The 72,089-nt window shown below is 45.8% G+C and overlaps 1 protein-coding gene across 4 annotated transcripts; it reads left to right on the top strand.

Moving 5' to 3' along the window:
* Nucleotides 1-21,483: 21,483 nt before the first annotated feature.
* Nucleotides 21,484-47,682, top strand: POLR1G (RNA polymerase I subunit G). Of its 4 annotated transcripts, XM_078779280.1 has the most exons (4): nucleotides 21,507-21,701; nucleotides 24,841-25,030; nucleotides 31,344-31,509; nucleotides 45,990-47,682. In XM_078779280.1, the coding sequence occupies exons 3-4, from the start codon at nucleotides 31,361-31,363 to the stop codon at nucleotides 46,696-46,698; spliced, it is 858 nt and encodes a 285-aa protein (XP_078635406.1). In that variant the 5' UTR covers nucleotides 21,507-21,701; nucleotides 24,841-25,030; nucleotides 31,344-31,360; the 3' UTR covers nucleotides 46,699-47,682. The 4 variants fall into 4 exon arrangements, with proteins under 4 accessions (XP_067971293.2, XP_067971294.2, XP_078635406.1 ...); XM_068115192.2 differs by lacking the exon at nucleotides 24,841-25,030 and having other exon boundaries at nucleotides 21,484-21,701; XM_068115193.2 differs by lacking the exon at nucleotides 24,841-25,030 and having other exon boundaries at nucleotides 21,494-21,701; nucleotides 31,373-31,509.
* Nucleotides 47,683-72,089: the final 24,407 nt, after the last annotated feature.

The following is a 72,089-nucleotide window of genomic DNA, read 5'->3' as shown; positions in this document are numbered from 1 at the left end:
GTAATCATTACAGTAATTGCAGTAATCTTATTACAGTAATTACATTACATTAACTCAGGCACCTTTTGAGTAAGGCAGCTGATATTTGGACATGACACTGACCGAGTGATATGGCTGTCAAGGAAAATTTTGATTTATTGATTAATCATTTAATAAATTAACTCGTTGATTTATAAATGACTTATTTAATTAAAAGTCCTCAGAGACACATCTTCGGATGAAATACTTGCAGATTGGTTATGCTATGAGCCAATTGATTAAGGAAAATATTTTGTGATGGCCATATTGGCAATTTCGTGGCCATATTCGTGGCAACTCAGTTAGTGCCACTGCACCTTTAAAATGCATCCCTGCGTTCATTTTTCGATCGATTGAGTTGAAATTTTGAACAATCGGATCTGGACTGTCGTTGTTAACGACTCTAGCACGCACTCGTCCAATCAGGATGGAGCGGTATGGTCCCCGGATCATCACTGCCCGCAGTTTTAATTAATTTTACTTTTTCTCTTGGTCATATAATTTTGAAGACATGCATGTCATGATAGAGGAAATGTTTGTTCTGTTGAACGGAATAAATGTTGTTTATTTGTGTGGGTGTGTATTTCTTGTGTATTTTGGATATATTTTCACGACTAATTCCAGTTAACATCCTGCAAAATTTGCTCGTTTGCTGGCCGAGTCGAAATTGCGTTGAGTTCCTATGGCATGCGCCATTAAAAGCGCTGTGTAATGGTTGAGCTCCCTTTATTTCGTTTTGGTCATGCGGATGAGCAGACAAAGTGACGTATGCTGCGGATGGAGCAGTAGAAGTGATGTTTTAATTGAAATGATGTAATTTAATTCAACGTGGTAGGTGGGCAACACCACAAAGCATACCTCTTTTAAGGTGTGTATAAACCCATGAACAGTTCAGCAATCAATACGATGCTGAAATGATGTAATTTAATTAAACGTGGTAGGTGGGCAACACCACAAAGCATACCTCTTTTAAGGTGTGTATAAACCCATGAACAGTTCAGCAATCAATACGATGCTGAAATGATGTAATTTAATTAAACGTGGTAGGTGGGCAACACCACAAAGCATACCTCTTTTAAGGTGTGTATAAACCCATGAACAGTTCAGCAATTAATTAATTTAATTAAACGTGGTAGGTGGGCAACACCACAAAGCATACCTCTTTTAAGGTGTGTATAAACCCATGAACAGTTCAGCAATCAATACGATGCTGAAATGATGTAATTTAATTAAACGTGGTAGGTGGGCAACACCACAAAGCATACCTCTTTTAAGGTGTGTATAAACCCATGAACAGTTCAGCAATCAATTAATTTAATTAAACGTGGTAGGTGGGCAACACCACAAAGCATACCTCTTTTAAGGTGTGTATAAACCCATGAACAGTTCAGCAATCAATACGATGCTGAAATGAGTAATTTAATGAGTAATTTAATGAGTAATTTAATGAGTAATTTAATGAGTAATTTAATGAGTAATTGAATGTGTAATTTAATTGTGTAATATGGTCGACCTTGGGTTTGTTTGGGTTTTGTTGTTTATTTTTGTGGGTGGGTATTTTTGTGTATTTTGGATATATTTTCACGGCTAATTCCAGTTAACATCCTGCAAAATTTGCTCGTTTTCTGGCCGAGTCGAAATTGCGTTGAGTTCCTATGGCATGCGCCATTAAAAGCGCTGTGTAATGGTTGAGCTCCCTTTATTTCGTTTTGGTCACGCTGATGAGCAGACAAAATGACGAATGCTGCGGCTGGAGCAGTGGAAGCGATTTTTGAATTGTTCAATGATTATTCGATATTGTTATGACTTATAGTCAATAGGTATACTAAGTGGCCATGAGGTAGCCTGTTGCTATGTACAGTTTTATTCTATTGTGGATTATACCACATAGCTGTGGTGATAAAGGAAATGTTCGTTTAAATAGATGACTATGATATGACCATGACGATAAAATCATGATGATTATTATGAATGATATCATAGGGTTCAAATGCAGAATGATTGCATGAACTTGGGAAAGAACTTTCAAGCCCTATGGGATAAATTGGGTGTTACAAGCGATGGAGTTTCAAAATTTAGCATGATTGAAGGAATTTGACAGTCTTATTTCAGGAGTTTTACGAAATTTAAATTGCCAAGAGATTTTGGGTACTATTAAAGGAAAAAATGATGAGATGTTTTTTCCAATGAACTTTAATATCTGCCATCCATTTTGGCTGTCTCACGAATGAAGGATGAGTTGCCTTTAGTGGTTGCAAAGAAAATTTGTGGAGACCAGGCAAAATGGGGAAATATGTCAGATATGACCCTAGGACAGGACGGTGATTCATCAATTGACATGAGGTACGAACCAGAGGTGACGACCGATGAGAGTCGATCTCAGTCAATGGATGGACCTGTCCTGACATCATTGGGGAAAGGGCTTATGCAAGGAGTCATTCAAAATGATTAATTTGATTTATTGATGAATATTGATGAATTAATTGAAATTGAATAATTGATTGAATTGTTAATTGATTGAATCTAATTGATTGAATTTAATTGCATAAATTGAACTGAATAAATTGAATTGAATATATTGATTGTTTGGTTGATGAAAATGCGGTCTCAGGAAAGAAGCTTTGGTATCTTTGCGAGATATTATCAATGTGGAGACAACCTGGGAAAATTGAGCAAGGTGGTGAGTTTATATACAGATATATATGTGCGGTTACCATTGTGTGATTTCCCCATCAAACAGAGCGGACACCTGAGGATTCACCCATTTCATACTGACCCTCCGGCTCATCTGCAAATACTGATCTGTGAGATTGGATTGTGCAAAAGCCACAGCTGAGAGAGACTCTCTGGAAATCACCGTGTGAACAGGTGGAGAGATCCTTCCTGGAAGTACGAGTGAAGCTTTGAAGGAACCTGGAACAAGCTACAACACATCCAACGCTACTTTGATAAAAGGCAGAATGGGAAATGGAGCCTGCAAGAATACACAAGGACAACCAGAAATTCCACAAAAAGGTACTTGTACACATCATATGTACGACCGTTATGGTGCCGAAGCTATAAGGCAGGTCGAGAATTGGTATTTGTGGACAAAGGGACATGATGAGGAGTTTCCAAGAGATGGTACATTTGAGCGAAGTCGATTGGAAAGATTGGAACAAAGATTGAAAGCCAGGAAGAGACAGAATCTAACGGTAGACTGGCTTGCATTCCATCTTTGGGATGGTGAATCCAGACAACGGGAACAGCAAGAACGGATAACGGATCTAGAACTTAAAATAAAAAGGATACAGGATACAGTGGAGGAGACAAATGCACAACTGCCCTCGAAATTAGGAATGAAAGTGACAGTTGTCCCATCAGATTTCCAGTCGTCTCCCCAAAAAGGACGGTACAGAGAATTTTTTCGTGTTTCAGGAGATAACGAGAGATTGCAGTGGCAACTCAGGGATGTAGAGATGCAGCCCAGCAATACAAGTGCACAGTTGCACAGATCAGACAACGACAGAAACCGGTGTTTCAAGTGTGGACGGATGGGACATTGGAAAAGAGGATGTCCGTATACCAAAAGGAAGACAAGTTAATAGGGTAAACCAAGATCAAGGGTACCAGTGCTGACCGATGCCTCAGACAATGATTAGGCCTTCATTGCGACAAATCCCAAATGACGATTGGCCTCAACAAATTAGATTACTGGACAAACATGAATAACTGTCGATGATTCTTGGGTCTGAAAAGTTTTTCGGAGCAAGAATTATTAATTTTTTCTTTTGCTTGTAAGCAAATTGATAATTAATTGATCACATGCCGAAATTGGATCTTTTATGTTGGGCACACAATTTTAAATTTACAAAGTTGGAACAATTGCTTTGCAAATTTTTGAAACCAAGTGACAAGGGTCACGTCATGATCAGGTGGGAATTTCGGACTAGTGTTCCGCATGATTGATAAGTCAGTGGTCGACTGACATGTAAATGGGTGTGTAGTCAAATTTGGATAAATTATTGTGGGAACTGAAAGGGTAATTTCAATGTGACATCATAGGGGTTTTTCTAAGAATAAACTTTTTGGTCCATTTGTGTATTAGCATTTCTAAAATTGAAGGACAAATTTTATGAAATTGAAATAAAATTGACACCCATCTTGATCTGTAAATAATAGTTCCAACGCAAACAAATACGCATAATGCATGTGTGTGTGTATTTTTTGTGTGTCAATGTTAGTGTTTTTTATTGTTTTGTGTATCAATCTTACAAGATTGTTGACACCGACAGTGTGCCTGTCTGGAAATGGATAGTTTTATGTGGATGGGATTGAATATGCAGAGAATCCGTAAAATAAAATAGAAATAAAATTTGATTATGAACATTATCTCTTTTGTCAAGGGAGATGGAATATAAAGATTTGATGTGTTGGGTTATGAGCAGCCATTCATTGATAGTAATTTCAGTGATAGTGAAAATTGGGAGTAATCTTGAGATTCCATTTTGATAGAATTTATATGAGAATCAAAGCTATTTATGGATATGAGCTTCATAAAAATGTGGGAGTACAAAATTAGCCAAATTTGGGAGAGGTCTTACACTGACTTCCCAGAGTACTCTGCTCACGGATTTTTATATATATAAACTTGAATTTTATCAGCATATAAATTGTGCTGTATGTATGGATGTGTTTTAGGCATAGATGATATGGGAAAATAGTAAAGAAAATTTTGCTGGTTTGAACTATTGTGGGTTTTCAGTTCTGGAGTTTAAACAAAGTCACTGGTTAACAGATGAGAAAGGATAGTAAATAAATTATTCGCTGCTGGGCAAATTAAGTACGATATTACTAAGACTTATGAGAGCTATTGTTCCGCCTTACAGCAGTGGAAAATTATTGGGAAAAAAAAAAAAAAAAAAAAAATTAGATCCAACATAATGAATCTATAAAAGAATGTGATAGGGATAATATCCTCAATTTGTACTAATTATTTGATTGTGGGTAAAGGAATTAAGTTATCGTAGTGGATTGTTAACAGCAGCCTGAAAATGTCCTGAGAGGGTGCATCCATGTAATCAGAAATCCCAGATTTGTTTTTTACAAACAACATTTTGGTAGAGGTCTTGTGTGGAACACTTCCTTGGTAGATAAAAAACGGTACTGCATGCTGGCAGCCACTTTTGCGGCCAGTTGGGCCAAACAAATTGAGAGGAAATTGTAGTTAAATACGTAAGTTACACATGGCTATTTGAAAAAAAAAAAAAAAGGAAATTTGTTGAGATGGGAAACATTTTTCGAAGGTTTATTAAGGTGTTATAATATGACATGTGGCAAGGCAAACTATTGGATGGGAAAATTAGATCTGGCTATAGAATAAATTTATTGACCCCTTGAAGTTAATTCTTCGAATCATTGTTTCACTGGCATTTTTTGTTCAAACTGGAAATAGTTTGGTAGAGCTTTGGTTAAAACCTTTGGTTGCGGTATCTTGGAACGAAATGATAAACCATAGGAGATTGATAAGAATAGAAAAAATATGGACCCAAAATAGAAAGTTGGATTCATGCCCCTCATTGCAAGCAAACACATGGGGCTAAGGTGGACGATCCCACAGAAAATGAGGCTGCACCTAGCAGCCCAGCAGAACATTCAGTGGTAGATAAATGATAGTCGTGATTTACAGTCATTTGAATTACATTTTAACACCCCTTGCATTGATAAACATTACATTTTCAACATGTGATATTCCTACTTGGGATAGTGACATTTATTTGCCTACATGACATACAATTACCTGCTGATATTAATACAACATGAGTGAAAAATGTATCACAACTACACTCATGATCAGGGGATTGAGTTCAACCCCGGGAGATAGGGGGATCAGGGTAAGACAAATAATCTGATTATGTTACATATTAAGGGATTTTCTTTATTTACCTTTTAGGAAGCTTGTTAGTTTGGTATATAATGTTAAATGTCATCGACATATAACTATGTCATAGGTATGAATATATACAAGGAGTAGCAGACTTGTTTGTTGGTTTAGTAGTTATATTGGCAATTGTTTTAGTGGTGGCTTGCTTGAAAGCCTTAGTGACGGTGTGTTTGAATAAGGTAACCAACAACACGATGATAACGCATGAAGTGACAAATGAGGAAAGAAATGTGGAACCAGAAAAGGAAGACTTTTATGGCGACATAAATACTGAGATTAAAAGATTAAATCAAGTGATGTTGCAAATGAATCTATCTATAATTCCAGTAATCTCTGTCTGTACGTTTGTACGTCTGTTTGTCTGTGACCGCTGTTTCTCGACAACCACGGGTCCGATATACTTTTAACTTGCCAGGTATATTGCTGGGGACCCGAGGATGTGCCTTTTCAAGGTTTCATATTAATCGGACAATTACTTACCGAGCTATGTCCAAAAAACGATTCAACCAATCAGAGAGCAGCGAACGATCGCGTGTGCCGAACGTGGCGGACACACTCTGCCTCGGACGGCACATTTGAGAGCGTATTCATTTATTTCACGTTTGCAAACTATGTTGGCGTTAAACTATGTTTTAAAACTAATAAAACCGAATTTGCGATTCATTCGCTTTCCTGCGCGTTTGTGCACGCGATGGCGATTTCTTTACCAAACTCCGGAAGCCGTTCGCTTTGGACCAAACCATTGCATGTAAATAGAGGGGGGGGATTGTCACCGTACTCGCAAGCCGTTCGCTTTGGACCAAACCATTTCATGTAAATAGAGGGGGGGGGATCTATCTATAATTCCAGTAATCTCTGTTTGTACGTTTGTACGTTTGTTTGTCTGTGACCGCTGTTTCTCGACAACCACGGGTCCGATATACTTTTAACTTGCCAGGTATATTGCTGGGGACCCGAGGATGTGCCTTTTCAAGGTTTCATATTAATCGGACAATTACTTACCGAGCTATGTCCAAAAAACGATTCAACCAATCAGAGAGCAGCGAACGATCGCGTGTGCCGAACGTGGCGGACACACTCTGCCTCGGATGGCACATTTGAGAGCGTATTCATTTATTTCACGTTTGCAAACTATGTTGGCGTTAAACTATGTTTTAAAACTAATAAAAACGAATTTGCGATTCATTCGCTTTCCTGCGCGTTTGTGCACGCGATGGCGATTTCTTTACCAAACTCCGGAAGCCGTTCGCTTTGGACCAAACCATTTCATGTAAATAGAGGGGGGGGATATAATTTTAGATATAGATATAGTACGGGCAATGCCCTAGTACAGTAGAATTAAGATAATGGCATAACGACAATGTTATGAGTTGTGTCAATTACAATATCAGTGAACTCATATCACCACGAGTGCCACACTGTTAAGGGAAAAAGAGGGAAAAGGAAAAAAGTGGAGAGGAATTATGGTAATAATACATTATGCTTAATTTGTTGGTTTGGGAAAATTGTTGTTGGGAATTAGGTATTCCCGTTTGTGATTGTAATCATATACAATTTATTTTCTTAGAGTAGTGCTAAAATACCTGCATGAGTTAATTTTTGAACTATATTAACCTGAAAGCAATTGTGGATGCTATTCTTAGTTTAGTAATAAAATACATACCTGATTGAATATTATTTGTGTGACGCATATAAATGAATATAACTTTTTGTGTTAAGGAAAAACAGCAAATTGTTGAATGTGAAACTGTCGGAAGATATACATGATTATGCTGTTTCATGGTAAGATGTACCCTATCTGATTCAGTGTGTGCGGAAAGCAGATTCAGATGTGACTGAGCATAAGGATAAGACGAGATCACATTTTGAAGGGAGTGCTAACGGAATTGGGAAGAAGTTCGAGAAAGAAAATTTGTGGCTAAAAATGAAGTTAATCATGGCATACACCCTCTTTCTCAAAGAATGATGAAGACATTCTCCCGTGTAACTTGGAGATGAATGCTTACCTTCACCAAGGAAATTTATGTGACCATTTGCCTGGATCACACTGCAACATATGAAAGAAAGGCGATCACTTACTCTTGTTCGAAGGCTTCGAACATTCATCACATCAGAAGTTGCAGGACAACGACATTTTACCTGCAACCTCTGTGAAATGCGGGGACATATGTTATTACTTCACCAACTTCCGGGGAGCCAGCATGAAGCTGCAAACCAATGGCTGTGCCTTTTCACAACAGCTGTGCGCGATTCTGCGGGCCACGCCTGGTATGGACCATGGATGACCTGAACACCATGGTCCCAACATCATTGTGGATGCATCCGGCATCCCTGTTCCACATCTTGCTGGCCAATCAACGTCACACCAATACTTGCTGCCCACTCATAATGAGGGAGGAGGCAAGTTGACTACAACTGGGCGAAGGCCTTGTTCAAGGAATCATTATGGTTCACAAAAAAAAAGTGGCAAGAATGCTACATGTAGTCAGGTTCATTATGTTCAGATTTATAATTTCGTTCTTTTTTTGTGGAGATTAGCAAACCTATACATTTTTGGAAAGCTTATAGCACCAGGAATCCGAAAAACCATGTTTCCATTTGCGCAAATTTTTCTTTGGCGGCCATATTGGATTTTCAAAATGGCCACCATCGGAAACCTATTTTTCGCGATATCTCAACATCCGAACCACCTAGAGTGCTGATTCCAACACCTATACCCACATTTTTGGGGATGAGGAATCACATGAAGCCATCTAAAATAATCTACACCTACCCTGGGATACCAGGTGGCAGCCTACAGCGGATTTTCAAGATGGCCACTTTCAGGAAACATGTTTTTTTCTGAATATGTATACCACATTGAGTGATGTTTCGCCTCAGTACAGTCATAGTCATAAATGGGATCATTTCAACATGTTCAGTTCATGTACATGGAAAGTCATTATATCAGACCTAATAATTCATTTAAAATAAACCTCATGAAGCTCACAATTACTTACCTGTTGTCGTTTTATATATTTGCAGGTCTTGAGAGAAGATGAGTGAAGTTACGACTCAGCCCACACAGTGGCAGCACTGCATAATTTGTCAAACCGCTTCAGCAAAATATGGAACGCTTGTCCAGCAGCCCAAACCGGACTCGTTTGAACACTTGCTACAAACCCTTAATGATAGAGCAGCCTACCATGATGGAAAATATGTTAAAATTCACAGTCGCTTAAAGGATGAAACAAGTGAAAGTCTGCAATTCAATAATGCAGTTTGGCATCGTATCTGTTATTCAAATGCAACCAACAAAGAGAAGGTACAACGTGCCAAAGACCGCCATCAATATCACATTTCAGCCGGCTCCTACACAGAGAAAAAACGTGGACAAAAGCGAAAAAGCACAGAACTGGACGAACCATCAACTTCCACCACCAGTCCGTTTACACGTTCTGCAACAGCTCCATTCATTAAGGAACATTGCTTTTTCTGCCAGGAAGATAACGAGCAAAAATTGTACACATTGAGAACAGAAAACGGTGGGAAAGCATTACACGATGCTGTGGAGCTGTCTGGAAATCTCACCCTGCAAACTAGGTTAAACACATCCATCTCACCCACTGATGCACATGCAATCGATGTTCAATACCACAAGTCATGTTGGACAACAAATGTATTCCATGTGTTACGTACCAAGGATAACAAGGGAACAACAGAGAGAGGTCATCCGTTTCAAACATCATGTTTGATTGAGTTGATTAGCCTTGTCGACTGTCAAACTCAGAATAAACAATACTTATCCATGGCACATATTGAAACAACATACATCAACTTGCTTGGTGGCACAGATGCATTGGCGCACCACTTCCCTGCATATAGTAGACACTGGCTCAAGGAGAGAATTCTTCTAGAACTACCACACGTAACGTCTGTTAGGCAAAAGGACAGGAGAAAACCTTCTGTTCTTTACTCCCCAGATGCATGCGAATCCGATATGGTTCAGTCTGCCATGATAGAAAGTGAAGTAGACGATCTGAATATTATCTATAAAGCAGCAAAGGCATTGCGCAGAATTATCAAGAACTTCCACCAACAGGAAAACTCATCCGATGCTATACAGGTCACTAGCAGCACAGATGATGTTCCAGCAGCACTCCACGCAATGATCAGATGGGTTATGGTGGGGCCAACAGAAACACTAGAAACTGAAAAACGAACCACTCACGTTAACAGAGAAGTACTCACTGTTAGTCAGATGCTATTGGGTGGATTCAAATCTGACAAGCAAGTGAACTATAGGCCCAAAACTGATTCTGCGACCTTCCGATCAACCAAATCACAAGAAACTCCACAGTCTCTAGGATTAGCCTTGGCAGTTCACCATGACACAAGAAACAAGAAACTCCTGGAAAGTCTCTGCTCTCAAGGTTACTGTGTCTCGTACAGTCGTGTTATGCACCTCGAAACAGCCCTAGCAAATGCCATTGTGGAAAACACCCTGAAGTTCCAAGGACTTTATGTTCCTCCATTTTTGAAGAAGGGAACTTTTGTGTTTTTTGCAGCTGATAACACAGACTTTGCTGAAGACAGCGTGGATGGCAAAGGGACAACCCATGGAACAATCATTGCTGTTTATCAAAAACGTGACACTCAAGGAGAAACATTGGCGCCACAACTGAGCATAGCTGACACTACCAGTTTGTCAGTGACCCCGTACCAGGTTCCTATGCTTCATTGTGACAAGCCGGTGCCGAAAACCATAAAGAGAACAGACACATTCCACATCAGCAAGGATGGTATATCACCAGCGTATCACCTTACACATCTAGGATGGTTGGTTGCTTCTATGATCACCAGAATGCAGAAATCAAACAGCACATATATACCTGGTTGGGCAGGATACCACTCATTGCTGTCGGGTAGTCACAGTTTGACACAAGTCGGAGTCTTACCCCTTCTACCTGAAGTAGCACACGAGTGGTCGACTCTTCTGACCGTCATCTCTCAGACAACTCAGCTAAAGAACTTAGTTGTTGGTACAAGCCACCCTACAGTCATTTCCTGGGATATGGCCCTCTATGAAAAGGTGATAAGGCTGCTGGATGCAAGGCCAGACCTGAAAGGTACCGTTGTACCTCGGCTTGGCGAGCTGCATGTGGTCATGGCTGCTTTGAGAGCCCTGGGTACTTCCATTGAGAACTCAGGTATTGATGACGCGTGGATAGAGGCCGACCTCTACGGACCTTCAACAACAAGGCAGATCCTGAGATGTTCGCATTACAAACGCACTCTCCGTGCTCATATTTATTCATATATAGCACTTTATGAAATGGCGCTGGACCTGTTCTTCAAAGATTATCCACAGTTGAAAGCCGTTTGCTCAGATATGTCAGAAGAAATAGACGAGGCATGTTCAGAAAAGGACAAGTTCACCAAAGCCACAAGTGTGAAAGAAGCCAACACAAAACTGTTGAATGTTATCACTACAGCTGATGTTGTGAACATATTCAAGACTTGGGAAACAGAACAATCCAAAAAAGCCATGTTCAAGTCCTTGATGAATTACCTGCATCGAGTGGAGACAATTCTGTTCTTTGTGGAAGCTTCTCGGGACGCAGATCTCAAACTCCACCTCAAATCTGGTGAGGCACTCAGCAAGCTATTTTTCTCCATGGATCGTATCAAATACAAACGTCTTTGGCCGCGATACATAGCAGATATGTATGACCTGAGGAAGACGCATCCGGCCACATACAGGGAACTCGAGAATGGAAATATCTCAGTAACGAAATCTAGCATCCCCTTTGTATCAATCGGTGCAGACCACGCTTGTGAACAGGAAAACAGAGCAATGAAGGTTCATTCTGGACTTCCAGGCATCTCCAATAATGCCAATGCAAGGCAGAGATTCTTTATGGCCTCTCCAGAATTGTCACGGCTGACCAGAGAATTCAAAGATCAGTTCGACACCAAAACAGACAAAGTGACAGAACACCACGAACTTAGTCCGAGGGCAGTGAATCTGAACAATACAGCGGTTGAAAAGATCAAGGCTGCTATCATGAGTCATGGCAATCCATTTACCACAGAAGGAAATAGCATATACAACTTGATCACACATGCCTATGTCCCAGAGGAGCACACGTCACAAATCCTGAATATCGACAACATTGGTCAACACTTGTACGAAGAGTATGTTGACGAAAGAATCAACGGAACAGTCAGCTTATTTGCACCCGTGAAAAAAGAAAACAACACGATGTACTTGTCTGGTGTGAAGAAGACCAAGATCATGCTCAGGGACAAGTCAGTCGACTTGAAGGAAACAAAAGACTTGTATGGAAGGCTGATGATATTGACAAAATCAAGCCGTGATGTTGACCAGAAAGACGCAATAGGCAACTACGAATTCACCCTTACACCTCGCGCCTTGCACCAAACGGTGACCTGCTTCCTTGCCTTGACAAGTCAAAGTTAATCCATCTCCTTGTGAAACATGGAGACTTAGCTCCGGGTGACTTAGCTCCGACCTCAAGTCCTCAAGCTCAAGTCCATAACTCTGCTGCTATGAAAATAGCAGTAGTCGACGCCATGGTTCTTGTACAGAAATTGTCGACAAAACCAGCTGCAACAGTAACCGTTGAAGATCTCAGTGTCAGCTTTAATACCAGATTGATGTCACTGACAAGACATTTTGATGAAGTTATCCTCGTGTTTGATACTTACAAGGCCGATTCGTTGAAGCAAAGCACAAGACAAAAAAGACGAGGGGGGCACAATCCAGTCCAGTACCAAGTGAAGGACAATACCAAGATCCAACACATCACCATGAAGCGGTTCTTGTCACACGCTCAGACAAAGTCAGATTTGGCAGAATATCTGGCTGAGAAAACGTTGGAGTACAACAGAGATGCCTCCAAGCTGATAATTATATGTGCAGCAGGAAAGGCCAAGAGTAACAAAGGCGTGCATTTTGAAGACAATAATCATGAGGAGGCAGACACTCTGATGATTCACCAAGCAGTGCTGGCAACTCGCCGCAATCCCAACGCAGAACAGCTTACCTTCTTCTCTCCTGATACGGATGTCCTGGTCTTGGTCATAGCTAACTATGATGTTCTGCTCAAAAACACTGCTGTCTCCCTTGTGTCGGGCCTTGTGCAAGTACAACCAATCTGGAACAATCTTGGCGTCGAAAAGGCCAAGGCATTGCCAGCATTCCACACATTCACAGGAGCAGACAATACTGGACGGTTTTCGCGAATAGGCAAAACAACATGGTTTGAAGCTTTCGTCAGAGCCGATAGTGACGTGATACAGGCCATGAGAATGCTCGGTGATGCTGCAGATGTGACCGCAGATCAGATGTCCAACTTGGCAAGATTTGTATGTGCAGTGTACGTACCAAAGGGAATATGTATCAACAGCATTCCGGAGTTGCGCTGGTACCTCTTCTGTAAACACATGACTGAAAGTCACAAGTTACCTCCAACGCTAGGGGCTCTAAATCAGCATGTTGATCGTGTACATCTTCAGGCAAGGGTATGGGCTCAGGCTACTATCGCACATCAAGTGTTCCTGGATCCACAGCAACATGGCTACTTCAAGGACAACGATGGGGAATTGAAACCACTAATGACAGATGTACCACCAGCACCGAAAGCAATACTTGAGATGGTCAGATGTCAGTGCAAAGGAGACTGCTCATCGAGACGGTGTTCGTGCCGTGCCAATGACTTGGCATGCACAGACTTGTGTTTGTGCAGCTCCGAATGTGAAAACGACGATGACTGTCAACCTGTTCTCTGCTCTGACGACAGTGATGAGGACATTTGAAAACCTATGAGGACAAAATGTTGATGAATGTTGACAAAGATAAAATTTCATCTATGGGAAATATTCTATGTTCAAATAAAAGTAATTATTACATGTATAATTATGGATTGTATAGCCTCATCTCTATATACTTACCTCTTGAATACATAAATCACCTGTTTAGGATATATGAGGGATGTGGTTTCATAATTATGATCCGTGTGCCACAATGTAGCGAAACATCACTCAATGTGGTATACATATTCAGAAAAAAACATGTTTCCTGAAAGTGGCCATCTTGAAAATCCGCTGTAGGCTGCCACCTGGTATCCCAGGGTAGGTGTAGATTATTTTAGATGGCTTCATGTGATTCCTCATCCCCAAAAATGTGGGTATAGGTGTTGGAATCAGCACTCTAGGTGGTTCGGATGTTGAGATATCGCGAAAAATAGGTTTCCGATGGTGGCCATTTTGAAAATCCAATATGGCCGCCAAAGAAAAATTTGCGCAAATGGAAACATGGTTTTTCGGATTCCTGGTGCTATCAGCTTTCCAAAAATGTATAGTTTTGCTAATCTCCACAAAAAAAGAACGAAATTACATAACAAACCTGACTAATGGAGAGAAGGGTCAGTCTATGACTCCGCAGTGTTACCACAACAGCGAAATCCTACACGAAGTAGTGCAGGAGCTATGAAGACATTAGTAGAAAATGTTTCATACCTGGATTCAAACACAAGTGATCAGCCCTTCCTTTCAAACAAAGTCAACATGTGTGTGGAGGCAAACGTTTTTTCCAGATGGTGCAGATGCTTTACAAAACTTGAAAATGAAGTGAAATTGTTGTATCTTGGTGATGGTGAAGTGTTGTTTTGAAAATATATTTGTGATGCAAATGCAATAGATTGAACAATATGGAAGAAGTCAATGACCAACGAAATGTTTTGTGATTCTTGCAGGATGACGGTGTATGCCTAAGGGAATTTGATTACCAAAGTTATGATTATTTACTTATACTTGTAATGATGTTTACTTGTAGTGATTGACTGTTTACTTATATTGATGTTTAGATTAATGGTTAATATAAACAAAAACAAAAAAATGAGGGAATTGTGGAAGTGTAACTCAGTGTAACTTATTAATTGGCACTGGTAACTTATTAATTAACCTGGTAACAAAGCAGATACATTTTACATGCAAACTCTGTTAAAGACGAGTTTGTAAATGAGTGTCAGAATGTGCATGAACATGGTAATCTCTTGAAACACCTGGTCAAGGCCCCAGGCTAGAGCACCCCCCCTACTGTGTAAATGGAAATCACAGCAGGAGGGGAGCGAGCTGATGCCAGGACTCGGTGCAATGCATGACCTCGGGGCATCAGCGGAGAGAGGATTAAGTCCAGTTTGGCGATATAACCGAGAGCAAACATTGGGTAACAACTTGCTACGAGAAGCGCTGACCGAACGGGAGTGGCGGAGGAAACATCGGCTGAACGAGAAGGACCAGCGAAAAGAGTTAACCTGATCCATTATATTATGCGGTATCATTTTGGTAATTGGAATGAAGTAAATACAGTTAATAAACCAGACCTTTTGTAAACCTGTGTCCGGTCATTGGAGTCCTGAGTCCCCCGATACAAATTCCCCTACAGCGTCAAACACCTGGCGCTGCCAGCCCGCGGGCACGATGGGGCGAGGACGCCCGAGGGAGACGTCGCACAAGAGGGCCACGCCCGCGCCGTCGAACGGCACCTCGGTGACGCGGAGGCCCGTGACGGCGGTCCGCAAGGCCTGGACGTCGGGGTCAGCGGCCTGGTCCGCTGCCATCCGGGCATAGTCGATGCCGAGGTGGACTGCGTGGGCGACGGCCCGGGAAAGGCAATCCGCCACCGGGTTGTCCTTCCCCACGACGTGCTGGATGTCCGTCGTGTACTCGGACACGGCCGAGAGGTGACGCTGCTGCCGGGCCGACCACGGCTCGGTGACCTTGCCCATCGCGAAGATCAGCGGCTTGTGGTCGACGAAGGCAGTGAACGCCCGGCCCTCGAGCAGATGGCGGAGGTGCCTGACCGCCAAGTGAAGTCCGAGCAACTCGCGGTCGAAGGTACTGTAACGGCGTTCGGGCGGGCGAAGCTGCCGGCTAAAGAACTCCAGCGGTTGCCAAGCTCCACGCACCCATTGCTCGTGCACCGCGCCCACCGCGTAGTCCGAGGCATCGGTGGTGAGGGCGATCGGTGCATCGGGCGCCGGGTGCGCGAGCATGGTGGCGTTAGCCAAGGCGAGCTTCGCGCCCGTGAACGCCGTGTCCATCTGCTCGGTCCAGGTAACGTCGCCTTTGCCCGGCTTACCTCGGAGAGCTTCGTGCAGGGGGCGCAGGAGCTGGGCGATACGGGGCAGGAACCGATGGTAAAAGTTCACCATGCCCAGGAACTCCTGCAGCCCTCTGATCGTGCGGGGGCGCAGAAACCCCTTCACCGCCTCCACCTTGGCCGGCAGGGGGACGGCTCCGTGCCTGGTGACACGGTGCCCCAGAAAATCGATTGTGGCGGCGCCGAACCGGCACTTTGCGGGGTTCACAATCAGGCCATGCTGGCCCAGGCGTTCGAAGAGCGTGCGGAGGTGGCGTAGGTGCTCTTCGCGGGACGTGCTGGCGACGAGGATGTCGTCCAGGTAGACGTAGACAAAATCCAAGTCGCGCAGGACGCTGTCCATCAGTCGCTGGAACGCCTGAGCCGCATTCTTCAGACCGAAGGGCATGCGCAGGAACTCGAAGAGTCCGAATGGCGTGATGACCGCCGTCTTCGGGACGTCCTCCGGCCTGATGGGGACCTGATGGTAGCCGCGTATGAGGTCCACCTTCGATAAGAAGGACCTGCCCGCCAAACGGGCGGAAAAGTCCTGAATGTGGGGGACGGGGTAGCGGTCGGGAGTCGTGGCGTCATTGAGACGGCGATAGTCCCCGCACGGTCGCCATCCCCCGCCGGGCTTCGGCACGATGTGCAGCGGCGACGCCCAAGCGCTCTCTGAGCGCCGAACGATGCCGAGTCGCTCCAGGGTAGCGAACACCACTTTTGCCACCGCCAGCTTCGTCGGCTCGAGGCGGCGTGCCCGGGCGTAGACCGGTGGCCCGACGGTGGGGATGTGATGGGCCACCCCGTGCTTGACGGCCCCCGCCGAGAAGGTGGGCCGTGTGAGGGCCGGGAAGCCGGCGAGGAGGCGGGTGAATGCGTCCGCTGCCGGAAGCGTACAGACCAACGTGGCCGGAACCGAATCGTTCGGCAAGCCGCTTGGCAAGCCGCTCGTTGAGCTGGGCAACGCACAAGCGAGCGAGCTGAACGTCTCGGCCTGGACAAGCCGTCTGCGCTTGACGTCGACCAGGAGCCCATTAGCGCACAGGAAGTCCGCGCCAAGCAGTGCCATGGGCACGTCGGCGGTGACGAACGTCCATCGGAAAACCTGCCCTCCAAACCGCAGAGAGAGGCAGCGTTTTCCGTACGTACGGATGGGCGTCCCGTTCGCGGCAAGCAGCGCGGGGCCCCCACCCGCGGCGTGCTTGTCTGACGTGCCGGCGGGATTGACACTCACCTGCGCTCCCGTGTCGCACAGGTAACGGCGCCCGGAGAAGGTGTCCGTTATGAACAGCAGGCTGCTCGAACGGCCGGCGCTCATCGCCACTATTGAGCGCCGGCCCGGGCGTTTCCCGACCCGTTGAAGGAGCACGGCGGATGACACCGCCGAGCTTCGTGGCCGAACTTGGCGTGGAACCAGCACCAGGTGGTGGAGCTGGAGGAGCGTGGCTGGCTCCGCCCGGCCGGTGGAGTTGGCAGGTTTCCCCGCGGTGGCGGTTTTCGCCGCGGTGGTGGGCGGGGCGTGGCGGCGTTCACGAGGTGCGTATCAGCATGCTGCTGAACATCAGCGCGCTGTAGAAGCTGATGCTGTGGAACATGCTGCTGAACATCAGCGTCGAGGGCCGTGACGGCCACGCCGACGCTCGCCCGCATGTCCGAAGCGGCGAAGTACCTGTCCGCCTTGGCGGCCAATGCTCGGGGTTCCGTTAGCTCGGTCCCGGCCAACGCGAGGCGAACCTGCGCTGGAAGTTGGCGCCGGAAAAGCGCCCGGAATAGCGAACCGGGGGCTTCGTCGCCCAACAGTGACAGCATATGGTCCATTCGGACCGACGGGCGCGTCTCACCGAGCTCGGGGAGATCCAGGAGGCGATCGGCCCGTGCGTCGTCCGTGAGGCCGAACGTGGCTAGGAGTAGCCGCTTGAGTGCCTCGTACTTGTGGCCGTCCGGTGGGTGGCGAAGGACGGACACAACTCGAGCGGCCGTGCCGGGCCCGAGGGAGGCGACGACATGGCAGTAGCGCAGGTCGTCGTTGGTGAGGCGCCGAAGCTGAAATTGGGCTTCGGCTTGAACGAACCAGACTTCGGCCTGGGCCTCCCAAAATTCGGGAAGTTTAATCGCCATTGCCTTGTCGTTGGCCATTGCAATGGCGTCGTGTTCGGAAGGATCGCTACGGCAGATCCAACGTCGAGGGTCACCAGTAAAGCGCGGCGTTACGCGCGCTGCTTGTGAGCAAGGAGGAAGCGGACAAGCGGTAACATATAAACGTCTTTATTGTAAGACTACACTGTAACACTGAAAATGCTCCGGGCTGGTCGCCCGGTGTATATCATGAGGCCACGCCTACCCTTCGGGCGTGGCCACCGCCCACTTGGTGCGTGGAATGATGTCACCACGCCAGTGGGCTTTTGTGTCCGCCACAGTATAAACAAATCATGTATAAGCAGGTAAAACCCTGTCCAGGGACTTATGATTCACCCTGTATCCCCTCCTCCAAAACTTTTAGGGAATATATCTCTGTAAGATGAAAGCGAAATGTTCATCTGTTTTTGAAATATTGCGTACACAAGAGTACACGGACGGATGATCAGTCGCGGGCCGATGGTGAGGGCGCTCCAGGCTGTGGTGCCCGCAGTCCCAAAAACAAGTCACCCGACTTTGGACTTCTTCACCCCCCCTTCAATTCTTGGCCCCGTGGCATCCAAACAGCTCCTTAGCTGTTATCCCGCCGGGGAGGTCTCCACACCAGGCTCCATTTCTTCAGGCTCACACAGCCTCACGGATCGCCAGGGGTCTCCATACTCCAAAGGGGCGCCCACATGTGGCAAATAAAATACATTTACTTCTTCATGTAGCTGTATGAATCAAATTGGCGCCATTTTATATGAACTTTTATAGAGCATTACTTGGTTACTCCTCAGAACACAAGGGTAGTCCAGCATGCACACCAGATTTTTTTGAATGCCACTTCTTTTGTATTGTTTGGCATTTTCTATAACTATGGAATGTCCATTCTTTTCTATACTTTGCCACATGGCACATCCTATATAAAGGGGCCTTTTACCCAAAAATCCTATTATGTATTAATCGCTCCTCCTCGCCCCTCCCCCCTCCCCACCCCACCTCCCGGTGGCCTACTACTCCTACTACTACTAGGTACTAGTGTATGATCATCCCTTGTATTTATATGGTGAGTAAACTGAAGCTGTAATGTTGAAACAATATCGTTGAGCATGACTGGTCCTCCTGTCGTTCTGCATCTTGAAAAAAAATACAACAAAGGGACGTTTTACAGATAATAAGGTTTATATAAATAAATATATATATATATAAATATATAAATAAATAAATATTTAAATATAAATAAATTTATATATATATATATATATATATATATTTATATTTATATATTAATTTATTTATTTATATTTATATATTAATTTATTTATCTATACTAGGGCATTGCCCGTACTATATCTATATCTAAAATTATATCCCCCCCCTCTATTTACATGAAATGGTTTGGTCCAAAGCGAACGGCTTCCGGAGTTTGGTAAAGAAATCGCCATCGCGTGCACAAACGCGCAGGAAAGCGAATGAATCGCAAATTCGTTTTTATTAGTTTTAAAACATAGTTTAACGCCAACATAGTTTGCAAACGTGAAATAAATGAATACGCTCTCAAATGTGCCATCCGAGGCAGAGTGTGTCCGCCACGTTCGGCACACGCGATAGTTCGCTGCTCTCTGATTGGTTGAATCGTTTTTTGGACATAGCTCGGTAAGTAATTGTCCGATTAATATGAAACCTTGAAAAGGCACATCCTCGGGTCCCCAGCAATATACCTGGCAAGTTAAAAGTATATCGGACCCGTGGTTGTCGAGAAACAGCGGTCACAGACAAACAAACGTACAAACGTACAAACAGAGATTACTGGAATTATAGATAGATCCCCCCCCCCTCTATTTACATGAAATGGTTTGGTCCAAAGCGAACGGCTTGCGAGTACGGTGACAATCCCCCCCCTCTATTTACATGCAATGGTTTGGTCCAAAGCGAACGGCTTCCGGAGTTTGGTAAAGAAATCGCCATCGCGTGCACAAACGCGCAGGAAAGCGAATGAATCGCAAATTCGGTTTTATTAGTTTTAAAACATAGTTTAACGCCAACATAGTTTGCAAACGTGAAATAAATGAATACGCTCTCAAATGTGCCGTCCGAGGCAGAGTGTGTCCGCCACGTTCGGCACACGCGATCGTTCGCTGCTCTCTGATTGGTTGAATCGTTTTTTGGACATAGCTCGGTAAGTAATTGTCCGATTAATATGAAACCTTGAAAAGGCACATCCTCGGGTCCCCAGCAATATACCTGGCAAGTTAAAAGTATATCGGACCCGTGGTTGTCGAGAAACAGCGGTCACAGACAAACAGACGTACAAACGTACAGACAGAGATTACTGGAATTATAGATAGATATATAAAACACAGTTTGTGTGTGTGTGTGTGTGTGTGTGTGTGTAATGTTACCGATAGACTCCTAAACGGAGAGGCTCACGTGCTTGATATTTGGCATAGACATGGCCATTGAGCCTGGGAAGAACATGGCCGACCTAAAAAAAAAAAATTCATAATTTTTTTTTACCATATTTTTACTTCAGCGCATTTCAGCGAGGAATATTATGCACGGAATCTGAGGCGGTGGCAGAGCAGCGCGCTGATTCGCTCAGAGCGATCATGTGATGTTCCTTGCCACCATAAACTCACAGTTACGCGTTCGCACGTAATTCAGAGCGAAAAGCGATTGCGTTTTTTCACATTTCAGCGAGGAACATTGCCATTCACACCACATAGGTTTTTTTTCTTTCATCTTTAGATCCATATTTTTTTTCAGCGAGGAATATTATACACGGAATCTGAGCCGGTGGCAGAGCAGCGCGCTGATTCGCTCAGAGCGATCACGTGATGTTCCATCCCTGCCGCCAGACCATTGAACATAAAACACAGTTTGTGTGTGTGTAATGTAATGTTACCTCCCCTCCCCCTCCCCCCCCCCTCCATCCTCCCCTGCCCCTCCCCCCCTCCATCCTCCCCTGCCCCTCCCCCCCTCCATCCTCCCCTGCCCCTCCCCCCTCCCCTACCCCTCCCCCTCCCCCCCCTCCCCCTCCTCTCCCTCCTCTCCCTCCTCTCCCCTCCCCCCCTTCCCCCTCCCCCGCCCGGCAATGCCGGGTACTTCTGCTAGTATTTATATATTTATTTATTTATATTTATATATTTAGTTATTTCTTTATTTCTATATATATATATATATATATATACTGTATATATATATATATACTGTATATAAATCAAGAAAGGTAAGGTATAAAAATAGTAGACATGTACATAACCAGGAAAAGCGGGGTTTCGGGTGTGAAGCACGTGACTACAGGTCAGAGGTCACGCGCGCACGTGTTGCCAAGGCAGTATCAGGCCTTGTGATGCGGTGAAGGTGGCGTTCTGGCGAACAAGAACAAGGCCAAGAGTGACTGGACAATGAATGATTTGTCCGTTTCCGTGGATGAACAAACCGATCCTTTACGAGAGCTCTCTTCGTGTACCGCGCTCACGGAAGGATCAGGTAAGATGGAGACAGGTTGGGTGCGCGAAATCCTTCATTTGTTATCGTCTTCATGTCATTTACCATTGTACTACATACCGAATGATCGACTGTGCTGTAGCTCGTTCATACGAGAGTGAGATCGCCGAAAAGAACCGTAAACGGCACAAAGTGGGTTCTCCTAATTGGAATCGAGGATCTGAAGGGAATCCCACGCAGGCTAAATAATCTCCTATTATATTTATAATGACGTAATAAAATGTTTTGACGTTTTGATTGATGACCTAGTTGTCATGTGACCGGTTTCCGCACTCCAAACGGTGTATAATCGTTTTCCAAATCGCCGTCATCAGGAGGATGATTGATACTCATAGTATCTCTGAATGAGTATATGGATACGACGAACGTTTTGATAGTAAACGGGTAGAAGATGGCTTCCGGTGAATTTTAGTGACGTGTTAAGTCGACGCATCGCACACACCGCCTAGACCCATGGTTTGGTAATTGGTTGTTCTGCTCTTCCTTTTAAAGGGATGAGGTCTGATGGCGCCAAGCTCAGGAGGAGGAAGAGGAGGCCTCCCACGTTGTCCATCAATTTGGCAAAATCGCGATAAATTAAAAGTCTGTTTTGCACATTGACACACACTCCATATCCAGGTGAAGGATTGGGCGCTGAGCCCCTGGCCAAACCAACCCAACCCCCACTTGTGTTCTTCCTACGAGTACACAGAGGGGGAATCCACACCTGGATATGGTCTGGCCTGGTTGCTGGTTAGGGAAGTGGCTAAAGGTTTGGGACAATGCTTTTGTATAGTTGGTATTGGTATACTGTACTTTAACTTAAGTAAGTACTACTTACTTGGTATTGATATACTGTACTTGATATTGGTGTACTGTATTGGCATTGGTATACTGTATCGGTACTTGGTATTGGTATACTCGCCTTGGTATTGATACGCTGTACTTTGTATTGGTATACTATACTTCGTATTGGTATAGTTACTTAGCAGTGGTATACTGTACTTATTTGGTATTGGTATACTCTACTTACGTGGTATTGGTATACTGTAACTGCTTGGTAGTGATACACTGTACTCGGTATTGGTATACTGTACTTGGTAGTGATACACTGTACTTGGCAGTGGGATACTGTACTGACTTGGTATTGCTATCGTTACTTGGTGGTGGTATACTGTACTTACTTGGTAGTGGTATACTGTACTTACTTGGTATTAGTATACTGCACTTACTTGGTATCGGTACAGTTACTTCGCAGTGGTATACTGTAATTACTTAGTATTTATTTACTGTACTGACTTTGTATTGATACACTGTACTTGGTATTGGTATCGTTACTTGGTAGTGGTATACTGTACTTGTGTGGTATTGGTATACTGTACTTGTGTGGTATTGGTATGCTGCACTTGCCATTGGTATAGTTACCTGGTAGTGGTATACTGTACTTACTTGGTATTGGTATAGTTACTTGGTGGTGGTATACTGTACTTATTTGGCATTGGTATAGTTACTTGGTATTGACATACTGTACTGTACTTGGTATTGGTATAGTTTACTTGGTATTGGCACATTGTACTTGCTTGGTATTGGTATAGCTACTTGGTAGTGGTATAAAGTCTATTTACATGGTATTGGTATCGTTACTTGGTAGTGGTATGTACTGTACTTGGAATTGGTATACTATACATAATTGGGATTGGTAGACTGTATGCTACACTGGCATACTGTACTTACTGTATTTGGTATCGGTATACTGTACTTGGTATTGGTATACTGTACTTATTTGGTATTGGTATATGGTACTTGGTAGTGGCATAACTTTACTTAATTGGTATTGGTATTCTTTACTTGGTATTGGTATACTGTGCTTACTTGGTATTGGTATACTGTACTTACTTGGTATTGACATACTGTACTTACTTGGTATTGGTATAGTTACTTGGTCGTGGTATAATTTACTTACTTGGTATTGGTATAGTTTACTTGGTATTGGTATAGTTTACTTGGTATTGGTATAGCTACTTGGTAGTGGTATAAAGTCTATTTACATGGTATTGGTATCGTTACTTGGTAGTGGTATACTGTACTTGGAATTGGTATAGTTACTTGGTAGTGGTATACTATACATACTTGGAAGTGGTATACTGTACTGTGCATTGGCATACTGTACTTACTGTATTTGGTATCGGTATACTGTACTTACTTGGTATTGGTATACTGTACTTAATTGGTATTGGTATATTGTACTTGGTAGTGGCATACTTTACTTAATTGGTATTGGTATACTGTGCTTACTTGGTATTGGTATACTGTACTTACTTGGTATTGGTATACTGTACTTACTTGGTAGGGGTATACTGTACTTACTTGGCATTGGTATACTGTACTTACTTGGTATTTGTAGACTGTACTTACTTCGTATTGGTATACTGTACTTACTTGGTATTGTTATACCAAGTACTTACTTGGTATTGGTATACTGTACTTCGTTGGTATTGGTATACTGTACTTCGTTGGTATTGGTATACTGTACTTCATTGGTATTGGTATAGTTACTTGGTAGTGGTATACCATACATACTTGGTATTGGTATACCATACATACTTGGTATTAGTATACTGTACTTACTGTATTTGGTATCGGTATACTGTACTTACTTGGTATTGGTATATTGTACTTGGTAGTGGCATACTTTACTTTCTTGGTATTGGTATTCTGTACTTGATATTGGTATACTGTACCTACTTGGTATTGGTATACTGTATGGTAGACTGTACTTACTTGGTATTGGTATACTGTACTTACTTGGTATTGGCATACTGTACTTACTTGGTAGTGGTATACTGTACTTACTTGGTAGTGCTATACTGTACTTACTTGGTAGTGCTATACTGTACTCGGTAGTGGTATACTGTACTTGGTAGTGGTATACTTTCGTTATTTGGTTGTGGTATAGTGTACTTACTTGATGTTGGTATAGGTACTTGCTATTGGTATACTGTACTTGGTAGTGGTATACGATAGTTGTTTGGTCGTGGTGTACTGTACTTGATATTGCTACTGGTATAGTGGTATACCTACTTGGTACACGTGGTTGATTATCAGCTTGAGGATGGAGGGGGATGCTCTCTGTTTCTTGAAGGATCCCGTCGTCCCACTGATGGTGCAGTCACCCTGGGATCCGAGAGGCTGTTCCACGGTTCCATGACGTGATTTGTGAAAGAATACAGTCGTTGCCGACATTCAATGGTTCGACATATGCTACAAATCGGCTTCATCGAGTGTGTTCTCAATCTCAGCGGAGCTCTCAAGAAACGGTCTGGAGACCAACGGTTTGTCGACCATGTCGATATTTGTAATTTGTCAGATCGGCATTTCCTCTCTTTTTCTTCAACAGATTCCAACACAATAGTAAACGTCGACTCTGCACATTTTCTAGTGAATCTTTGTCCTTTTTAAAGCACTGACGCCAGGTGCGACTGGCATACTGTACGCCTGGAGGAACTCTCGGTTTGTACAAAGTTTCACATTTTCTTTGTGAACAAGGTAAAGCATCTTTTATCATTCCTATTTTAATTTCCTTTTTTAACATTAGCTGTCACATGAGCACGAGGGCACAAGTCATTCAACATGAAAGTTCCCAAGTCCTTCTGCTGTTTTTGACTTCCGTAAGGAACTCTCCACTCACGGACAAGACTGCACGTCCCTCGGCATGTCCTGGACAAAGCACACACAATTTAAATGTTCCTCCAACTCATCACAATCTATCCGGCTGTTGATCTCTGAGTTGATCTTCCAATCGTTTTTGTATCCACTGATAGGCCGGATCTGCATCCGGATATTGAACCAAAATCAAATCGGCTTGTTCTTGTCACCTACCCAACTCGTCCACCAAGTTTTGTCATTATAACATTTCCTGAGACAGACAGACAGATGAACAGGTGAAAACATAACTTCCATCCACCTTCTTGGCAGAGGTAAAAATCCGAAAGTAACGAGTCCTAATATTGATCAATGACGAACACGCCTGGTAACACGTTTCCATGCGGACAAACGGTTACTTCATCCCACTCCATCCAATCGAGTATTAATCATTTTATTCCATAATTTTACTTTAAAAGGAGTCTTTATGGCAAACTGTATCAAAGGTCTCACTAAAGTTCAACTAGATTATATCGGTGTGAATTTGATAATCGTAAGAGCACGTCCAATCAGACAATCGGTCAATTGACCTCGGGAACCCGTGCTGATCACACGACATTCCATCGTTCACTTCAACGTGCACCAACATTTGATCAAGAACAATCCTCTCAACACGTTTCACAACTCTATAACGGGCTAGCTAAACCTAGAACCACTACGGAGCACATTTACGTACCAAGCTCCTGCCCTGCCTTGACCACAATACTCCTCCACTTCCCTCTTCCTTGGCCGACTCTCTCCACCCTCCAACCACCTGATATCCCTCCTCACACAATCCTCCCATCTCGACCGCGGTCTACCTCGTTTCCTTGTTCCCTCAACCTATCCGCTCTCTTTGTCACTCTCTCTTCCCCCATCCGCACCAAATGTCCAGCCCATCTCACCCGGCATTTCACCAATCTCCCCGTCAAGCTCATCTGCACACCAATCTCCTTCCTCAGTTCATCCATTCTCCTTCTATCCACTCTCTTCACTCCCACAAACCTCCTGATCCAGTTGTTCTCCCAAACCAGCAGCCTCTGCCGTTGTCTCTCTGTCAGTCCCACCGTCTCCAGACCGTAAAGGTGGGCCGGTGTTACACACGACATCAGAACTTTTCCTTTCCTTTCAATGTCCTTGAAATCTTTGTCTGCCATTACACCCTCCACCCTCCTCCACACATTCGCATCCACCTGAATCTATCTCGTACCTCTCTCTCTCTGACTTACCATCCCCGGTCACTGTTCCCCCCCCAGATACTCAAACCTATTTCCTTGTCTGATCTCCTTCCCCTCCAACCTGATATTCATTTCATGGTACTCCCATCTATCTCAGTGTCGCCATCACCATCTCTCTCGGGACAGTGTCGTAGGCCTTCTCCACATCCACAAATCCAAATGCCATTTAACCTCGCACCTCCAACCTCTTCTCCACCAGCTGTCTCAGCGCGAACATCCCATCTGTCATTCCCCTACCCTTCCTAAACCCCTGCTGCCCTTCTCCAATGTCCTTCTCTCTCCCACACTCTTCGTTATCCGTTCATCCAGAACACTCTCCAGCACCTTCATGACATGATCTAGGATCAAAATACCCCTGTACTTCCCTTGAATGTTCAACATCCCTCTGCTTATCTTGCAGATCCCCCTTCCTCTTCCATATCAGCACAATTAACCCTGTCTTCTCATACATCCAACAACCTCTTCATCCACTTCATCCATCTGCCTATGACTTCTCCCGCTGCAATTATCATCTCTGTACACACCTCATCAATGCCTGCCCCTTCCCTTTTTCACCATCTTCAATGCCGTCCGCACTTCCTCTTCTGTGATATCTACCAACTTCACTTTCCCCTCCACATAACTCAGTCCCTCAAGCTCGCCGGTGCTTCCTTACCTGTTCAATAGCTCCTTGAAATATCCTTCCCACACCTTCGATTCTGCATCCCTCTCTGTCACCATTATTAATCACCACCCTCCCCCCCCCCCCCTCCTTCACATCCTTTCTATCCTGATCCCTGTCACGAGCCAATTGATAGATCATATTCCTCCCACCATCCGCTTCCGACTTGTTGTACACCTGCTCTTGCATAACATTATTCATCTTATTTACAGCTCTCCTTGCTGCTTTCTTCTTCTGCCCATACAGGTGCAGCGACCGTGCATTCGGTTCCCTCCCTCTCTGCTTGATCTTCTCGATCCTCTTCCAAATCTCCTTATTTTCACCAACTGCCCTCGCTACTTCATCCACCATACCTGGTTTCTATCCCTTGACGATGCACCCTTTGCTGACATCCTTCCACACTACACTTCTGGAATTCCCCAAAATGCCTCTCTGTACTTCTTTCACTCCTTCTCCAGACCCTCCGCTTCTTCGCTAAGTTGCTAGTACCTGGCCCTCACCCTCTCCTTGTACTCTACGGCGACATTTCCCCTGCACTTCCCCCACCTAATAACTTTCCGACCCCTACTCTTAACCTCCCTCCTTTTCTTCATCCTCACCACAAACACCACGGGCTTGTGCTAGGTGGTAACATGCTCTCCCACCATTGCCTTACAAACTGTAACCCTCCACAACTTTCGCTTCCTTACCACAACCAAAGCCAGTTCTGTCCTATGCTGTCCACTCCTATAGGTAATCTTGCGGCTTTCCCAATTTTGAAGGAATGAACCAGCTATGGCCAATTGGCCATTCCATTCCTTACCACCAGATCCGGCAGCTCTTGATCCTCTCTATTTCTTGTTCCCCAACCAAATTTACCAACACACCCGATTTACCAAAACCTAATTTACCAACTCACCCGGTTTACCAAAACCTAATTTACCAACTCACCCGGTTTACCAAAACCAAATTTACCAACACACCCGATTTACCAAAACCTAATTTACCAACTCACCCGGTTTACCAAAACCAATTTTACCAAATTTTCCTCTTCACCCGGCTCCGCTACTCCGACATGTGCTTTAAAGACCCCCGCAATGCACAGCATCACCTCAATCTCAAATATTCCCATCCTCTCTAGTACATCCCAGAATTCCTGGTTATCTGCCCCAGTCCTTCCCATCCATAGCAGCGTCAGAGTCGTTTGGGTATGGGTGCCAAATAATCTCACTGGAACTCATTGTAGTCTCTCTGCCAGAGGCAGATTTTATTTTTATTTTTTGCATGCTTATTCTCACCCTATCAATTTTTATGCATGATTTCTCCGCGTTGGATGTAGTCCAAAACGGGGGCTAATGGATTGGGTCTTATCTGTCCGTCAGCAACCACATATTGGACATGTATGGACCTATTCTGTTCAAACTTGGCACAAGATACTCATGGCACAAGTACATTATGGCATACTCATGCACATCACTTTATTTTGTGATCTGATCAAAGATGGCCGACTGGTAGACCAGCGGCCGAACATGCATTTACCGATCTTGTTCAAACCTGCATTTATGCATACGTGCCATGGAAATCTCCACTCATGGCTTGCGGACTTCCTCTCTGGTCGTAAGCAACGTGTGGCCCTGAATGGATTTCTCTCATCTCCCCTTCCTGTTCTGGTTGGAGTTCCCCAAGGTAGTGTTCTGGGCCCTGTGTTATTTCTGGTCTTCATCAATGATCTCTCCGACTCTGTAAAATCCTCTCTATCTCTTTGCTGATGACTCCACTCTCTGCTGCTCCATCCCTCAGATCGGCAGTCTGCGGCCTCCTCACTCTCTGCGGACCTGGACAAAATCACAGACTGGTCAAACAAGTGGAACATGTCTTTCAATCCTGACAAATCTCACACACTTACTATTTCTCTCCGAAAAGACCGACTGGAAAACCCTCCCATCTACTTTCTCAACAATCCTCTCCAAGAAGTGCTGTCGCTCAAGCTTTTTGGTCTCACTATCTGCCATGATCTTTCTTGGGAAAACCACATCTCCAAGCTGGCTGCCAAAGCCAGTCGCCGACTGGGCATCCTCCGCCATGCGAAGTCCTTCCTTGGCACACCTGAGCTCCTCACCACATACAAGGCTTTCATCCACAGCTCAATGGAATACCGTTTCCCCCCTCTGGGCCGGTGCTCCTGCCTCTCACCTAGCTTGGCTTGCTGTTGAAACCAAAACTTTCAGAATCATTGGAATCTCCTGCGATGAAGCTAACTCCGAGGGCCTTTCACTCACTCACCGCAGGCAGGTTGGTGGTCTTTCTGTCTTCAACCGACTCCTCTCCGGCCTTGCTCCCCCAGCTCTCTCTGTGCTCTGTCCCCCTAATATTCCTACAGGTCGCACAAGATCTGCCAGCAACCCTCTTATGGTTAAACTGCCAAAATCTATGCTCTCTGCTCACCTTCACTCTTTCATTCCTCTTTTCTCCCGCCTCTGGAACAAACTCCCCACTCCCTTCAATCCCACTCCTCCCTCCAGGTCTTTAAAACAGCTGTTCACCACCATCTTTTATCTTCCCCCATCCAAAACCTTGATCTTTTCTACCCCCGCTAATTCACCCCAGATACATGTTGTTTTTTTTAAATTCCAACTTCTTTCCTGGAAGTCCTTGCAGTGTTCATATGTTTTATCCCTCCGAAAAGGGAGGATCATATTACATGTTTTATATACCTGTTTTATATACTGTTTTATACCTCTCCCACCTCCCCCCAAGCTCTCCCCCTCCCACATTTCTCTCGATGTCCCTGCTCTCTAATATTATGTTTGTGTCCTTCCCCCTCTCTCCCCATCTTGTCTACCGTTCCCCTTATTATATGTTTTATGTGTCGGTTTGACTTTTTGTGTGATTAATGTTAGCTCTTTCACGAGCCTCGATCTTGTATACAAAAACAAACTAACAAAAAAACCTGGAACACAGAAAATGAATGATGGGTTACATATGCACATCTTTTTTTTTTAAGATCAGAGCGAAGATGGGTGAATGGTGTCCATTTTGTTACTCAAACGTGTCCCCATCCATTTCTTGACATGCATGGACTTTATTCTAACTTGGCACAAAAACAATACTTGAGAGCTTACATATGCAGAAGATTTTGTTGCGTAATCTGACCAAAGATGGCCGACTGACATCCTTTAACTATATACAGCAAAATTACTAAAACCACAGGGACTATGACATTTTATGTCTTTTTCTTCTTGTTTTGCTTCTATCCCACCATTCTTGACAGACCTGTTTTATGATCTGTGACCAAAGCAGGCATAATAGTGTACTTCTAATTTATCAGTACTGTACGTGATTTGTGTCGCCTCCTTCGGTATTTCTTTAGGATTTGAGCCTCGTGTTCACTCAGTAGATTATCAAAAACTAGTGAAGGTTAATCCTCCTGGAAATGTGGATGTGTTGACCCCCACCTCCTGGAATTATGAATGGGTCAATTTCCCTAGAAATTGGTGTATTTTTGTATGCCAAGTAATACCTCCACCCACCAGGTGGCAGTATTCCTTGCATATTCACATGGAGAGAATCGGGGTCCTCTGTCCACATCGGAACCAAAGCTCGTGCGTTATGCTTCAATCTGGCCAATCACCATTTGGTCATTTGAGGGCAGAGACCTGTTTGTGCAGAGAGGTTGGCAAGTGGCCATCCTATATACCTCATTGCATATGTGGCAATTTCTTTTAAAATTGCAAAGCTCCACTCGCTTCTCTTATTGCAATAGTCGCTCCCCATGAGCATGTACAAACAAAAATCATATCCTCATAAAGGTTTCACCTGGATTAGTCCGCAGACCTAATTATGTCAGATTTCGCACAACAAATTGTGTGGTAGAATTTTTAACGTGATCTTACTCTTGTGAAGTTCAACACTGCATTAACCAATGAAATAACTTGGTTTGTATAACTAGCATAAAGGTGTATGTTAGTGGTACCAACTAATTACACACCATCTATTGAAATGGGAACACCTGCATATTCATCTTTGTTGCATAATGAGCATCATCATTAAGGCCTTTTTATGCAATGTGTTTGGTTATTCCTTCAGTTTCTGGCCGCCCTCTGATGTGCACACAGTTCGAGTGTCCAGAAGGCTTCGAGTTGACCACCTGTGAGCCTCTAAGAGGCTTTTGCGCTGATAAACTTGCAGGTTCTGCATGTGCGGATGCAGAACTTTGGCTCATCAAGACTCCGGCCACCTTTGACCCAACTCTGTATGTGGTACAGTACATTGTGTGATGAGATTGCGACAGTTGATTATACAGTCCAGTGTTAATGGGCCTTCTGTTTCTACTTTCTTTCAAAACTATGGCTGTCAATACCTCCCCTTCCCCCTCCCCCCCCCCCCCCAATCCCCATGGATGTGCTCGGCATAGTCATATATCCCTCTCCATTTTCCTACCATTCCTTCTCTCTCCTATCATCCCCACCCCTTCTCTTCTTAACTCCCCTCACCCCTTTCCATGTTTATGCTAATATGTAATAAATATCTGACCCTTTATGAAGCAGGATGGCCTGTTGTAGGCATAGACGACCCAAGGCCTGTGGAATAAATGCATCCCACAATGTGTTTTTGTACTATTCTAAAATTATATTGTCACGCTCCCGGGGAGAACACCCCTGGGGACGGATTAGCCGATCGAGCTTTACATTCCAAGGCGTTCAATCCAATGGAGGTGTGAATATGCGCGGGGGATGAGGGCAGCGAAGCTCTTACCTGTACTAACCCGAACACACCGAACGTCTTTGACCCTGTTAATCAATTCAAACCGGCACGGAATTAAAATGTACAAATACTGGCTTTATTGGAAGGAATGCCGATAACAAAATAATGCACGGTAAACTAAAATTCCTAATTGAGGTACCCTCCACACGGACTACAACACGTGGGGAAAATAAAGTAATTATTGTGTCTGTGTGGTGCGTTTGCCTGCACTCCGTGGGCTCCTCTAGCGGTCCCCGTACCCTGGCGGCCGTCGACGGCAAAACAAACAGGCCCGCGCTCCTTTCTGCTTGGCCGCACCGAGCCCCGTCGTTCCGCTTAGTCCGCACACGGCACCAGCGCGACCGCCACGAGCAAACACCAATAAGGAGAGAGTTCGTCTACCTTTTTCCCAGCCCGGAACACCAGGACCCGAGAAAGCAAGATTTTGACCGCCAATGATGATTGTCTGAACCAAGTGAGCCGCAAGGATGTGGACCGCTGGTGTTCAATCTCAGGACCAAGAACACAAACTGCGACCGTGTGTGATCAAAGCCAGGGTCAAGAGGAAGATGTGCCTGCTTGCGATGAATGTCCCAGGTGTAAGAGAACAAAATGTCGGGACTCAAGTCTTTTGTTCTCAAAGCTCTTACGTCATCCGACTACCCCCATGCGTGCTCCAATCAGCGAGTCCCTCGTCGCTCAACCATACCGGACCAATCGCTGCTCTTCGGGGTGGGGCCTGCCTTTGTGATGTGGTGGCTGATGGTATCATTGGCGGTGCTCAATGTCCTGTTTCCTGCTACTTTTATTTAGTGTTTATTTTAGGTGTGGAGTACATGGCTGGTGTGGTGTGTGTCATAAGGAACAAGGGGAAAAGTACAGAGGTGATTACATACAGGGGATTAATTACTCTTAATCCATAACTAATTAACATAACCCCACTCCTCATCATGGGGACAAAGATACGACCTTGCACGACATCCGGCGTGACTTGTATACATCAAGGTGGCTACATGACATACGGAGCACATTACCCTACACAATCCTACCTGGAATAAGGTATTTCATTGCCCCCCCGCCCAAACCCCCCATAAACGTAACAATATTCAACGAAGCCTGTGCTTGTGACCTCTCAATCACGACGTGATGATCATACTGAATCGCACGCACAGTCTCACCATCGCCTCATGCTGTGTTAGTCTAGCGGCGTCACCCGTTCAATCAACACTAGCCTGCGATCGATCATTATGAAACGGCGTCTAATCATGGTGACCTCGCAATGACTCGAGTCACGCTACCTACAATAAATCTTGGGGTCAAACATGGAAAGATGAGGTACAGAAATTGACAGTTACTTGGTCATCAGTTGCTGTTCAAGAACATGAAGAACGCCAGTGACAATATGGCCGATCGAGTTACGTTCTGTGTCACAAACTGGTGAAATTTTCAAAACCATTTTCCTCCTTCTTCCTTCTTATGCAGCACAAGGCATCCAGGTAGCATCATTGGCTGAGGGCACAACTGTGCCGCTCTGCAGGTTAGGGCAGGAATTTGTGATTTGTTCAGGGTGCCGGCAATATCTCGCCTACTCTTCGCGAAGGACACCGTGGGATCATTAACATATACCAACTAATGCCGGTAGACTAGATGCCCATTTAATGTCCATCAGAGGGACGACACACAACAACAACAACATGCATTTTAAGGCCATGTTCCCTGCTAGAGCGGGGGTTAGCCTTGCGGTCCCCATGACAATCTTCTCCATTTTGCCCTATTTTCTGCATCTCTCCTTGTTAACCCCCTTGCCCGCATTTCTTCTTCCACCATCTTTAGCCAAGTCTTTCTCGGTCTTCCCCGTCCTCTACTTCCTTCTACATTAACTTCCATCACTCTTCTCAACCAGTCACTTTCATCCTTCCTCAATACATGACCAAACCATCTCAACCTGTTCCTCTTCACAGCATCAATCACAGGCAATATTCCCATCATCTTTCGCAATTCATCATTTGTCTTCCTCTCTCTCAACGATACTCCGCACATCCATCGAACCATTCGCATTTCCACCCTTTCCAGCCTTCGTTGCTGCTCTACGTTCATTACCCATGTCTCGCTCCCATAAATCATAACACTTCTCACACATGCAGCATACACCTTTCCCTTCAGCTTCAGCGACACTCTCCTCCTCATCAGCACGCCACTCAGTTCCCGAAACTTCTTCCATGCACATCTCACTCGAGCAACCGTTGCCGAGTCTGATCCACCTTCTCCATTCAGCATGTCTCCATTCAGCATATCAGAGGGACGACGCACACAATTAATCACCCCGTCTGTGAAAAACTGGGATGACAGTTTATTGCTGGGTCTGGATTCAAACCCAGGCTAGACGGCTTAGAGGTGAGTTGTTAGGGTTAGTTATTTATTAACTCAACTGGACTATGTCCAGCTGAGTTTTTGTCGACACCCAGTGTCTGTTGTCTGTCTGTCGTCTGTAAACAATTCGACGTCTACGCTCTAAAAGTCACAAATATTGATTACATTTGATGAAACGTGTTGCATCTTTAAGACATAAACTAGATTGGGATTGCATTTGGGCGTTGCACGCCCAAAAATGGGCGCGGCAGGCTGGCCATATTGAAAAATCAATTGTTGTTAATCTGGTACTTCCTAATGTAGCTAGAAGGCTGAAACTTGTTGTGTAGACAGTATGTAACAAACCTCAACACATATATTACGGGTTTTGACGATGTCCGAAAAATGAACTATTGACAGTGTGAGAATGTATGGATAATTCAAGAGAAAATGACTAAGTTGTAATGTCACTTGAGTCAAATTCAATGCATAATGACTATGTGTGTGTGTGTGTGTGAGGAGGTGGGGATTTGAATGAATACTTAAACCCTGTTGAACACATCTATTGAAATATTCAACATATCTTGATTCAATACCATACATGTATAATGTATATTGTTTGACCAAGTCTTTCTAAATAAATTCAAGTCTGAAATCTGAAAAGTAATTGTAGTTTTACTTTTCATGCCTCACTTAAAACTCAATTTTTTCTAGTTTCCTGTTTAAACATGAGATACCTTCAACGTTACTGTACCTCTTCAGCACATATAAACTATATAGTTTGTGGTTCTATTATGCATATTCTAACCATATTGATATAGACCAGTTGAGTTCAGGTTTCCTGGAACCTCTAGTTATTATAAATAATAATATTTATTATATTAGTAATTTATAACTAACTGTCTTCTTATTATAAATAACTAACTGTCTTCCCATGCGTTACATACCAGGAGAACTTCTGCACCAAGGCATGTAATTACCTCCGCATCTCAGGTGTTTTTGTTGTATTTTTTTTAACCGCCGGTCCTTTGGTTTTGCTCCCTTCGCTCTCTCAGCCTTCTGACCCTCCCCAACAGCTGCGGGATGTACGCATACTTCCAGTAACCATCTACTGGTTAAACTTTCAAAATCCAGGCTTACAGGGCACTTCCACTCTTTTGCGTCTTGCTTCACATGTATGTGGACACATTTTCCAGAGGATGTTCCTTTCCACTGCACACAGGGTATTTCCACGATGGAGTCTTCTTCATTATTGGAGAGGAAATCTATCAAACTTCCTCTCCAATAATGAAGATTCCCTAAATAGAGCGCTAATACATTTTATTGCATGCAACATCTCTTTGGTGTTGTTTTTTATTTATTTTAAGGCCGTTGAGTCCCGATTGGTGAGCCGCAAGTGGTCTCTAGACGAGCCAAGCTGGTGGAGCTTATGTAGTATGTAGGCCTTTGTTTACTATTTATAGACCGTGGGCCGAGCCCCTGTTTTGTTTACTTTCGTGACCCACCTCGCATATCTACCTGCATTTATAATATGTTGTGTAAAAATATTACAGAATTAATATCTGAAACACGTCAAGCACAAAACTTGCACATATTTTCAAAATGTGGAAAAAAACACCCAAAATGTTGACGATCTTTTTAATAAATATTGTTCAATCACCGCACATGTAACATAGGCCACGAGTGGCCGTGAGCACTAATCAGCCAATTGCGCGCTTCGTTTCAGACTGTACTACAATGCTAGCACAGCTGTCATGGCGACTTACATGTCGTCAGATGCAGCTATGGAAGGCGAAGATTCTGATGTTAGTTCTTCGGGGTTTTGCTTCATGCATGTCGTCAATACGCACAGCAGAGTGAAACCATTATTTAATAATTTTAAATAAGACAAGTCGGGAGACGACGATGGTTCACGAGCGAGCGGTATTCAATGACAAAGGACACGGACTATAACCGAAACAGGCCAGGCCCGGAAATGTCAAAACGAAGGTTACTGACCTTGAAATGATAGAAAATAATGTATAATCAGTTATGAGGTTAGTTAGCTACACAATACCGAAAATTCGGTTTGATTCCGACAACTTAGAAAATTTGACCTTTATGACCTTCAAAGGTGAAAGGTCGAAGATTCTGAAATTTTTTGGAAAACTTGTATTTCATGATGTATGTGATAATATAAGATCATGTATGACATTTCACCCTATCAGGAAGCGAACAATGTCATAAAACCATCAAAAATCGACTTTTCTAAATTTCGTGACCTTGTCACCTTGACCTTGGGGCGAAAATGAAAAATTGAGCTCAGTGGGGCTAGACACATGACATTGGCCTAACCAAATACCGAAACCCCTGTCAGATTCCACCAACTCCCTCAGAGAAGATGTAGCTTGAACTCGATTACCCCCTAAAAAGACATCTTTTTTGGGCATCGCTCCGCCCACAATGGGCGCAATACGCCCACTCTAGGCAGGACACAACTCGATCATGATATCAACCTCCCACCCAAGTTTCATCAAGATCGGATGACATCATCGGGTAGTTATGCTGCGGACAGACAGACAGACAGACACACACCCATGACGAATATAGTGATCACTCTGTTTGATAACTCGTGAACCAATATATCACTCGGTTTGATATTAAAATTAGAATGGCCATCTTCTGGTAAAAAAATAATAATTGTATCATTTCCTTATTTTATGCGACTGTCTGTGTGTTGTGTGTGTATATACTGTGTGTGTATATACTGTGTGTGTTGTGTGTGTGTATATACTGTGTGTGTAGGTGTGTGTGAGGGGGTGTAGGACCTCAATCACCCAAACTCCTGGACAGTTTCCCCATCTCTACATAGACTACATACTTTATATTTAGAATTCCCATTCAGTTGTACACACCTATATAATAATGGACACAAGATGGCGCTATGGATTTTGCTAATTGGCATAACGAATTAATGTGCAACTTTTTGCACTGACGAGTTGTGAATTCTTTCGAAGTGATTTTTATCTAAATCTTTGCAAATTTTCAGGTAGATACCAGAGGTGGGTCACGAAAGTCAAAAACTAGACAGATTTTGGAGGCTCGGCCCACGGTCTATTAGCTCTCGACAAATCAACTGCTCTTCGTGCAAAGTGCCGCCTCCACATCAAGCCGTCACATTTGTCCTTTCTACCTTACTGCATGTCTTGTGGTGGAAGCGAGGCATGAATAATTGTGTTTAATGTGCCATGTCGTCAATATACGAGTGTTTGCATTATTAAATGGTAGGAAATGGATTTTCATTTTGAATTCATGGGATTCGTACGTCATTGTTGAATCTATTAATGTGCGACATTTCAAACTTGACCTACAGGAACCATCGAGATTGTGTACCATGTGATTTGATTGTGCTGCATTCTTCTTTGTGGCTGAAGAAGAAGAAGATCCACTCTCAAACATATTTGTTTTGTTCGACTTGAGTTTAGCAAAGTTGCTCGCCCTCCTTGACGAGATATTCCTGAAGCACGCCATGAATGCTTGTATTGTATGTGTTGATGTACAGTCACGTGAAAAAGTAAGTACACCCCACGTAAAGTTTTGACTTTTTCAACATATTTCAACATACAGCTATTTGATCTTCATTTCAACAATATTGACAGATAAAGGTGATAAAATATTACAAATACCATGAAACATTTACATTTTGTAGTCCATTGTATAATTTAAATAAACATAAATGCAAATTTTGCATGTGGAAAAAGTAAGTACTTAGTACACCCCTACATTTATCACTACTTCAAATACCTAAAATTAGAATCGGGTGCACCACCTCAGGTGCAAATGATTGGAACATCGTTAGAGAGGATCTTGGAGGAACCTGTCTTATTTAAACCTCAGACATTTAGTTTGGTTTCTCTTTGTTGTTGAAGTGTGCGGCGTCACAATGCCTAGATCAAAAGAGCTCTCTGAGGCCTTCAGAAAGAAGGTTATAGATGCCTACGGGTCTGGGAAGGGATTTAAAAAGATCTCCAAACAATTTGAAATCAATCATTCGACTGTCCGAAAGATCATCTACAAGTGGAGAAGATTCCAAACAACTGCCAACTTGTTCAGGCCAGGCTGCCCCAGCAAGTTCAGCCCGAGAGTAGACCGCAAGACGCTGAAAGAAGTCTCTAAGAACCCCCAGAATGTCATCACGGGACCTACAGGTAGCTCTTGCCACTGTTGATGTCAAAGTGCACGAGTCTACCATTAGAAAGAGGCTGCACAAATTTGATCGACATGGGAGGTGTGCCAGGAGGAAACCTTTGCTGTCCAGAAAGAACATCAGGGCAAGACTAAAGTTTGCCAATGAACACCTAGGCAAAGACCAGCACTTCTGGAACAATGTGCTCTGGACAGATGAGTCAAAGGTAGAGCTATTTGGCCACAGTACCAGAAGACATGTTTGGCGAAAACCAAAGACAGCATTTGACCACAAGAACCTGATACCAATTGTAAAGCATGGTGGTGGAAATATTATGGTTTGGGGTAGCTTTGCTGCATCAGGGCCTGGGCAGCTCACCATCATAGAATCCACTATGAATTCTTCATTGTACAAGAGGGTGCTTGAGGATAATGTGAGGCCATCTGTCGGAGTGTTGAAGCTCAACCGAAGGTGGACCTTGCAACATGACAATGACCCTAAACATACCAGTAAATCCACCAAGGAATGGCTGAAAAGAAAGAAATGGAGGGTTCTGGAATGGCCAAGTCAAAGCCCAGATCTAAATCCCATCGAGATGTTGTGGGGGATTTGAAACGAGCTGTGCATGCAAGAAACCCCTCAAACATCACACAGCTGAAAGAATTCTGCATGGAGGAGTGGGCAAAAATTTCTCCCAGTCGATGTCAGAGACTGGTAGACAGTTATAAGAAACGCCTACTTGAGGTTGTTTCTGCCAAAGGAGGCAATACCACCTATTAGAGCCAAGGGTGTACTTACTTTTTCCACATGCGAAATTTGCATTTATGTTCATTTAAATTGTACATTGGACTGAATGAATGAATGAATGAATGATCGTTTTAAGGCCATTTTTCCCTGCTAGAGCGGGGGGTTAGCCTTGCGGGCCCCATGACAATCATGGTTCCCTGTTTGAGGCAATGTTTTTATGGCCGGATGCCCTACCTGACGCCAACCCTTGGTCACGCTCCTACGATGCGCAGGGATATGGTGTACCTATTCTAAATCGGGGTACACACCGTGATCATTCATCCCAGCAAGCTGGTACTCAATTTGCCGACCTCGGAAGGATGACAGGCTGAGTCAACCTCCCTGGCGTTAATTCAGCGATCGACCAGGATTCGATCCTAGGATCCCAAGCCAGCACCCTAACCGCTAAGCCAACACCAGGACTACAAAATGTAAATGTTTCATGATATTTGTAATATTATATCACCTTTATCTATCAATATTGTTGAAATGATTATGAAATAGCTGTATGTTGAAATATGTTGAAAAAGTCAAAACTTTACATGGGGTGTCCTTACTTTTTCACGTGACTGTATGTGTTGTATGTGTTGTCTTGACAATTGACATTGTATTCTTGACAATGTATGTGTTGTCATTTTTTAAATGCCTCTGCAGAGGAAGTCACTGCAGGCATTATGTTTCCGGGTTGTCCGTCTGTTCGTGCGTCTGTGATAGGTTTTCATTACTGTGATAACTTCCAAAATCAAGACTCTCTGCTCACCTTCACTCTTTCATTGCTCTTTTCTCCCGCCTCTGGAACAAACTCCCACACTCTCTTTAATCCCACTCCTCCCTCCAGTTCTCTTATCTTCCCCCACCCAAACCCTTGATCTTTTCTACCCCTGCTAAAACACCCCAAATCCACCTCCTTCAATCTCCAATTTCTTTCCTGAAATTCCTAGTAGTGTTAATTTGGTTTATACCATGTACCCCTCCCCCCTCCCCCAGCTATCTCCCTTCCACAGATCTACCATCCTCCCTGTTCTCTACTGTTGTTGTGCTTGTGTGCTTCCCTCTCTCTCCCCGTCTCTCTCCCCGTCTTGTATCCCCTGCTTGTTGCCCGCACATGTTTTACGTGTCCGTGCATGTTTTCGTGTTTAATGTGTTTGCTCTTGCACGAGTCTTGACTGTATACAAAAAAAAAAAAAAATTATGCCGAAGCAGAAGTTCGGTTTCAGTTGAAAGCGAGATGGGTTTTGGTGTCGTCGGGCCTGGAGATGAAACGCGATATTATATTTCCATACGGTGTTACTAAGGCCATGGAACATGGATGAAATCGTAATTTTACTCCAGGTACTGTCGCCTTAAAGTTGAGACGCATAACATTGATTACCCGATATCGCTCGGGGTTTTGCTTATTATGAGATATGGGATTTAAACGATTACAATTTGGTACTTTGTGATGCCAAGTCAGGATAACTGGACTTCTTGTCTTCATGGAGGTTGCTTTCTGCGTGGTGCATTGGCGGACCGGCTAAACGAGGATTCTATCCTCCGAAAGCCGATAGCTAACCGACAATGGACCGGACATTTGACGATAGCCAGCTGACATTTTGAGCGTCAGCCCTTTGTCAAAACAGCAGATATCCAATTCCCCCCCAAAAAATACAATTAACCAAAAATATGCAGTTTGAAAATCGAGAATGTTCAAAATGTCACCTGACCCAAATTGGCACTTGCTCGAATATCAGTTGCCATTTCGATAAGAGCCATCTCTGTGCCACGTCCCTGATGTGAAGGCCGATTTCGAAGCTTCCAGAAGTTTCTTTGGAATGCGATCCGATCATCGGAGCTGTTTTGCATCGCCGTATGAGCCTAGCTTTTGGATCTGCATTCTCAGGGTCAAATCCAGTATACGGTGTCCTTTTGTTTAATGAGCTTGTTATTCGTATGAAAGGAAAAAAAACCCGTCTCGTTATGTCCTTGTCCTACACTTGTGTACAAGCTCCTCTGCGATCCTTTAACGACCCTTTTATTTTTATTTTGGGCATTTTGCACATTTTGAAAAGATAAACGGAAGGAATTTCTCGTCAAGTCTCCTCTCCTGTCGTAAACAAATCTTTTGCTCCATGTGTGGCGTGTTTGTTAAGCAGGCTCATCAGGTAAAGCTCATACAAACACAAAGGCTTCCCTTATTGTCAGACACTGCATTGCACTGTTTGTCTGTCTGTCCGTTCCCTTGTATCCCGCATGTCTTGGGAACGGACGTTGTAGGATCACCAAACCTGGCACACACAATGTGGTCCCCATGGGGAGTGTCGAAGGGGGTCTTTGTAACGGCTCTTGTGATTTTAATCAAATTTAGCACACATTGGGGAGTAAAATATGGAGGCAATAATTTTATGGGGGACATCCGGTTCTCTATGTCGGGGTCTGCCTATTCATGTCAGTCCTATGAGCCGCAGTGCTACCAAATGTGCCTCACATAATGGAGGCCACATGGTGAACACTGTAGTTGTAAATTTTTGTAGGTTTTTCAATTTAGAGGGGCTTTGGCATGGGGGGGGGGGGGGGGGGGAGGGGCTGACCTCTAACGGCTGTTGTGTTCACCACCAAACTTGGTGGTGATAGTGTAGGCCTCATGGGGGATCAATAATGAAAAAATGAAGTTGTTATGTTTAATAGATTTTGAGATTTAGGGTAGCGATTTCCAGTATGGGGCAAATGGTAATCTAACGGCTTTAATCGATCGCTACAAACCTTTCAATGATAGTGGTGGAGGTTGGGGAAAGGGTTAGGAGTTAATGTGTTTGTTTTCTTGAAAATAGAGAGGGTGCAGCACGTGCACCCCCCTAGTGCTTGGCACTTGTTTATTCCATTATGTTCTGCCCGCCATGTGATTGGCTAGAACGTGATGCAGATGCAATAGAAACTGATGGGAATGACATGCGGTTCCGCAGCAATAATTTAATTGGTGCTTTTATACCACAATACATATACACCAAATATAAACAAACATTAGTAATATTATTGTACAGCAAATACATCGATATAATCTATAAATTGTTACATACAGGGAATAACACATTGGCTGAAACATTGTTGATTTTAAGAAGAAGATTCCAGTTCTAAGTTCTAGATTCTAAACTCTCATGGGTGTTTGCGTTTTACATGATTAGTCTCATATAATTATTCTTGGGAAAAATGTCAGGGGCATAGAAAAGGCCCCTTTATATGGTATGTGCCATGTGGCAAAGTATATAAAAGAAGGAACATTCCATAGGTTGTAGAAAATGCCAAACAATACAAAATAAGGGACATTCAAAACTAGAACAATGCGACTGTGTCGCCAATGCGACTATGTTGCCAATATGCCTTCGCATAGTCCCACAATGGGTAGATGCCATCACTCTGCATATGTATGGGTAGGGGATCACGTTTGTGAAGTTTCATGTTGATCGGATGAGGTTCGTTTTTCTATCCAATATGGCTGCCAAACCATGTGACCTATGATGTCATAAATTTAATATTTCAATACAAATGGGTCATAGATCATGTGCATGCAATTTCAGATTTTTAGGATAAGGAATTCGATTAAAACATTTTTGGCTGGTATACCACTTCACCTATGATGTCATCATTATTATGCTTTTGTTAGCCATTGGGAGTACTTGACAATGTGCCAAGTTTCAAATTTTTACATTCAGTGGTTTCCGAAAAATATTTTAAAAATTATTTCCTTTTAATCCAAGATGGCTGCCATACCACGTGACCTTTAACGTCACAATGATCATAAAAAACATTCTGCATGGGTGTCACTCTCACCCTGAAAGTTTCGTCTCAATCGGACATATGGTTGCTGAGAAAAATGATGTTTAGTACGGACGGACGGACGGACAACCCGAAAACATAATGCTTCCAGCGACTTTGTCGGTGGAGGCATAAAAATCTCGTGTACATGCTGGACTACCCTTGTATTCCTAGGAGGAACCAGGTAATGCTCGAGAAAAGTTCATATGAAGGGGCGCCAACATCTGGCAAACACAATACATTTACTTCTTCATGCAGGTGTATGAATCAAATTGGCGCCAATCAGTTTGGATTCCATCCCAGTCACTCAACTCTGGATATACTGCTGCTCCTCTCCCAGCAATGGTTGCAGGTCCTCGATTCCAAATGAACAAGTCAACAGTTTCCCTGAACATATATCCGGCATTCGATACAGTCTGGCATCTTGCTTAGAACGCCGCCTTCATTCCTGGGAAAACTGTCATTTCATTTTTGCAGATGACACCACATTGTGTCATACAATGCCAACTCCCAATGACAGACAGAATAGAGCTGCATCACTCTCTGTTCATTTGACATCGATTAGAATTTAGATGCTGGTTTGATAAATGGAACGCGTCTTCAAATCCTGAAAAACATTCTCACACCCATCTTGTTTTTCCAGAAGGATCATCTTTCATGGCTAATGGTGAGGCAGAGAAATTCAAGAGACCGGGCCTTTTCCAGTGGCTGACCATCGTTCTGTAGCCTCATACATCCAGCCGCTTTTGTCACTTACATTTTCTTTAGACTACAACAAGACATGAAGCATCATTTATGATTTAACATCCATTGAGATTGTTCATCCCAGGTCAATCGGATTTGTAAATTTGATCTTTTTTATTTTTATTTTTTTTATGCCTCAGCCGACAAAGTCGCCGAAGGCATTATGTTTTCGGGTTGTCCGTACGTCCGTCCGTCCATCCGTCCGTGCGGGCTAAACCTCGTTTTTCTCAGCAACCATATGTCTGATTTGTCCAGAATGCATAATGCAGAATGTTTTTATGATAATTGTGACGTTAAAGGTCATGTGTTATGGCAGCCATCTTGGATTAAAAGCAAATAATTAAAAAAATTATTTCTCGGAAACCGCTGAATGGAAAATTTTAAAACTTTGTACATTGTCAAGTACTCCCAATGCGGAACAAAAGCTTGATAATGATGACAACATAGGTTAAGTGGTATACCAGCCAAAAATGTTTTAATCAAATTCCTTATCCTAAAAATCTGAAATTGCATGCACATGATCTTTGACCCATTTGTATTGAAATATTTCATTTATGACATCATAGGTCACATGGTTTGGCAGCCATATTGGATTGAAGGAAAATATTAAATAAGTATATCTCTGAAACTGCTCACCCTATCGATGCAAAATTTTACAAATATCATCTAACAGCACTGTTGCATATAGTTTGAAAATGATGGTCATAGGTCACGTGGTTTGGCAGCCATCTTGGATAGAAAAACGAACCTTATCCGATCAACACGAAACTTCACAAACGTGATCCCCTACCCATACATATGCAGAGTGATGGCACCTACCTGTTGTGGGACTATGCGAAGGCATATTGGCGACAGTCGCATTGTTCTAGTTTTTCATACAAATCGCAACAGAGCCGAGACGAAGGGTTGACACCTTGAACATCGGCTCTGCTTGTTTCCCACGGTGGTTCAGAAACATTGTTCAATGTGTTATTGATTCCATCCATTCTATCCTCCACTGATTGAGATATACATTAGCCCTTTACGAGCAAGACGAGTTCTTCATTCTTTGAAGCTGATTGAGTGATTTTGGGCTTTTATAATTGCATCTGGTCCCCTGTTTGCACAAATGCTTTGAATAACCGTGTGCATGAGAAGAAGACGTCGTGGAGGAAGTCTGAGATCAATTTGGTTTGTTTCAATTTCAGAGTACAAGAGTTCTTAGCGATTCTTCTCTATATTTTCCTGTCGGTGAAAATAAATAATTATCGTAAAGTAAATAAATTTATTGATCAATTGGATAATAGCATACCTAATAGCTAATAATATCTAATAGCTAATAGCATCAATTGGCTAATAGATCAATTGCTACCACCATTTCATCTGAATCTGTAACTTAAAAAAAAAAATTAATGGAGTCAATCGATTAATTGATTAATCAATAAATCAAAAATACCCTTTACAGCCAAATCACTTGGTCACTTATGTCCAAATGTCAGCTTCCTCATCAACCTCTTTCCAAATTTCCACTTTTTCTTTCCTATAAGTTTGCTTCTGTATCTATCCTGTCAAATGGTCTTGTGTTGTCTTGTATTTGTCTGCATGTATGGCGTGTATTCAGCTCTACTACGAGCCTTAGATCCTGTAAAAAAAAAAGAAAAAAAAAAGCGTTTTGGTTGAGGGAAGTGAGTGTCCGTGATACGCACATCTTTGCACTGCGGGCACTGTGAGTTACTCATGAGTTATGAGCTCGAAAAACGATCGATATTTCACTGCTTCTCTACTTTTGTCCATTTCACATGTAAAAGCGGGACATTTCGGAGGTCGGTCGCGAAGCGGGACATGTAACGTAAAATCGGGATTGTCCCACCCAAATCGGGACGGTTGGGCAGGATGGGGTTGACATCTAACCTGGGAGGAGGCATATCCATTGTGGCATTCACGTCAAATTTTACTTTCTAATTTATCCTAAATTAATTCTGGCACATCTCCAGTAACATCAGTGCATTTGTGCTTCAAAAATAAAAAAAAGTGTTGACTTGTGCCAATTTTAAGGCTGGTGGTAAAATTTTTCGTTATAAAATATATGGTTTTTCAGCTTAAAGTTGTGATTGTTCAACACTAACTTATTTGTTTTCATATGCCTTGTTTTTCTTCCACCCCTTTATTCCCGTTAGGCTAATGGGACGTAAAGTCCAACTTTGCGCCGATGAAGTCACGAGTGTGCAATCCGGGCCTAGTACGTACAAGGTAATGGCGAAAAAGGAACCATCAGAGCTTTCTCTATTGCTGCCATCTACAAAGACAGCAGGTTTACTTCCGACGGGATCGTTCTGTGGAAATATCACCATTACCGAGGATGTTGGTGGATTGAGCAGCACTGTTCAACATCCCATCCCACCTTCACCTGTGCCTAAACTACCATCTGGTCTTAAACAAAGGTTTCGGCCTTTTGGGATTTTGGAATTGGAAGAGCAAAGCCATCATGCTCCACCTTCTCTGGGGTCTACAAAGGAAAGAAAAACGTATTGCGAGGCTGTGGAAGAAGTGATCGATTCAGAGCATATACAAAAGAGGAAGAAGAGGAAGAAGAAGAAGAAAAAGAAGCGAATTTGCATGGATGATGATGTTCCTGTTGCCATTTGTGCCATAAAGGTGGAAGAGGAGAAAGACGATGACACTGAGGGTGGTGACGTGGTACTGAAGAAAAATAAGAGTAAAAAGAAGAATAAAGAGAGGGTGGAAGCAGAAACTATGTATAATGTGATCAAAGAGGAAGACAATTTTTGGGATTGCAGGAAAATGGTGAAAGAAGAACCTTTGTCTGATGGACCATCAGATGTGTGTTTTAAAAAAGAGAGAAAAAGGAAACGGTACACACATTGATTTAGTCCTGTCAAAGTCCTGGTTGAAGAACCTCAAACAATACAATTTTACCAAAAATGCATTCGGTCTCCCTCCTATCCCACCCCACAATGCTCTGCGTTGTCAGTGGAATTGGTCAAAGTATTTCCTGCCAATGATTCTTTTCCATTCTGATTCGACGACTACACTTGGTTATCTGAATGCGTATGCACAAAAATGTATAAAGTAACACAATCTGCATCAACGAGACTCCTGAACTCGTTCCTCTCTGGTGTGCGGTTCATATTGATGAATAATGTTGTTGTTTTTTCATCACAGGCATAACCGTATAAGGAAATACAAGACTCGTGAAAGTTTGACACAGGAAGAGGAGGCCCATGATGCCTGTGTTTTATCCGCATCCCGAAAATTTAATCTATCGGGTTATTAAACGTCTTTGATACAAACCCAGTGTTTACCATCTTACTATAATTCACCAAATGTCCGTCCGTCCATTCAAAGGTACCACAAAAACGGCTCAACCGATCGCAACAATATTTTAGGTGGGTATTCCTGGGACCCCTGGGAGTAAAATAGGCTATATTGTTTTTTCCAATTTTCCAGTTTTTCCAAACACGATGGAATAATATTTACCGATATGAACAGTGATGTGGCTTTTGTTGAAATTCTACAAATAGTTTATTCTACGTACCAGGAGAGAGTAGATCGACTCCTGACGAACTCTTCCTATATAAACATGCGGCTCCGAAGTAACACGGCAGCGTGTGCAAAGCGACTGAGAAACAGGTGTAACGGCTGCTTCCGTGTTGCAGATTCGGCGCGCAGTCTTCACACATAAACGTGCGACTGAGAAAGACATGCAGCGGCCGCTTCCGTTTTGCAGAATTCAATCTTTTTTCAAAATGGGCGCCATGTACTGTTTAGATTTTGATGATTTGCTTATGATATGATTCAACGGATGTTTATATGAATCGTTTAAAATAAAAAAGCCTTCAGTTTCTGTTATTTTGCCTTTTCATTTGGGCCTCCCAATTGAAGCCCTGCCCATAGGGCGGGTACCATTGCTAGTTTATATAATTCCACTGCGGTGGGGTTGGAGAATAGTCTGAGCAAGCACAGGGACATTGTCAAGGTTTTTGATTCGATCATTAATTAAATTACTGGTTTTATTTTTGTGTTTTATTTTGATGAATCACTGAGGTTGTGGGGTGAGGAATGAACAAACACCGACAGCACGGTTCCTATTTTATCCATACCCTTCATTATGTTAAACATCTCTATCAGATCCCCTCGTAGTCTCCTTCAACCACTCCTCTTAGCTTCGTCTAGCTATGGCCGGAATCGCTTTATGCTGAACTGACCAAAACTGAACAATATTCCTGATTAGGCCTGACTAAATTCCTGGACGGTGTTAACTCTTCCTATTTTGATTTATAATATTGTTAGCTATGCAGGATGACGTCATGGAATTCTGGTGTGTGGTGCTTCAAGCCCAACCCTCTCGGCATTGTTGTTGTTGTCTCCATTTATACCATTCATCACAGGATTGTTGTTCTCTGTTCCTCCCATACTATCAAATGCCAGTCCATACCATCACCAGTCATTAATGGGTATATCCATTAGTGTTTAATATTTTCAGCCAAATCCTTTTCATAGTCTCATTTCGCTTGCTGAGTTATTTTCCTAACTAGCTCCTGTTTATTACTATAATGATCCAAATCTGATTCCAATCCTATTGTTTTGTACTTCATAAATACCTTCTGCTTATGCACTCCTTTCCACTCTGCTCAAACAACCCGGCCACAACTATTGGGGATGCCTCTTCGCTGTAGTTGTACAATTAATTGTTACACCCTTCAATGCAAGTCGGGGGCCAAATCTTCCCTATTCTTCCCTGCTGCCCGGATCCATCAGGGCAGCGCAGTTAGTCAGAGTGCCAATCGGTGCCCATGGACCGGCCTTTTTCTTCTTTTCTCTCTCTCTCTCTCTCTCTCTCTCTCTCTCTCTCTCTCTCTCTCTTTCTCTTTCTCTTTCTCTTTCTCTTTCTCTTTCTCTTTCTCTTTCTCTTTCTCTTTCTCTTTCTCTTTCTCTTTCTCTTTCTCTCTTTCTCTCTTTCTCTTTCTCTTTCTCTTTCTCTTTCTCTCTTTCTCTCTTTCTTTCTTTCTTTCTTTCTTTCTTTCTTTCTTTCTCTTTCTCCGTTTCGGAGGGGTTAAACCATCCTGGATGTGGGGAATCTCTGGGTGACTCCTGGAAGATCGATCGGCTGTCAGCGAACTGCCCAGAGCTATACAACAACAACCAACCTGTCCTCTTCTGGCTTCTACCTTTACACCTTCCTGGAATATACATACCCATACACTGCACTTTAAGGTTTTCCATTTCTTTGATGCTTATTTCCATCCTGTTAGTTTGTCGCAATCAAAATCACCTATATAACGCTCTCCTCATACCCTCAAGATTTGCCTTTGTGAAATCCTGAACTCTAATTCTTAAGAACTTAAGACATCGTTATGTTATGGTCGACTAAAACGAAGCCAATGGAAATTTGATGCAACAACACTGCGCACTGTATAATCAGCAGAGGACTAGCCTGATGTTTCAGGCCCACCAGAAAACCAAGATGGCAGCCATATTATATTTTGTCTGGGTGCCATGGCGGGTGGAGTCGAGCGACAAATGTGGGTGGGTTCCAGCAGCTGTCCGACTATTGGGTGCACATTTAAAAAAAATCTTTTTTTCTCTTTCTGAATTCTTCATGAACACTGGTATCGCATGAAGACTGATATTTGATCTCGCGATGGCACGGTTTTTCGAAGCTGCACACGCTCTCCATGCTTTCGAAGTTAAGTCCTGTTCAGATGTCGAAGTTGAGAAGTTAAGTCCAGCTGCCTGTATACCTCCGCCATGAGTGAGACCACGGAATCCTCGACAAGCCACTACATCTCATGATTATTGTGTGGCCATTGGCAACTCAAGGGTGGGCCGTTATGATGTTTGTTTCTTCCCCTCCACTGCCAAACTCTACCTTCACATGTCTTTCCAAACACTTATGATCTTCCCCTTTTCAAAAAGCAGATTCTCTGCTTTCTCAAAAACTCTTAGACTATTTTCTCCTTCACTTTTCTATCAATGCAGCTCTTTTTATATTAGGCCTGGCCTCGATGAGGACGACAGTCTGTGCCTGGAGCCTTCTACATAAAAAAAAAAAGAAGTAATTGTTCACAATTGTATTTTTGTCGAAACTGTATTTATCTTTCGGTGTGCATACCTATAGTGTGTCCCTAGGAACTCGGTGTTAATCTTTCATACCTGGATGGAAAATCGTCAGTTATTTCGTGCCGCGTTTTTTGCGACCTAGTACTTTGTTTCCTACCTTGAGGCTTTGTTTCCTCTCAGCGGTCGATTGTGGTCCATTTACATTCGTTCTCAGTTTTTCCCAGTCTTTTCACCCCATACTTCCTTGTTTAAAATCTTAACAAAAAAAAGACATAATTTCCTTCTTTGTTCTTATTCGTTTATTGGTTGTTCTTATTCGTTTGTTCGTTCTTCGACCACGTGTTTCACCGCCATTTCCCGAGATAGTTTTCACTGCTCAATTTAAAAATGTTAAAACTTTCTCCTGATGTACTGTATTCTGTCGTATATTATAACACCCTTTTCTTCTTCTTCTTTAAAAGGGTGCTTTCGACTTGCTCACCAAATCTCTTCATTCAAAAAAAAAATTCCATCTCTTACAGTTCCTCTTTCATGCATTCCTCTTTCATACATTCCTCTTTCAGTTTCATACATTCCTTTCAGAAAGTTCCTCTTTCATACATTCCCTAAACTCACCTGCACTCCACCTCCCCCCACCCCTACGGCGTCCTTAACCCTTGGGGTCTGCAAGACGATTCTATCGGTTTCACGCATGCGCCGAAATGTCTACAAGCCGATTTTATCTGCTCAAACAGCATTCAAATTTACCGCACAATTACTGCCTCCTGGATTCGATGTGTGTGCAATGGTTTAATAGTAGACTCCAGAGGGTTAAACGTATCTTTGACTCGAAGGTCACAAGAAACTTAGTTTGCAATAAATGTTGTGTTGTGAAAATCAACCAAGTCCACAACTTTGTCCCATAAGTAGGTTTAATTTCAATCAGATCTTTGCATCATCCTGTAAAATACATCATGCAATATATATATCAGGATCTAGGCATCATATGAGAAAGATTGAATATATCAGTCAATGCAAGCAAGCCTAGAATATAAGTGGGTACGTACCATTCAATTCTACATGTCATTGTATAATGTCGCAGGAGTGGCCTCGAGTCGCGGACGTCCGAGGTCTTATAGACACCGCTCAGCGGTTTAAGTGAGCATCACACCTGGGTTCAACTTTGGTACATTTTCACTACATTCTCCCCGCCGTTAGAACCACACTGCCGCTAGGCAGGAAGCGAGCGTGCGTCAGCATTAATTGATTGGGGGAGTCATTATATTATTATTGGGGGTGTCAAAGAAATATTTCCCTCTTGATTCTTGTCTTTGTGCAATTGTTTTATGTTTCGCTATGCATTATGTTTTGCACTCTGTCAAAGTGTCTTTAGGGCTTCCTGAAAAGCGCTATATAAAATAATCCATTATTATTATTAAAGGTCAGTCGGTCCATCCGTAGCGGCCAGGGTGGCGAATTACCCTGCCAGCACAGGTTCGGAAACTACCGGGTACGACATCCCCAAGCCCGGAGTCCCCTGCTTTGGAGTAGGCGCTGGAGGCAGGTGTCGGAGGGGCACCTCAGTGCCTTCAGGCAGGGGTGTATCAGGCGAAGGGAGGGACGGCAGATGTTCCCTAGGCGCACTCATAGCCTGGTTAGCAATCATGTCCGATACCGGCAGACGATGAGCCCGTGGGTCACAATAGTCTAGTCTTACAGTGGGGTCGTCGGCACCGTAGCTAGATAGGATAAGTTGTACCTTGTCGAAGAGCGAATTTCCATTCGTCGCAATGCAACACATTACAGGAAGATGTGTCGATGTGTAAGATGTGTAAATCAGTAAGCCTCTTTACAGTAAGCTGTAACAGTAAGTACGATTACAGTAAATAAGATTACATGACAGGAAGCCATTACAGTAAGTCCATTACAGTAAGTCTGTACCTGACGAGGCTCCCAAGGGTACATGGTCGATCCATGTTAGGTCCATGTCATGGAATTGCCGAGAGAGAGAATCGATGAGAGCCATTCGTCGCCATAACGAGAGTTACTCGATACCGGCAGCGGCCCTTTTTGAAATCACGAGACTCGAGCGCCCTCTGACGGCAGCTCATACGAATTACAAACTCTTGCTTCGGCACGTGGAACTACCGTTGGCAACGATCCTTCTCACGAGACTCGAGCGCCCTCTGACGGCAGCGCGTACGAATTACAAGCTCCGGCTTTTTGGCTCGGCAAATATACGTTTGCCACGAGCGCCCTCCGAAGGCTGCCTGAACGACCAGCAAACTGCAGTTGGCGTGGGAACCGCAACCGAGTATGGCAGATTACGACGACGCACAAAACGACCGAAACGCGCCTCCCCAGCGAAGCGCGCAGAACCTCCGCGATGCATACGGCAATCCCGTCCTGCAGTACAGCGCTCGGTGGATCGAAGAAGATCGGCTATACCGGCCACCGAGAGAACGTCCCGGATGGATTGTCCATCCATGGACTGTCCCATTGACAAAGCGAGAGAATGTCCCAGATGGATTGTCCATCCATGGACTGTCCCATTGACAAAGCGAGAGAATGTCCCGGATGGATTGTCCATCCATGGTCCTATTGACATACCGAGAGGATGTCCCGGATGGATGGATTGTCCATCCATGGACTGTCCCATTGACCGAGAGAATGTCCCGGATGGATGGATTGTCCATCCATGGACTGTCCCATTGACAAAGCGAGAGAATGTCCCGGATGGATTGTCCATCCATGGACTGTCCCATTGACAAAGCGAGAGAATGTTCGAACGTCCTCATCTCACCCCCTCACTCATCCATCCCCCCCTTTCTATTTTTGAGAGAGCAGCTGTGCGCCGCGTACCGAAGTCGAGCGACCTTCACAGTCTGGGTCAGAGGGAAATGGAAACGGGCAGCGGCCGGGCGAGGCGTCTCGCAGTCTCGAAACGTGTCGTGGAGGCGAGCCAAGAGCTCTGTCCTAGAAGCAACAAGCCCAGAGTCAAGGGCGAACAGGCGGGACGGTGCCCTCGTGGCTTGCTCAGGAGACAAGGGAGTCGGGTGCAACGCTCAGTTACCATCTCATGGGGTCACCGTGTACTCCCAAATGCCCCATGGTCTTATCGATTAACGGCATAAGTCCTCGTTGTTGGCTAGTCACCCTCGAAGGCCGCCACGTTATGACACGCACGTTTGTGCTGGGGCGGTCAGGTTGAGTATTTCCGCTATCTGTAGAGGTACCAAGGTATCACGGAAACTCGGGTAGACGAACTCTGATGACGCAAGCACGTGAAGCACGCAATTACGTTAATGGTGCTGTAGGGCAAACGCGTGATTAGTCGATGACGTCATCAATTGGTTCGGGCGCGTGCGGGCGGGTTTGACGGCGATTCGCCCCGTCCCCAGATTCCTGGAGCGGAGTTCCAGCTGAGCGGTATCCCCAGACGGAGTAAAGTGGCACACCGAAATCTATAGTCTCACGTCCATTGGGCACCAGCATTTGAGCGGGCTCGAGATTGGTGTACTGAATACGAACCCGGCCGACGAGTGGATTGTATTATCTAGGGCGCACTGCGTTCGAGGGAAAACCGAAAGTCGAGCTCGGCCCGTTGAACCAGTGCGGCACGCCGAGTCGAGTGTGCAAGCACGCTTGGCAGCGATAAACTGCACGTCCTGAAGTAGCATCTCGTTTGATAGCTTTCGGACCGTGTGTGTCTGGAGTTAGATGCGGGGGGGGATAGAATACATCGAATACATATCACGTCCTGAAGTAGCGTCTCGTTTGATAGCTTTCGGGCCGTGTTTGTCCGGAGTTAGATGCGGGGGGGGGATAGAATACATCGAATACATATCACGTCCTGAAGTAGCGTCTCGTTTTATAGCTTTCGGGCCGAATACATATCACGTCCTGAAGTAGCGTCTCGTTTGATAGCTTTCGGGCCGTGTTTGTCCGGAGTTAGACATAGTTAGTCATATAGAATACATCGCGCTATGGTATATGATCATCTAGCTTAATGCGACCTTCCCCCGGTAGTGCCCGAGTGCTGTGAAAGTCTATGAAGGTCCCGCTCGACGTCCTTAGAAACTGCCGCCAGACGAGGCTCGCTGCCTGTCCGTTAATCGGGACATAGATGACGGCGCCGACAAGCCGGACATCCGTGCTGCGGCGAGTCCTCGAATGGTGCCAAGCGAGCCTCTTGCCAAGCGAGCTTCATGCGTTGAGGCGATTCCGGGCAGCGGAGTTCGCCGGCCTCGTTGAGTAGCCACGCGTAGGTGGGATTCCGACCAGCAGCAATTGGGGCCGCCGGCCTCGCAGAGTACGGCCTGCAAGGGGAATCGCATACGATTCGCGCGTAGGAGGTGATTCCGACGAGCAGCGATCAGAATCGCCGGCCCCACAGAGTCGTGCCCGTGATGGGCGCAGTGCGCGATTGGCGCGTAGGAGGTGATTCCACCGAGCAGCGATTGGTCGGGTTGTGCCCGAGATGGGCGCAGTGTGCGATTGGCGTGTAGGAGGTGATTCCACCGAGCAGCGATTGGTCGGGTTGTGCCCGCGATGGGCGCAGTGCGCGATTGGCGCGTAGGAGGTGATTCCACTGAGCAGCGATTGGTCGGGTTGTGCCCGCGATGGGCGCAGTGCGCGATTCGCGCGTAGGAGGTGATTCCGACGAGCAGCGATCGGAATCGCCGGCCTCGCAGAGTAGTGCCCGCGATGGGCTCAGCGTGCGGCTTCGCGTAGGAGGTGATTCCACCGAGCAGCGATTGGTTGGGTAGGCCGGCCGAGTGAGGCATGGCAGACATGGGAGTCGTGAACACTCGCGTGGGAATCTCATCTCGGGCCGAGGCACGCAAATCTAGGATGATTCTCTCAGACGGAGCCATTAGCGTTTCGAGCAACCGAGGCTAGACTCGCACCTTCAGCTCCAAGCGGGTCCGTCGTCCCGACGGGGTTTCGGCCGCAGGACGTTTCCCAGTAGCATCGTTCTCCAGGCGTCTTGCTGGAGTTCGTCACGCCTGCTCCGGCGTTCGGGCCTCAGGAGAGCAGTTCGCGCTTTGACGACGCGGTTACGCAAAATGCTTGCGAGGTCCCAACGCATCCGGTCCCTTCGAGGCAGACCGGCAGCGAGAGTAGTCGGAGCTCCGTGGCTGGAGCTAGCTCGACGGGTCCTCCGCTGGTCATTCTTCTCCGAGGTGGGTCTCGCAGGAGCGTGGAGAATGTCGGGAAACGTCCGTCTGAGATCTGCGTTCATCCGGCCATCGCCAGACTCGTGTCCCGCCATTTCCGCAGATCATGATTGAAATTAAGTGTTGTGAAAATCAACCAAGTCCACAACTTTGTCCCATAAGTAGGTTTAATTTCAATCAGATCTTTGCATCATCCTGTAAAATACATCATGCAATATATATATCAGGATCTAGGCATCATATGAGAAAGATTGAATATATCAGTCAATGCAAGCAAGCCTAGAATATAAGTGGGTACGTACCATTCAATTCTACATGTCATTGTATAATGTCGCAGGAGTGGCCTCGAGTCGCGGACGGCCGAGGTCTTATAGACACCGCTCAGCGGTTTAAGTGAGCATCACACCTGGGTTCAACTTTGGTACATTTTCACTACATGTTCGTTTCCCATTAATCGTACACTTTCTAAAATCCAATCTCACCCCTCCCCTCCAAATCTTCCCCATCACCCATCCCTTTCAAATCTCCCCCCTTGCCCCTCCCCTCCAAATCTTCCCCATCACCCATCCCGTTCAAATCTCCCCCCTTGCCCCTTCCCTCCTAAACTCCCCCCTGCACCCCTCCCCTCCTAGACTCCTCACCGCTCCTCTCCTAAACTCCCCCCTCACCGCTCCCCTCCAAATCTCCCTAAACTCCCCCCTCACCCCTCCCCTCCAAATCTTCCCTATCTCCCATCCCTTTCAAATTTCCCCCCTTGCCCCTCCCCTCCAAATTTTCCCCATCACCCATCCCTTTCAAATCTCCCCCCTAGCCCCTTCCCTCCTAAACTCCCCCTGCACTCCTCCTCTCCTAGACTCCCCCAAACCCCTCCCCTCATAAACTCCCCCTCACCTCTCCCCTCCAAATCTTCCCCATCTCCCATCCCTTTCAAATCTCTCCCCTCACCCCTCCCCTCCAAATCTCCCCCATCTCCCATCCCTTTCAAATCTCCCCCCTTGCCCCTCCCCTCCAAATCTTCCCCATCACCCATCCCTTTCAAATCTCCCCCCTTGCCCCTTCCCTCCTAAACTCCCCCTGCACTCCTCCTCTCCTAGACTCCCCCAAACCCCTCCCCTCATAAACTCCCCCCTCACCCCTCCCCTTCAAAACTCCCCACCATCATTTTTTTCTCCATTTCCCCCCTCACCCCTCCTCAAAGCATCCTCCCCGCTTCTTCCCCCTGCCAACTCTCACCTCCATCTCCCCCAACCTTCTGCCTCGCTCTCCCCCCTCCCCCTCAAATAACACCTCACTGTGCCTCACCCAATCGCCATCAAACCTTTTGTCCGCCCCATCCTTCCCTTTCTCCTAGCTATTCTGAAATCTGACACACCTTCAACAGCTCTCCCTACCTCTTCCTCCTCTTCCACATCTTACCCTACCCCTCCCCCCCCCCCCCCCCTGTTCTGGACCCGATGCTCCCCCTTCCTCTTCATTAACGGTATGGACCTCAAACATCCGGGGCCTCCGCTCAAACTTGACTGATCTCTCCATACAGGTTGCTTCTGACAAACCAGATGTGATCTGCTTAACAGAAACTTTCCTTCTTCATGATGTCTCTGATTCCTTAATATCTCTCCCGGGTTACTCCCTCCTCCCGTATGATAGACCTGAGCCTCGTCCTGGAGGTGGGGTTGCTATCTTTATCAAAAACTCTCTTCCTCACTCGCCCTGCACTGCCCTCTCTCCACCTCACCTCAGGAGTACCTCTGGCTACGGCTTCCCCTTCGCTCCCACCTTTTGTTCATATGTGTGTTGTACCGTCCACCAAACAGTGATGACTCCATCTACATCTCGCTGTCTGATAATATGGACCAACTTCTATCTACCCATCCCAACTCTCTCTTCCTCATATGTGGTGATTTCAATTGTCACCATGCCAGTTGGCTGGGTGTGGGTACCTCTCTCACCAGCCATGGCTCTTCAGCAAAGGACTTCTGCGACTCACTGGGACTGACACAATCTGTCAATTTCCCGACCCGGATCTCAGTCAACGGAGCATCTTCTCTTCTGGATTTGGTTATGACAAACTTCCCTGAAAATGTCTGCTGCTCTTCTTCTGCTCCAATCGGCTCATCTGATCATGTGCTTGTCAAAGTGGACATCTCTCTGACCATTCTCAGAGAGCCTCCTCAGCGTCGACGAGTCTGGCATTTCACTTAGGCCAACTGGCACGGTCTTCAAGCAGCCATCAATCATCTGGACTGGTCTCCCATCTGTACCGCCTCTGACATCAACTCATCCTGGGAATTCTTTCAAAGTAAATTGCTCTCTCTCATGCACAGATTTATCCCATCTCGTCTTCAGTTGTCATACCCTTCCTCCCGTCCATGGTACACGGAATCTTGTGGTGAGGCTGTTGCCCTGAAACAACTTGCTTTCGTCTCCTGGAAAGCAAATCCAACGGAAGGAAATCTCATTTCCTTTCACAAAGCCCGAAACAAGTGTGTGTCCAGCCTCAGGAGAGCCAGGAAACAATATCTCACCGTTCTCAAGACCGAACTCTCTTATCTGTTCGGTCAGGAGGGCCAGGACCGAACTCTCCCTCTTCCAAATCCTGGTGGCGTCTGGTCAAATCTGTTTCTGGTGTTTGTTCCCCCTCCATCCCCTCCCTCACCTCAAACGGCTTAATGGCTGACTCCGCACGTGAAAAAGCGGAATGCCTCAACTCTGTGTTTGCCTCTAAATCTTGTGTCCCAAACGCATCCCTCTCTGTACCCACCGTACCCAGTCGTACTCAGCTGCTTCTGGACTCTGTGTCCTTTCCTCCTGACAAGGTGTAAAAGTTTCTGTCAACCCTCGACTCTGATTCTGCAACTGGTCCTGACGGCATCAGCCCACGGGTCCTAAAATCATGTTCTTCCGCTCTTTCACTCCCTCTTTCTGTTCTCTTCACCCTCTCTTTTGCCCAAGGTCATCTGCCATCTGCTTGGAAATCAGCCAACATCACCGCTTTGCACAAAAAAGGTGCAAAAACAGATCCCAGCAACTACAGACCAATCAGCCTTCTCCCAATTATCAGCAAAGTCATGGAATCCATCATTGCTTCAGATATGAAATCTTTCCTCTTCTCCAATGGCTTGATCTCTGATCATCAATTTGGTTTCAGACCTGGTCACTCTACTCTGGACATGCTGCTTCTGCTTTCTCAACAATGGATGGAGGTCCTCAACGCCAAACAGGAAATTAGAGCTGTCTCCTTTGACATTTCACGTGCCTTCGATACGGTCTGGCACCCTGCTCTGCTCACCAAACTCTCCTCCTTTGGTATCCATGGAAATCTCCACGCATGGCTGGCGGACTTCCTCTCTGGTCGTCGTCAACGTGTGGCCCTGAATGGGTTTCTCTCATCTCCTCTTCCTGTTCAGGCTGGAGTTCCCCAAGGTAGTGTTCTGGGCCCTGTGCTTTTTCTGGTCTTCATCAATGATCTCTCTGACTCTTGAAAATCCTCTCTATCTCTTTGCTGACAACTCTACTCTCTGTCGCTCCATTCCTCATCCCTCAGATCGGCAGTCTGCAGCCTCCTCACTTTCTACAGACCTGGACAAAATCACAGACTGGGCAAACAAATGGAACATGTCTTTCAATCCTGATAAATCTCACACTCTTACGATGTCTCTCCGAAAAGACCGACTGGAAAACCCTCCCATCCACTTTCTGAATAATCCTCTCCAAGAAGTTCTGTCACTCAAGCTTTTGGGTCTCACTATTTGCCATGATCTTTCCTGGGAAAACCACATTTCAAATCTGGCCTCCAAAGCCAGTCGCCGACTGGGCATCCTCCGTCGTGCGAAGTCCTTCCTTGGCACACCTGAGCTCCTCACCACATACAAGGCTTTCATCTGCAGCTCTATGGAATACTGGTCTCCCCTCTGGTCTGGTGCTCCTGCCTCACACCCAGCCCGTCTTCACGCTGTTGAAACCAAAGCGTTCAGAATCATTGGAATCTCCCGCGATGAAGCTAACTCCAAGGGCCTTTCACTCACTCACCGCAGGCAGGTTGGTGGTCTTTCCGTCTTCTACCGACTCCTCTCTGGCCTTGCCCCCCCCAGCCATCTCTGGGCTCTGTCCCCCAAATATTCCTACAGGTCGCACAAGATCTGCCTGCAACCCTCTTATGGTTAAACTGCCAAAATCAAGACTTTCTGCTCACCTTCACTCCTTCATTCCTCTTTTCTCCCGCCTCTGGAACAAACTCCCTCACTCTCTTCAATCCCACTCCACCCTCCAGGTCTTTAAAACAGCTGTTCACCACCATCTTTTATCCTCCCCCATCCAAAACCTTGATCTTTTCTACCCCCGCTAATTTCGGTCCCCTTGTGTTTTATACCTCTTCCCCCCCCCCTCCCCCCCTCCCCTTCCCATGCCTCCTGCCCCCATGCCCTCTCCCTCCCACACTTCTCCCTGCTCTCAAATGTTGTGGTTGTGTGCTTCCCCTTCTCTCCCCATCTTGTCTTCCGCTCCCTCTTTTTGTATATTTTGTTTGTCTGGTTGATTTGTTTGTGAAATAAATGTTAGCTCTTTCACGAGCTTCGATTCAGTATACAAATAAAAACAAAAAAAAACCAAAAAAAAAACGATATAGACCTCAAACACCCGGGGCCTTCGCTCAAATTTGACTGATCTCTCCATTCAGGTTGCTTCTGACAAACCAGACTTGATCTGCTTAACAGAAACTTTCCTTCTTCATGATGTCTCTGATTCCTTAATATCTCTCCCGGGTTACTCCCTCCTCCCGTATGATAGACCTGAGCCTCGTCCTGGAGGTGGGGTTGCTATCTTTATCAAAAACTCTCTTCCTCACTCGCCCTGCACTGCCCTCTCTCCACCTCACCTCAGGAGTACCTCTGGCTACGGCTTCCCCTTCGCTCCCACCTTTTGTTCATATGTGTGTTGTACCGTCCACCAAACAGTGATGACTCCATCTACATCTCGCTGTCTGATAATATGGACCAACTTCTATCGACTCATCCCAACTCTCTCTTCCTCATATGTGGTGATTTCAATTGTCACCATGCCAGTTGACTGGGTCTGGGTCCCTCTCTCACCAGCCATGGCTCCTCAGCAAAGGACTTCTGCGACTCACTGGGACTGACACAATCTGTCAGTTTCCCGACCCAGATCTCAGGCAATGGAGTATCTTCTCTTCTAGACTTGGTTATCACCAACTTCCCTGCAAATGTCTGCTGCTCTTCTGCCCCAATCGGCTCATCTGACTATATGCTTGTTAAAGTGGACATCTCTCTGACCATTCTCAGAGAGCCTCCTCAGCGTCGACAAGTCTGGCATTTCACTCAGGCCAACAGGCACGGTCTTCAAGCAGCCATCAATCACTTGGACTGGTCTCCCATCTCTACTGCCTCTGACATCAACTCATCCTGGGAATTCTTCCAAATAATTCTTCCTCTCATGCACAGATTTATCCCATCTAGTCTTCAGGTGTCCTACCCTTCCTCCCGTCCATGGTACACAGAATCTTGTGGTGATGCTGTTGCCCAGAAACAACTTGCCTTCGTCTCCTGGAAAGCAAATCCAACGGAAGGAAATCTCATCCTTTCACAAAGCCCGAAACAAGTGTGTCCACCCTCAGGAGAGCCAGGAAACAATATCTCTCCTCTCTCACAAGGTACGATAGTTTCAACTTGCACCATCCATCGCTTTTTTATGGTAGGAGACCCAGGAGGACCCCACTACTGAGAGACATAAGAAAGCCTGGCTGGAGTTTTCCAAAACACACCTGAACAAGCCAAAATCCTTCTGGGAGAATGTCCTGTGGATAGATGAGACCAAATTAGAGCTTTTTGGTAAAGCACATCATCTCTATGTTTACAGAAAACAAAATGAAGCCTTCAAAGAAAAGATCACCTTCTCTACATTCAAACATGGTTAGTGAGGGGCCATGCATGGGTAATCTTTTCTTTTTATTTCAAATTGATGCAAAAGCTTCGTTTTCAGTACCAATTTGATGGTAAGGGCCTATAGAACAATTTTGGTTCGAGTGTCAAGCACTCTGATTAAAAATGGGGCTTCTGGGGACGTGAGGGGTTCCCGACCCCCCCACCGGCCTATGCGAAATATGGAAACTGTTATAACTTTTGATTGGATGATCCGATCTGAACATATATGAGGTATGTATGGATTCAGGATCAGGAGTAGCAACTTGTATTTCAAGCATACTGCCCATAGAAGCAATAATTTTGACGGTATCGGCGCATATCCACAAAAAAGACCAAGGGTCATAGGCCTGGTAAGCTGAAACATGTTTTTAAAAAATAAACTGGACAATTACACTCGGACCCAATGATATTGTTGCGGTTTTTGTAAATAAAGGCAACCCCCCTATAGTTAGTTCCACCACAACATGTAGCCTCAGTTAGTTCTTTCTTATTAAATGTGAAGTATAGTCTCCTTCCCAGTGTTAGTATGCGTTGAGGCAGGTAGAGAAAGGATAGGCCTCATTGAAGCCTGGAATGCCATGTCATGGGCCTAGGGCAAGTCTAGCAGGCCCGAGGGAGGAGCTGGAGGGCGTGGCTGGTAAGCAGCGAACAGCCAATGGGAGCTAAAGGGAGTGGCCAATAACGGCGGCCAATGAGAACTAAGGGGAGTGACTAATGAGGGGCTGTCACGACACGTGACCTCCGGTGGCCAGTGGAGGCCCGTGGAACATTCAAATGGGATTCGGGGGGGGGGGGGCTATAAAACTCGGCCCGGACCCCCGGTGTCTCTCTCTGGCAGGCGAACTCTCTCTGGCAGGACGATCTATCTGGCTCTGGATTCGATTTGGTCTCTCTCTGGATTTGCTCTCTGGATTCGCTCTCTGGATTCGCACTCTGAATGCGCTCTCTGCCCTGATGACCTCTGCCTGGACTCCCTGCACGTGTGCTTTGCCTCGCTAACTTTGGGACACGCTCCGTGGATTCCGTTACGTGCACGACTGAGATCGACGTCCCTGCCGCGAACGTCCTTGAGGGGGGGGGGGGGGGGGGGGGACCCGCCCAACGAGCCGTCCAGGCGAGCTTTGTGCGCGTTCCCCTCTTCCTCCCCTTCCCCGAACGAGTCTGAGGGCCCTTGTCTGGGAACGTGAGTAAGGCTGTTAAAGTTCTCCACTGTGTCCCTTTTCTATCACCATTGTACATTTGTGAATAAATCCTGTGGTTTGTTTCCAACTTGGCCATCTTCGTCCCTTCACCATTGGCCTCGCATTGCACGAGTTAAAACCGCTCGATCGGGTTCATAGTGATTAACGGCACGAGTTACACGACGCACAAACCGCTCGGGCGTACCATACCAGTGTGACTCGTGCGAGGTTCAGCCCCCGTCCTCACGATGGTGCGTGTCGAAGGTACTCGGGTTGTGACCGTTAACCCTTCCACGCGTTAGCTGTGGGTTCGGCGGCTGGAATTGCTTAGCAATCCGCCCCCACGAGTGTAGAGTGGGTAGCGGCCTCGTGGACTCGAAGCTCGAGGGGGGGCAGGGCTTAATCCCCCCTCAGTATGTCGACGAGCTCGAGATCTGCAACAATATAGTGACATTTTAATGTATCTTTTAACTGTGCTACAATATGGTGAAGAATTACTTCCGGTCCCTCGAGCGACGAGGCTTGCTTCGATCTCTCCACGGCATCAAAGTTTGAGTGTTTTCCCGTTCGTCTCTTTGTCAAATTTCCGCTGGGTATTTTGTTGTGTATGTGTTATTGTGTGTTTCTATTTGGTTTTGGCTTTGTAGTTGTTGGAAATTTGTGCGTAATTAGTCGTTTTTTTGTTGGTCTCTCCGGGCTCCCTCCCCCCGTCAGTGTTTTGTGAATATGGGTTCTTTCCATCATAGTATTTGCTTGTTTCTTTGATTTTCTTTTCTCCCCCATACCTCTCACGAACATCTTACCCTTTGTCCAGCGTTTTGAAAACAGAACAAACAAATAAACAAACAAAAAAAATTCTATATTAATTCTTTCTCTCCTCCCGCACACGTGCTTGTTCGCTCTCCTCCTCGTCTCGACTTGCGCCCCGCCCCCTATATCTCGTTTTTCTTCCACCTCTGCTCCTGCTTTCTCAAATCCACGTTCTCACTTAGAGACTTTTCCCAGATTGTTTTTCATGGTTTTGTTAAAATATTATTTAAATATGTTTAAACCGCAGCCGTGATGCTGACGCCCCCCCCACCCCCCCCCCCACCATTAATTTCCATGTTTTGAACGTTTCCCAGTGTGTACCCTGGATTCGAATAGGTACACTGTATCCCTGCGTGTCGTAAGAGACGACTAAGAGGGTTGGCGTCAGGAAGGGCATCCGGCCATAAAAACTGCCTCAAAAAGAGAACCATGACAATTACAACTACATATGGGCAGGGTACAGCCCGAAGTGGAGATCGGTTTCTGAGGTTTGGGACATGGAATGTAGGGACAATGACAGGGAGATCAGGAGAAGTGGTGGAAGTATTGGTCAGAAGAAGAGTGGACATATGTTGTGTGCAAGAGACGAGATGGAAGGGAAGTGGTGTGAGAATGGTGAAGGGTAGGCAGGGACAGAAATACAAGTTTATGTGGCAAGGGTGCCTGGAGGGCGTGAATGGTGTTGGTGTCATGTTTTCTGAGGAGTTTGTAGACAGTGTGGTGAGTCTGACTAGAGTGAGTGATAGGTTGATGATGGTGAAAATGATGATTGGAAAGCTCTTGGTGAACATCATCTCGGGATATGCTCCGCAGGTTGGTCGGAGCGATGAAGAGAAGGACAAGTTCTGGTGTGCGATAGAGAAGCTGATGGAAAACGTGAAAGATGAGGAAGTTGTTGTGGTAGGAGGAGACCTAAATGGACGTGGGAAGGAGTATGGATGGTTTTGACGGAGTTCATTGGGGTTACGGATATGGTGTGAGAAATGGAGAAGGTGAAAGGATTTTGGAGTTTGCTGATGGAGCTGATTTGTTGATTTGTAATACTCAGTTCCAGAAAGAGGATAATAAGCTTGTTACATACACGTCAGGTGGGTCGACGACAACCGTTGACTACCTGATGGTGCGTAGGCGAGATAGGGGGCACCTCCGGGACACAAAGGTGATCCCGGGCGAGGAGGCTGTTTCACAGCACCACTTGGTTGTCTGTGACATAAGGGTGAAAGGTGCGAGGAGAGCTCGGCGGGTGAAGTACCAACCGAGAATGAAGGTGTGGAGGTTGAAAGAGGTGACAGTAAGGGAGGCATTAAAAGAGAGGCTGAGTAGGGTCGAGAATGATGTGTTTGAGCTTGAAAGTGGTTGGATGTCAATGAAAGCTAGTCTGTTGGGAGCCGTTGGTGAGGTATGTGGATGGACAAAAGGACCACCGAGGCACTCGGAAACATGGTGGTGGGATGATGAAGTTGGAAAGAGGATTGACGAGAAGAGGAAGAAGTTCAAGGAGTGGCAGAAGGCGAAGGGTACGGGAGCAGAAAGAGCAGAGCATGAAAGTTATAAGGCAGCCAGGAAGGCTGCAAAGAAAGACGTAGCAAAGGCGCAGGAGGCATGTAGGAAAATGTTCGGAGAACGCTTGGATTCGGAAGAGGGTCAGAAAGCAGTATTCAGGATTGCAAAGCAGATAGCGAAAGAGAGGTGTGATGTGATGGGGGTGAGTTGCTTGAAGGATGAAGTGCGACAAATCGTTGTCGACCCAGATGGAATTAAAGGAAGATGGAAAAGATATATGGAAATGCTGTTGAATACAGAGAATGAATGGGATGGCAACATAGAGAGTAACCCAGTTTTAGGACCGGCAGAGAAGATAACTGAGAAGGAAGTTGAGGAAGCGATAAAAGCAATGAAGGGTAGAAAAGCGGGAGGGCCGACGGGAGTTGTGGGAGATATGTTGAAGGCAGCAGGAAGTTGGGGTGTGAAGAGAATGACAGAGATCTGTAATCTGGTGGTGAAAGAAGGCCGCATTCCAGTGGATTGGGAACTGAGTACCCTCGTCCCTCTATACAAGGGGAAAGGCGACCCTCTGGAGTGTGGCTCGTACCGAGCGATAAAGTTATTGGAGCATGGAATGAAGGAATTGGAAAGGGTGTTGGAGAGGAGGATAAGGAAGAAAGTGAAGATCGACGAAATGCAGTTTGGATTTATGCCAGGAAGAGGAACGACAGATGCGCTTTTCATTGTGAGGCAGTTGCAGGAGAAGTACATGGAGAAGAGGAAGAAGCTGTTTCTTGCGTTTGTTGATCTAGAGAAAGCATTCGATAGGGTTCCACGCAAAGTATTGACATGGGCATTGAGGAAGTTAGGAGTGGAGGAATGGTTGATCAGAGTAGTGATGGCAATGTACAAAAGAGTGCGCACAGCTGTAAGGACGAAGGACGGGAACAGCGGTGAGTTTGAGGTGAAGGTGGGAGTGCATCAGGGGTCGGTTCTAAGTCCACTACTATTTGTAGCTGTGATGGAGGTGCTGGCTCAGAACGTAAAGGAGGGTTTACCGTGGGAGTTGTTGTATGCAGATGATCTGGTGTTGATTGCGGAAAGTATGGATGGACTGAAGGAAAAGATGAACACGTGGAAGGAATGTATGGAGACAAAAGGTCTGAAGGTGAATATCGGAAAGACGAAGGTGATGGCAAGTGGTAAAGCATGTGGTGAGGTGGAAAGAACTGGGAAGTGGCCCTGTGCTGTGTGTAGGAAGGGTGTTGGAGTGAACTCCATTCAATGTACAATGTGCGCTGAGTGGGTTCATCAAAAATGTAGTGGTCTGAGAGGGTCATTAACCAGTGTGGCAGCTGTAGTGAAATCGTATTATGCTGAACCCAGGTGATGCTCGCTGCTCGCTGACACCGCTAGGGGGGTGCGGCTATAAGACCCGAAACGACCGCTGCTCTGGGCGTCTTCTCCTGTGACATGTTACATTGACTAGTAGACTCGTTAACGGTACGTACCGCATAGGATATTACGCTTGCTTTCATTGAATGATATTGTGGATTGACCTATGTGAAACCAAACCTTATTTCTATTGCATCCCTGTATTTGCAGAATGATGTCAAAGGTCTTAATGGAATTAAACCAACAGATGGACTAAAGTTGTGACTTGAATTGATTTCCACAACACTTAATTCCATTAAAATCTACGGACATGGCGGGAAGCAAGATGCTGGCGGTTTCGCAATTCTGCGCCAACCCGCAAGCCCCGGATGCTGGTTTGCAACTGACTCACTGGTTGAAAACTTTGGGGAATCAGTTCGCTGACCAGGACACCGTGCCGACCGCTGCATCGAAGCTAGCAGCGCTCCAGTCCAAAGTCGACTACAAGGTGTACAACAGTATTGCGCGATGTGCGACGTACGACCTCGCTGTCGCGGAGCTCAAGCGATTGTACATAAAGCAAAAGAGCGTGATATATGCTCGACATTTGCTGTTAACGCGACGCCAGTAATCAAACGAGCCGATGGATCACTATGCCCAGGAGCTCCGGCAACTCCTGCTAGACAGCACCCAGGAGCCACGGACTCACGAGTAGGTTCAGGATGACCTTCTCCTAGACGCCTTCGTCTCCGGGGTCTCCTCTCAGGACCTCAGGCTCAAGCTCTTGGAGAAGACCGAACTGACCTTCACGGCGGCTCTAGAACAAGGAAAAATATATACCGAAGCGCGGCTGCAGTCGAACGACTATGATCGCTCGCGCCTCTTGGCGGGGACCTCGCTCCACGCACGGCCGGAGAGTGCTACCGCCGACAACCCGGGAGCGGACCCGCTCACGGAACTCCAGGTTGCCCTGGCGGAGGATCCGGGGATCCTGATGGCTGCCGCTATGGCCAGACCCAAGGCCTTACGCGGCGCCACATGCTACTTCTGTGGGGGTCAACGACATCCCCGGCCAGTGTGTCCGGCTCGGGACGCGATATGCCATTTGTGCTCGCAGAAGGGGCACTATGCAAAAGTGTGCTGGAAAACCGCACGTGGTTCGCGGCCACGCGCGACCTTGAATGGGCTCATTGCGGAGCCTACGGGCCGAGCACGGAACACGGCGCCTTACCCGGCTTTGGTGGGCAGTGTCCCTCCTCGCGGGCCCCTGGTCGCCCAATCGACCTTGGCGAGAGACACCGAGCAGCCACAACAGTCTCATCCTCAATCGGACACGGAACGTGCGTCCTTGACTGGACTCCGGGCAACGCGAGGGCCTTTGGAGCCTCGCCCAACCCCGGCGGTACGTACACGCTACGACTCTCAAGAGCGTACGGCGTCCTCTGGCGGCGACACGCGTTTGGTACAAACTACGGAGGCCCATACTCGTCAAACGGCGATTTCGAATGGCAAGACTATGGTGGCCCATACTCGTGAAACGGCGATTTTGAATGGCAAAACTGCGGAATGCATGGGGAGGTTCTCTGACAGCTTTAACGAATGCCCCATGAACAACGAATACTCCGGCAACGACCGCAACACTGCAGATTGCATGGGAACGCTCCCTGACAACTTATACGAATGCCCCACGAACAACGAATACTCCGGCAACGACGGCAACACTGCAGATTGCATGGGAACGCTCCCTGACAACTTATACGAAACTCCACGGGCACCCTCTGACGCCCGGAAAACTGTGGCTGGCATAGGACCCACCCGCGTGGCGCGACCGCCTCACTCAGGAGGTTCGGTCCCACTCCCAGCAGGCTCGTCCGGCCTGGCTCAAGCCGTTATTCCCCTCATGGTCGAGGGCCATTGTGTGCACGCCTTGGTGGATACAGGGTCTACAGATAGTTTTATCGATCAGCGACTAGTGCACAGGCATGGTTGGCAGGTCTTGGGGACTACGAGACGGATCTTCATGGCTTCCCAGGGCCTTCGGCTCAGCACGAAGGGGGAATGTCGATTGAAACTCGTGATAAAGGGACGGGTTTTCCCAGATGTACACCTCATGGTTTTACCTGCTTTATGTGCTGACATTCTGTTAGGACACGATTTCCTTAAGCGACATGGACGACTGGAAATGTAGTTTGGTGGGCCAGACACGCTCGCTGTTGGTGGGACTGACACGCTTGCTGTGTGTGCCCTAGCGAAAATGGAAATTCAGCCACTTTCGCTGTTCCCCAATTTAACCTCCGACTGTACACCTGTAGCGGTCAAATCACGGCGCTACTCTCGAGCGGACATGCAATTCATTGTGGGAGAGACGGCTCAGCTCTTGAAAGACGGCATCATAGAACCCAGCCGGTCGCCGTGGCGGGCTCAGGTCTTAGTGGTGCGGAGCGAAGCACACCGCAGACGCATGGTAATCGACTATTCCCAAACGATTAACCGTTTTACACAGCTGGATGCCTACCCCCTTCCGGGGATGGACGCGCTGGTGCGACAGGTGGCCCAATACTCGGTCTACAGCACTCTCGATCTCCGTAGTGCATATCATCAGATCCCTATCTCGAGGGCAGATCGTATCTATACCGCTTTTGAGTCGGGGCAACGGTTGTACCAGTTTACTCGATTGCCTTTTGGGGTAACGAACGGGGTCTCCTGTTTCCACAGGGCCATGGATGACCTCATTGCGAGGGAGAACCTGACCGATGTTTTCGTCTATTTAGACAACCTTACGGTTTGTGGGTATGACCAAGGGCACCACGATACTAATCTGAAGCGCTTCCTCGAGGTCGCGCAGAGGTATCGCTTAACCATGAACGAGGCTAAGTGTCAATACTCCCTCCGCAAGATAGATCTTCTGGGGTACACCGTGACCCATGGCTCTGTCGCTCCGGATAAGGAGCGTCTGCGACCTCTGCTCGACATGGCCCCTCCCAGCGATCGGGCGTCCCTGAAGCGCGCTCTCGGGCTATTCGCCCATTACTCTAAGTGGGTCCAAAATTTCTCCGCGAAACTTCGCCCCCTTGTGACCTGCGACACATTCCCTTTGCGTCCGTCCGCGTTAGCGGCCTTTGGAGGCCTTAAGGCCGACATCGCCTGTGCCGCTGTGGCAACGATCGACGAGAGCGGATCTTTCGTCCTAGAAAGTGATGCCTCGGATCATGCCATAGCGGCGACCCTCTCCCAAGGAGGGCGCCCGGTGGCTTTCTTTTCACGGACTCTTACCTCCACTGAGCGGCGACATTCGTCTGTCGAAAAGGAAGCGTACGCGATCGTCGAGTCGATTCGGCGGTGGCGCCCGTACTTACTCGGGCGGTGCTTCCAAATCATCACGGACCAACAAAGTGTTGCGTTCATGTACGACCCCTTACACGCCCAGCGCATTAAGAATGAGAAAATCACTCGCTGGCATATAGAGCTTGCCGACTTCTGCTACACTATCAAATACCGCCCGGGGAAGGATAACCAGGTTGCCGACGCCTTATCGAGGCCGGTTACGTGCGTGGGTATCGTCACTCTGGAGGGCCTACGCGTTTTGCACGCAACTGCCGGGCATCCGGGCGTGACTCGTTTCGCTCATTTTGTGCGTAGTGGTAATCTGCCGTACTCGATTGACGATATCCGCCGTATCTGTCGCGACTGCGCTATATGCGCAGAAATCAAACCACGTTTCTATAACCCTCCCATGGGGACACTGGTTAGGGCTACGAGGCCGTGGGAAAGATTGGCGATGGATTTCAAGGGCCCGTTGCCGGTGTCGAGTAACTCTCGCTATCTGCTCACTATCGTCGACGAGTACTCGCGATTTCCTTTTGCTTATACGTGCGTGGATATGACGGCTGCCACGGTTATACGGTGCCTGCAGAATTTGTTTTCTATGTTTGGGTATCCGGCCTACGTGCATACAGATCGGGGTGCGGTCTTTTTGTCTCAGGAAGTGCGAGGCTACTTGCTCCAAAATAACGTCGCTTCTAGTTATACCACGCCGTACAGACCCCAAGCGAATGGGCAGATCGAACGTTTCAACGGGATTATATGGAGGGCCGTCGTTCTCAATCTCCGGACCCTCGGCCGGGGCCTCGATAAATGGGCCTGGTCGCTACCTGCGGCGCTGAACTCGATTAGGGCTCTCCTATGTACGGCCACCAACCAGACTCCCCACGAGTGACTTTTCCACCACCCGAGGAGCTCGGGGTGTATCCGGTCTTTACCCAGTTGGCTCGCTGAGCCCGGGCCGGCCTATCTCAAACGGGCGGTCCGCACGAGCAAGTACGACCCCTTCGTGGACAAAGTGCAGGTGCTCCAGGCTAATCCCGAGCATGCACGTGTGATGACGGCAGATGGGCGTGAGTCCACTGTCTCCGTACGCCATCTTGCCCCATGCGGGGTCACCGACCCTTATAAGGAATCGGACGAGCCAATCTATGAGACTATGGATTCTTCCGACACTTCCGTCACTGAACGTCTGCCGACCCTCCCTTCGCCACAACCGCCCTTGCCTGACGGCTTGGCGGTACCCCCTTCGTCACCTGACTCCGGCAGCTACTCCGACGCCGGGGTCTCTGGGTTACGTGGTGCCGTACCTGGGGAATTTCGGACACGTGCTGGCAGGGAAATTCGCCGCCCAGACTGGTACGGTTGGGCCGACTGATGCCATATTCCGCATCCTGTTAATGCTGACGCCTCGCTCGCTTCTAGCCGCACGGCAGTGTAATTCTAACGGCGGGGAGAATGTAGTGAAATCGTATTATGCTGAACCCAGGTGATGCTCGCTGCTCGCTGACACCGCTAGGGGGGCGCGGCTATAAGACCCGAAACGACCGCTGCTCTGGGCATCTTCTCCTGTGACATGTTACATTGACTAGTAGACTCGTTAACGGTACGTACCGCATAGGATATTACACTTGCTTTCATTGAATGATATTGTGGATTGACCCATGTGAAACCAAACCTTATTTCTATTGCATCCCTGTATTTGCAGAATGATGTCAAAGGTCTTAATGGAATTAAACCAACAGATGGACTAAAGTTGTGACTTGAATTGATTTCCACAACAGCAGCTACATTCAAATGTAAGGTGTGCACAGAGGGAGCTGCAGATGGAGGAAATGTTGAGTTGAATCTTGGAGACGGCGTGAAGCTGGAAGGTGTGAAAACATTTTGCTACCTCGGAGACATGCTGAATGGAGAAGGTGGATCAGACTCGGCAACGGTTGCTAGAGTGAGATGTGCATGGAAGAAGTTTCGGGAACTGAGTGGCGTGCTGATGATGAGGGGAGTGTCGTTGAAGCTGAAGGGAAAGGTGTATGCTGCATGTGTGAGAAGTGTTATGATTTATGGGAGCGAGACATGGGTAATGAACGTCGAGCAACAACGAAGGTTGGAAAGGGTGGAAATGCGAATGGTTCGACGGATGTGCGGAGTATCGTTGAGAGCGAGGAAGACAAATGATGAATTGCGAAAGATGATTGGAATAGAGCCTGTGATTGATGCTGTGAAGAGGAACAGGTTGAGATGGTTTGGTCATGTGTTGAGGAAGGATGAAAGTGACTGGTTGAGAAGAGTGATGGAAATGAATGTAGAAGGAAGTAGAGGACGGGGAAGACCGAAAAATACTTGGCTGAAGATGGTGGAAGAAGAAATGCGGGCAAGGGGGTTAACAAGGAGAGATGCAGAAAATAGGGCAAGATGGAGAAGATTGTCATGGTGACCGCAAGGCTAACCCCCGCTCTAGTAGGGAAAATGGCCTTTAAAATGCATGTTGTTGTTGTTGTTGTGCTACAATATGGTGGTGAGTAACTGCTTAGACAATTGCTTGAATAACTCTTTGAACAATAGTTTTAATGAGAAAGTGGCTAACAAATCGACCATATATATATATATATATATATATATATATATATATATATATATATATATATATATATATATATATATATATATACATGTCAGTATTTTAAATTGTTCTGGTCCAGCTACTTCTCGCATTTTCACTTGCACAGACGTGTGCACTTCAACTTTGCCCTCATGCACCTGCACAGAGCACAGGGACTTGTGCAAGTGCACTTCACATCCAGGTGGAATACATCCTTGGCGAGGGGTAGCGAGGTCCAAATGGGAAGCAGCTTGCCGTCCTCTTCCTTCCACCCATGATTAGTGGGGTTGTCGACAGGCATCGTGGACCTTTGGGCTGTTGTCCAGAT

This window comes from Myxine glutinosa, chromosome 5 (assembly GCF_964187855.1).
Source record: "Myxine glutinosa chromosome 5, kmMyxGlut1.1, whole genome shotgun sequence".
Taxonomy (NCBI): Eukaryota; Metazoa; Chordata; class Myxini; order Myxiniformes; family Myxinidae; genus Myxine; species Myxine glutinosa.
This window is presented reverse-complemented; position numbering and strand designations above follow the sequence as displayed.

Bases quoted from the DNA above. Each gene is read 5' to 3' on its own strand.
- POLR1G (XM_068115192.2), top strand. From the start codon at position 21,617: ATGAATGATTTGTCCGTTTCCGTGGATGAACAAACCGATCCTTTACGA. The intron at 21,702-31,343 runs GTAAGATGGAGA...TTATTCCTTCAG, and splicing joins CGCGCTCACGGAAGGATCAG to TTTCTGGCCGCCCTCTGATG. The intron at 31,510-45,989 runs GTATGTGGTACA...TATTCCCGTTAG, and splicing joins GCCACCTTTGACCCAACTCT to GCTAATGGGACGTAAAGTCC.